This window comes from Dendrobates tinctorius, unplaced genomic scaffold (assembly GCF_039654945.1).
Source record: "Dendrobates tinctorius isolate UK_male_01 unplaced genomic scaffold, ASM3965494v1 ptg000032l, whole genome shotgun sequence".
Classification (NCBI taxonomy): Eukaryota; Metazoa; Chordata; class Amphibia; order Anura; family Dendrobatidae; genus Dendrobates; species Dendrobates tinctorius.
Window position 1 is genome coordinate 26,209,343 of NW_027361700.1, and position 72,089 is coordinate 26,281,431.

General features: G+C 45.0%; 1 protein-coding gene across 2 annotated transcripts; it reads right to left on the bottom strand.

Annotated features, from left to right (window-relative positions):
- Positions 1-10,830: 10,830 nt before the first annotated feature.
- On the bottom strand, positions 10,831-42,309 carry CCR7 (C-C motif chemokine receptor 7). Of its 2 annotated transcripts, XM_073572642.1 has the most exons (4): positions 42,214-42,309; positions 21,568-21,605; positions 17,338-17,406; positions 10,831-15,001 (listed from the first exon to the last, which is right to left on the bottom strand). In XM_073572642.1, the coding sequence occupies exons 1-4, from the start codon at positions 42,233-42,235 to the stop codon at positions 13,937-13,939; spliced, it is 1,194 nt and encodes a 397-aa protein (XP_073428743.1). In that variant the 5' UTR covers positions 42,236-42,309; the 3' UTR covers positions 10,831-13,936. The 2 variants fall into 2 exon arrangements, with proteins under 2 accessions (XP_073428743.1, XP_073428744.1); XM_073572643.1 differs by lacking the exon at positions 17,338-17,406.
- Between the last annotated feature and the right edge of the window lie 29,780 nt (positions 42,310-72,089).

Sequence of the window (72,089 nt, forward strand, 5' to 3'; positions counted from 1 at the left end):
ACAGTCATAACTCCTATGAGGAGGCAAAGACGCAGACTCATTCTCACTAAATACATCATAAAAGTCAGCCAAATAGTCAGGAACATCATGTGACTGGGGAGAGGTGGAGAAAACAGGAGCATCACTAAGGGCACACCGACAACCCCAACTCACCACAAAGATTTCCAATCCAAAACTGGATTATGGATTTGCAACCAGGGAAACCCCAGAACAATGGTATCATGCAAATTATGCAACACCAAAAATCTGCAATTTTCTTGATGGTCTGGGGCGACCCGCATTACCACCTGGGTCCAAAACTGAGGTTTATTCTTCGCCAAAGGTGTAGCATCAATACCCCTCAAAGGGATAGGCGTCCACAGAGGTGTCATAGGAAATCCACAACGTTTAGCAAAATCCAAGTCCATCAGGTTAAGAGCTGCTCCTGAATCCACAAAAGCCTTGGTGGAAAATGTGGACAGGGAGCAGATCAGAGTAATTGCCAGAAGAAACTTAGGTTGAACACCACCCACAGAAAACATGTGTGCAAAACGTTTCTCTCGTTTAGGGCAGACAGAAATAATATGCGAGGCATCTCCACAAAAAAACACAGCTTATTATGCCTTCTGAACTCCTGACGTTGCGCCCTAGACAAAACTATCACATTGCATAGGTTCAGACATTTGTTCAACAGGTGGCAACATCTCTCGTGTAGTTTTGCATTCACGTAAACGCCGATCCACCTGAATGGCTAATGACATAGAATCGTCAAGACCAGAGGGAACAGGAAATCCCACCATAGTATCTTTTACAGTTTCTGACAAACCCTTCCGAAAGAGGGCTGCCAAGGCACCATCATTCCAGGTAGTAAGGACCGCCCACTTTCGGAATTTTTGACAGTACAACTCTGCCGAATCCCGACCCTGGCTTAATGCCAACAGGGTCTTTTCAGCCTGATCAATAGCATTAGGTTCATCATACACCAACCCCAAGGCCTGAAAAAATGCGTTCACATTATTCAGAATAGGATCATCAGGTTTCAAAGAAAACGCCCAATCCTGGGGATCGCCGCGCAGCAAAGAGATGACAATTTTAACCTGCTGCGCGGAGTTCCCCGACGAGTTAGGCTTCAAGGCAAAAAATAATTTACAATTATTCTTGAAATTCAAGAATTTAGACCGATCCCCAAAAAACACATCCGGAGTGAGAATCTTTGGTTCAGCCGCATGTGAATGAGCAAGATAGTCGGAAATTCCCCGCACTTCAGCAGCGAGCTGCTCCACACAAACAGACAATTGCTTCATCTCCATTGAGAGAAAAATTCCCCCTACGGCCTCAGAGATATAGAGGAAAAAATATGCACACAAAAAAAAAATTCTGACACTTGGAAGTGCATTGAGCAGCAAGGTGGTGTGCTGGTGAAAGGGGAAAAAAAAAAAAAAAAAAAAAAAACTCTTTTAAATCTACCTGAGCGAGTGTGAACGAGCTGAGTGTGACCTGAGCGTAAGTGCGAACTGTGGTAAGTGTGTGACTTGAGATTCTGTGAAGAGGTGTTTGGAAAACCTATAACAAATACCTGTGTGAGTTGCTGAATTGTAGGTTGCTGAGTGCTTTCTACCTGTTCAATTTTTGGGGGGCTTGGGGGCTTGTTTAACCTATTTTTTCTCTCTACAGGGTTAATCTCTTATTTTACTATCTGTTTTAAGGGTTAACTATATTGCATTTAAATCTTGAGGTGTAACTATATTCACAAGGGGTTAATTAAGGGTGGGAGTTCATACAGTAATTAAGGGTTTATAAGGGGCAGCTGGTTGGGGCTCAACTCCTTTTGGAAGTGCATTGAGCAGCAAGGTGGTGTGCTGGTGAAAGGGGGGCAAAAAAAAACAAAAAAAAACAAAACTCTTTTAAATCTTCTACCTGAGCGAGTGTGAACGAGCTGAGTGTGACCTGAGCGTAAGTGCGAACTGTGGTAAGTGTGTGACTTGAGATTCTGTGAAGAGGTGTTTGGAAAACCTATAACAAATACCTGTGTGAGTTGCTGAATTGTAGGTTGCTGAGTGCTTTCTACCTGTTCAATTTTTGGGGGGCTTGGGGGCTTGTTTAACCTATTTTTTCTCTCTACAGGGTTAATCTCTTATTTTACTATCTGTTTTAAGGGTTAACTATATTGCATTTAAATCTTGAGGTGTAACTATATTCACAAGGGGTTAATTAAGGGTGGGAGTTCATACAGTAATTAAGGGTTTATAAGGGGCAGCTGGTTGGGGCTCAACTCCTTTTGGAAGTGCATTGAGCAGCAAGGTGGTGTGCTGGTGAAAGGGGAAAAAAAAACAAAAAAAACCTCTTTTAAATCTTCTACCTGAGCGAGTGTGAACGAGCTGAGTGTGACCTGAGTGTAAGTGCGAACTGTGGTAAGTGTGTGACTTGAGATTCTGTGACTTTGGATTCAGGGAGTTTCCAAGGGAGGTCTTACTGAATTGCTGTTATATTATATTAATACTTTTTTTTTTTTTTAAATTTATTTTTGCTTATCTTATTGTCTGGTGCAATCCCCATTAGGATGTGCTCCACTATTGCCAATGCCATCCAGTGCACGTCTTGCCGCATGTATGAAATCCTTGAACAGCCGGTTGAGGGTGCATACTGCTGTGCAAGATGTGAGCACGTTGTGCATTTGGAAGCCCAGATACTGGATCTAAATGTGCAGCTGGCAACACTGAGATCCATAGACAATATGGAAAGGAGTCTTCTGCTCACTGAGCAGACGCTCAATGGGATAGATGAGGGGGAGGATGGTAGTATGGAGCTGCAGGACAATGAAGCAGCTAGCTGGGTGACAGTTAGAAGGCGGGGTAGAGGGAAGAGCACCAGGGAGGCTAGTCCTGATCTGGCACACCCCAATAAGTTTGCTAAGTTGGCAGATGAGGGGAGTGTTAGTGCAGGAGTATCACTGCTGCAGCAAGGCATGTCCTCTGAAAGCCGGAGGAGTGTCTGCTCCAGTAAGGGGGGAAATAGGAGAGCAGGGCAGGCCAGACAGGTTCTGGTAGTGGGAGACTCAATTATTAGGGGAACAGATAGGGCAATCTGTCACAAAGACAGGGATCGTCGAACGGTGTGCTGCCTACCTGGCGCTCGAGTCCGACACATCGCTGATCGGGTTGACAGATTACTGGGTGGGGCTGGTGAGGATCCAGCGGTCATGGTGCACATTGGCACAAATGAGAAAGTTAGAGGTAGGTGGAAGGTCCTTAAAGATGATTTCAGGGAATTAGGCTGTAAGCTTAAAGCAAGGACCTCCAAGGTTGTATTTTCGGAAATACTTCCTGTACCACGTGCCACGCCAGAGAGGCAACGGGAGATTAGGGAGCTTAATAAGTGGCTCAGGAATTGGTGTAGGAAGGAGGGGTTTGGGTTCCTGCAGAACTGGGCCGACTTCTCAGTTGGCTACAGGTTCTACGCTAGGGACGGGCTGCACCTAAATGGGGAGGGTGCAGCTGTGCTGGGGGAGAAAATGGCTAGAAGGTTGGAGGAGTGTTTAAACTAGGGACGGGGGGGAGGGTATTCCTTTTATAGGAGGGGAAGACAGTGCAGCTAGAGACCTGGGCACAAATAATGACATTGGGGGTGGGGGTGGCATGTGGGGTGGGGTTAGAACAGTTAATAATTTAAGAAAGAATAGAGGTACAGAGAGATCCATAAAGTGCATGTATACTAATGCCAGAAGCCTCGCCAACAAAATGGAGGAATTGGAGTTAATGTTGTTGGAACATAATTATGACATGGTGGGGATATCTGAGACATGGCTGGACGAGAGCCACGACTGGGTGGTTAATTTACAGGGCTATAGTCTGTTCAGAAATGACCGAACAAATAAGCGAGGGGGAGGCGTGTGTTTATATGTAAAATCATCCTTAAAACCCATCCTTCGTGATAATATATATGAATCTAATGAAAATGTAGAGTCCCTGTGGGTAGAGATAAGGGGAGGGGGGAAAAATAATAAATTACTGATAGGGGTTTGTTATAAGTCTCCAAAAATAATGGAAGCAACAGAGAATATCCTCATAAAGCAAATCGATGAAGCTGCGACTCAAGGAGAAGTCATTATTATGGGGGACTTCAACTACCCTGAAATACATTGGGGAACAGAAACCTGCAGTTCCAGCAAAGGTAATAGGTTTTTGACTACTATGAGAGACAATTACCTTTCACAACTGGTTCAGGACCCAACAAGAGGGGGGGCACTGCTAGACCTAATATTAACCAACAGGCCAGACCGCATATCAAATGTAAGGGTTGGGGGTCACTTGGGTAACAGTGATCACAAATTAATAAGTTTTCATGTATCCTTTAATAAGAAGTGTAGTAGAGGGGTTACAAGGACACTAAACTTCAGGAAAGCAAATTTCCAACGGATGAGAGATGATCTTGGTGGAATTAACTGGGACGATATCCTGAGACATAAAAATACACAAAGAAAATGGGAGACGTTTATTAGCATCCTGAATAGGACCTGTGCACAATATATACCGTATGGGAATAAACATGCGAGAAATAGGAAGAAAGCACTATGGCTAAATAGAGCTGTAAGGGGCGCAATAAGGGACAAAAATAAAGCATTTAGCGAATTAAAGCAAATAGGTAGTGATGAGGCATTAACTAAATACAGAAGATTAAATAAATTCTGTAAAAAGCAAATCAAGACAGCAAAGATTGAGACAGAGAGACTCATTGCCAGAGAAAGTAAAAATAATCCCAAAATATTCTTTAACTACATAAATAGTAAGAAACTAAAAAATGATAGTGTTGGCCCCCTTAAAAATAGTCTGGGTGAAATGGTGGATGAGGATCAGGAAAAAGCCAATATGCTAAATGACTTTTTTCAACAGTGTTTACACAAGAAAATCCCATGACGGATAACATGATCAGGGATAAAATTCTCTGTTAAATGTCACCTGCTTAACCCAGCAGGAAGTACGGCGGCGTCTAAAAATCACTAAAATTGACAAATCCCCGGGCCCGGATAGGATACACCCCCGAGTACTGCAGGAATTAAGCACAGTCATAGATAGACCATTATTTTTAATCTTTAAAGATTCCATAATAACAGGGTCTGTACCACAGGACTGGCGTATAGCAAATGTGGTGCCAATATTCAAAAAGGGGACAAAAACTGAACTTGGAAATTATAGGCCAGTAAGTTTAACCTCAACTGTGGGTAAAATCCTGGAGGGTTTTCTAAAAGATACTATACCGGAGTATCTGGAGAAGAATAACCTCATGACCCAATATCAACATGGGTTTACAAGGGACCGTTCCTGTCAGACTAATCTGATAAGCTTTTATGAAGAGGTAAGTTCCGGACTGGACCAAGGGAATGCAGTGGATGTGGTGTACATGGACTTTTCAAAAGCTTTTGATACGGTGCCACACAAAAGGTTGATACATAAAATGAGAACAATGGGGATAGGGGAAAATATGTCTAGGTGGGTTAAGAGCTGGCTCAGGGATAGGAAACAAAGGGTGGTTATTAATGGAGCACACTCAGACTGGGTCACGGTTAGCAGTGGGGTACCATAGGGGTCAGTTTTGGGCCCGCTTCTTTTTAACATATTTATTAATGACCTTGTAGGGGGCATAGAGAGTAGAATTTCAATATTTGCAGATGACACTAAACTCTGCAGGGTAATCAATACAGAGGAGGACAATTTTATATTACAGGAGGATTTATGTAAACTAGAAGCTTGGGCTGATAAATGGCAAATGAGCTTTAATGGGGATAAATGTAAGGTCATGCACTTGGGTAGAACAAACAAGATGTATAATTATGTGCTTAATTGTAAAACACTGGGCAAAACAGTCACTGAAAAAGACCTGGGTGTATGGGTGGACGACAAACTCACATTTAGCGGCCAGTGTCAGGCAGCTGCTGCAAAGGCAAATAAAATAATGGGATGCATTAAAAGAGGCATAGATGCTCATGAGGAGAACATAATTTTACCTCTATATAAGTCACTAGTGCGACCACACTTAGAATACTGTGTACAGTTCTGGTCTCCGGTGTATAAGAAAGACATAGCTGAACTGGAGCGGGTGCAGAGAAGAGCGACCAAGGTTATTAGGGAACTAGGGGGTCTGCAATACCAAGACAGGTTATTACATTTGGGGTTATTTAGTTTGGAGAATCGAAGGCTTAGGGGTGATCTTATTACAATGTATAAATATATGCGGGGACAATACCAAGAGCTTTCTAATGATCTTTTTACTCTTAGACCTGTGACGGGGACAAGGGGGCATCCTCTACGTCTGGAGGAAAGAAGGTTTAAGCATACTCACAGACGCGGATTCTTTACTGTAAGAGCAGTGAGACTATGGAACTCTCTGCCATATGATGTTGTAATGAGTGATTCCCTACTAAAATTTAAGAATGGACTGGATGCCTTTCTTTAAAAGTATAATATTACAGGGTATATACACTAGTTTCCTAAATATTGCGTTGATCCAGGGAGCAAGTCTGATTGCCGTATGTGGAGTCAGGAAGGAATTTTTTTCCCCAATGTGAAGCTTACTTGTTGCCACATGGGGTTTTTTTTGCCTTCCTCTGGATCAACATGTTAGGGCAAGTTAGGATAGGATATGGGTTGAACTAGATGGACTTAAAGTCTCCCTTCAACCTTAATAACTATGTTACTATGTTACTTTTTTTTTTTTTTTTTACAATTCTCTCCTGCTATTGAGTACCCTAGGATCTGCGGTATGGCTGGTGATTCTGTTATGATGAGTCACCAAAGGAGGAAAAAACAAAATACCAGCTAAGTCCAGAAAAACCAGAGAGGTTGGCAGCTATCGGATTGCAGACCCCTGGACCTATCCACAACAGCTAGCAGTAGCCGTGGGGGGTTCCTACGGTGCCCTAGACCCCTCGATCACAGCCGGAGAACTAGATAGCCTAAAGACAGAAAGGGGAAAAACTAAACTGCCCCAGAGCAGACCCCAAAGCAATAGGCAGCCCCCAACATATAATGACGGTGAAGCAAGATGAAAACACTAACACAGATAGAAAGATAGGTTGAGCAAATGATGGGGCCCAAGCTAACTACATAGGACAGGATAGGAAAGCTGCTGTCTGCCATCCGCAAAAACCCTATCAAAATGAGCCAACCGACTGATAGGAAAAACAGGCCCTGAAGTCGCTAGGCTTCAAAAGACTATATTAGCACTCAGGTATATTCTGAAGACAGAGCAAAAGATCAACAGATCAGAGACAAAAATGGAATTCAGCTCACCCCCGGCCGGGGATGGCAGAAATCCCAAAAAACAAGGCAAAACAAAAAACAAAACAGAAGAGTAAAAAGCAGAGCAGAAAAACTTAGCTTTGAGATGCAGGAATCAGACTGGTCTCCAAGAATCCAGCAGGAAAATCACCAGCCAGGAAGAAGGGCGTCGGCAGCCTTATATCCAGTCCTCAATTCCAGCCACCCAGTCATCATCTAGCTGCCCAGGTGTCTGATAATCAGCCTCACTACCTTCCTTCACCAGAGGAGGGAGTTCATCAGACCTCAATAGTGAAGGGAAAAATGAACTCACAACACCAAACCATATCACCCACTTTCAACGGGGACCAAAGATCCTATGCCGGTTGGAAAACCGTTGGGCCTTTTCCTGAGAGTGGGACAACTTGGTCCCAAATCTACTGCACTCTGTCCACCACAGAATCCACCCTTGGGCAAGCAGAATTCTCCACCTGCCCCAAAGAAAATCGAGGATGAAAACCAAAATTACAGAAAAACGGAGACATCAAAGTGGCGGAACTAGCTCTATTGTTTAGAGCGAATTCGGCCAAGGGCAGAAATGAGACCCTGATCAGCAGATATGAAATATCTCAAATAGGATTCCAAAGTCTGTTTTGTTCTCTCAGTTTGTCCATTGGTCTGAGGATGAAATGCAGAGGAGAAAGATAACTGAATTCCCAGTATAGAACAAAAGGCCCTCCAAAATCTGGACACAAACTGGACTCCTCTGTCTGACACAATATTCTCAGGAATCTCGTGCAAACGCACCACCTGTTGTAAAAAACAGGGGCACCAACTCAGAAGAAGATGGCAACTTCGGGAGTGGCACAAGATGGACCATCTTGGAAAATCTATCACAAATCACCCAGATAACAATTATTCTCTGAGAGACAGGGAGATCAGAAATAAAATCCATTGAAATATAGGTCCATGGCTTGCTGGGCACCGGCAGGGGCATCAACAAAACACTAGAACGAGAACAGGACTTGGACCTGGAACAAGTCCCACAGGACTGCACAAAATTCCTGACATCACGAGATAAGGCAGGCCACCAAAAAGACCGACTCACCAAATCTCTGGTACCAAAAAATACCAGGATGACCAGCCAGCGCGGAGCAATGAATTTCAGCCATCACTCTTTTCCTCCACTGGTCAGGGACATATAATTTCCCCACAGGGCATCATTCAGGTTTGTCCTCCTGAAATTCCTCCAGGGCAAGTCTCAAATCGGGTGAAATGGCGGAAGGAACCACACCCTCACCTAGAATGGTAGTAGGTTCGGTCATATCAAGAGAATCCACAAAGAAACTGCTAGAAAGTGCGTCCACCTTAACATTCTTAGTGCCTTGTAGAAAGGTGACCACAAAATTAAAATGCGTGAAAAACAAGGCACACCTAGTTTGTCTAGGATTCAAGCGCTTGGCTGATTCAAGATAAGTCAAATACTTGTGGTCGGTAAGGACCACAACTTGATGTCTAGCTCCCTCCAAGCAATGTCTTCACTATTCAAATGCCCACTTCATGGCCAACAACTGCTGATTCCCCACATCACAGTTACATTCAGATGGGGAAAATTTTCGAGAAAAGAAGGCACACGGATTCATCATAGAGGTTCCCGGATCCCTTTGAGACAAAACGGCTCCTGCACCAATCTCAGAAGCATCTAGCTCCACCTGAAATGGGAGTGAAACATCAGGTTGCCGCAGAACCAGAGCAGAAGTGAATGTCCGTTTAAGCTCCTAAAACGCCGAGACTGCCTCTGGAGGCCAATTCACCACATCAGCGCCTTTTTTGGTCAAATCCGTCAGTGGTTTAACAATAGCATAAAAATTACTTACAAATTTACGATAGAAATTAGAAAAACCTAAAAACTTCTGATGGGCCTTCAGAGAAGTGGGCTGAACCCAATCATAGATGGCCTGTACCTTGGCCGGGTCCATTTCAATAGCAGACGGGGACAAAATGAATCCCAAAAACGAAATCCTCTGTACACCAAAGAGACATTTCGATCCCTGATGGGGCCCACACTGACTAGATAGGACAGAACAGAAAAGGCACTGTCTGCATTCACGCAAAAACCCTGAAAATTCCAACACGACTGATGTACAAAAATACTGAGGTTTGCATAACCTCGCCCCCACTATATCAGCACTTGGTGTGAATTAGCAGCTAGCAACAGGCTAATACAGCAGGGGAATGAACAAACAAACACAAGATACCAAAATACAGGGGAGGAGCCAGCAGCCTCAGGGGGAGCAAGCTGACCCCTGACAGCAAGGCAAAATCAGATGCAAAGGTTTAGCAAATGACACTTAGCTGGAAAATGCAGGATCAGGCAGGAGACAGATATCCTCAATAAGCAAAGATAGGATTATCACTGGCAGCCACTGAGAGAAACCTGCTCACTTATGTACTCCCAGTCACCACCCCCGCTCCTCCAATCCTCCTCTGCAGCTGTTGGATTAACACCATGTTGACCAGCTCCACTACCAGCAGTATCCACCAGAGGGAGACTTGCCTCAAAAGTCGGATTAAGAGAGTTCACAACACCTGGCATAGATATTTGATGACCTGTCTAGAGGAAAGGTCATGAATAGCAGATGGGGGTCTTACACCCGATACACCCCAGTGTCGGCTGGCTGTATACACTTTGAATAGAGCTGCCGAGCGTTGCTCTGGTCAAGTGTAGCTGACAGTGCCAGCCGCTAATGGATGCTGAAACACAGCTATTTTTGCATAGAAGCAGAGGCGTTGGTAATGGTTTCTTGAGGGATGGCAAAACATCTGTGTGGGCCACTAACATGGTAACCATGTTTACAACTATGGTGGCGCACTGTAATCATGGATATAGATGAACCTCAGCAGATTACCATGCTGTTACTGAAAATAAATGTCTACACAAAGACCGGGATCTAATTGTGGAGAGGGACATGCCTGGCATCCCAGTGTAAGGAGGCTTATAAGCCATGTAATGCCAAACTGCGTCTTCAGAGAGGAAGGGAACTTAAACTCTAGTGCCACACATTGGAAATGGCAATTCCAAAAGTCAATATTGACCCGAGCATGCTGATTTTGCCAATATAGTTAAAAGTGGCTGTTGCTCTGAGAGAGGCTGACCTCATATGTCCCTCCTGATAGAAGCTGTTATGCAGCAGCCAGCAACGACCAGCAGCAGCCACTACACATTGAACGGAGCCGCACTCAGCAGCTCTGTTCTAAGTGTTTGCCAGAGCCAAAAACAGCTGATCAGTGAGAGCGCTTGTTATCATGCAGATTGGTCATCAATTAACTATGTTCAGACTACCCCTTAAAATCATTAGATTCCTGTGTCATTATAATAATATGGGTATATGCCTTTTATGGGAATGATTTAAATGAGAAAATATAATTTTTACTTACAGCATGGGGTGCATTATACTATATGTAATATATACACTGGATTATAATGGATCAAAGAGGTTCAGAACTAAGAACACACATACAGTATATTAAAAGGAGATCACCTACGTCATATGTAGCACCTAGAAAGAGAAAGAAAAAGGACGTAACCAATGCAATGTGAAAGAAAAACCATTTATTACAAGAACCTCATTCCCCTCCAAAATACAAAAACACATATTTACAATACACATATATGACTGCTATATACTAATCTCTGTATGCACAACTCATGTCATACAGTTTAGGTTCTGTAGCTTTCCTAGAATTTGTCAGTGTATTTTTGGTGGGTTCTGTATATCTAAAAAGAATCCAGAAGATGTATGCGATGTAATCAGTCACCTGCACCAAGTTATATTGCAGGCGGCACCGTTGACTCTTAGTCTACGTAATATATATATTGTGATCTATCAGTTATTCCTAAAGCATCTTTTACCAAAGCACAAGGATATAGATTATTATTGCTAAATAATAGTACTGCAGATTGGAACAGGATTGCAACAATGTGGCAGTTTTACAAATATCACAATATATCAAAGCTGCACAGATATTCCGCATATACAAGTATCTGACACCCTCTTACGTGCCGGATTCACATATGTTTTATGTTAACACATTGTGAATAATGTCATGATACTGTTACAATGTTGTAAATTGTCTAAGGTTGGATTCACTCATGCATATTACTCAACCATGGATCTCTTGACCTGAACTCATCAGACATATATGAGGATGTTAAGAGAATTTGTCACTAGGTTTTTGCCACCTAATCTGAGAGCAGAGCAGCATGATATAGTGGCAGAGACCCTGATTTCAGCAATGTGTCACTTACTGAGCTGCTTGCTGTGGGTTTGATAAACACACAATTCACAATTTTAATTGAGCAGCAGAAGTTTATCACTAGAGAACTAGTAAACCTGCTGCAATGTAGTCTTCCATATTCATAAGCTCTGTATAACCCCTCCCCCACCACTGATTGGCTGTTTTCTGCCTATTCACAGTGTGCACAGAAAGAGGCCAATCAGAGTTGTGGGTGGGGTTGATGTGTGTACATATCAGGATCTCCTGGGTTTAGTATATCCCTCATATGTTCACCAACGTGATTTTTCAGTGTTGTTATTGTGCATCAAAAATACGGGATCTGACATTTGCCGCATTATACAACCTATACTATGGGTAGGACTACAATCGATGAATGATGTATAGTATAGTTTTAGTACAAAACAATGTAGCTGTTGTTGTCTCCTTGGTGTACTTGCATAAGCTACATCATTTAGAATTCATGCAGACGTCCATGCAAATCGATACGCAATGCACAGACTGGCAGCGGCTCTCACAACCCACGTGCCATAGCCTCATAGAAATTTATGAAGCTGTCACGCTCGGTTTGGGAGAGCCATGGCCAGTCAATGGTCTGCAGTCCGTGCTCGGGCCAATTTGCCCGGACGTGTAAATGAACCCTTAGTTTGTGACCAAGTATAATGCAATTTCCTGTACGATCTTGGTGATGCCATTATACCTACAGTCCTCACCTTCTAGTGGTCAATTGGCGCCCTGAGCATAGAAGAGTAGCTAGGTATATACAATAGGGAGGGATTATTTTGTAACATTCCTGACTATAGGTGGTGATAAATTTAACTCCATAATTATCATATCTCTCTCTGTTTAAATAAATACTACTCTCTAGATTTTTGGTTTGCCTTTCTTTTGTCATGTGTAAAGCCCGCATACACATTAGATAGCGCCTGGCTGAATGATCATTTGCCCAGTGGCTATCTTTCCTGACTACGAAAGAGGCTTGATTGAGCGTTTCTGTGTTCTGGAAGAGAAAGACACTGCCAGAACCATCTGGCAGAGGCACATCTCCTCTTCCAATAGAAAGATCAGACAGTTGAATACCAGCTGCCCGAACCTTATGTCAATCAGGATAATTTGTCAGAGGACAGCCGGCAGGTCCCCATATATATATATACAAAATAGTCGACTGATCCAGCCGAAATTGGCAGGTTCGACTGACTTTTATGTAATGTATATGGTTCCTTAAGAGTGGTCAACAAATCTTTGAGCTATGTTCCCACATTACATTAAAAATGGTTTGCGTTGCGTTTCATCAAGTCTCTTTTGAGAGTTCATCAGAGTTTGGTCAGTGTCTCAGTTTTTACCATTAGAGTTTCATCAGTTTTTCCAGATGAAATAAAAAACTAATGGAGGCTTCTCAAACTTCCCAAACAGTCCGTGAAAAATGGACAGCATCTGAGTACTGTTCAATTTTTCTTCAGACTCATAGATTTGCCTTGGGGAGTTTGAACCTACACTTGGACATGTGAACATCTCCACAGACTATCGTAGGTACGAGTGCTATTCATGAAAAACATGGCTACCAATCATTCAAGAAAAACTGATGTCTGAATCAGCCCTAAAGGGGGCCATACACATTAGATAGAAGTAGATTAAACCAAGCCTTAACGAACAATCACTACACCAAGGCAGTCATACACATTTAAGTCCATATTGGCCATTACAGTCTTTCAACATGGACATATATAGGCGATGACACTTGGCAAAAGATGACATTTTTGGGAAAGTCCTGGATGGTTGACTAGTGATTATCAGACAAAATTATTGAGTGTGTCTGACTTAATTCCAGATGATGATTTATAGCAGTCTTTACTATTCTGGAGGTGCATCCTACAGATGTGTCTCTTTAGTTAGAACTGAGTAATGTCAATACAATATTGGAGGTTACCGGGAAATTTATCTTGTGATAAACAGTTTTTTGTTGAGTTATAACCAGTCATTCGGGCACCGATGAGATGAAAATATGACAAATGTCAACTGTTCTATTTCTGAGTTTTATAGCGATGATTCATTTTGCTGAAGAAAAAAGTAAAAAAAAAAAGTTTAATGTCAGTTTGAAGAGCAAAATTCAAGGAAATATAGTACATCTATGGTTGTGTCGGTGTATATTTTTCTCCATTTATGAAAAACATCTAATGAAACCTCTCCGAAGACCAACTGTTTGAGATTACTGCCTACAACCTGGCTTGATTTTTTTTCTGAGACAGACTTGAGACTTCAGTTCCTTTTGTATAGTAGGACTCTTCCTTGAGCAAGCCATCACTCTAGAAGACCATTTTTTGGGGTTTACTCTTAAGTGGTCGTCCCAAAGAATTATCAATGTATATATATATATATATATATATATATATTTAAATTAAATAGGAATATCAAGGAGAATAGGTGGTGGTTGTCTCTGTCTCCATTGCAAAAGAGCTTCTCTTGCTAGGTTTGCTTGTAGACCATTTGGAAAACTTCTCTTGACTTAGGCAGCCCAAATCCTTGAAGAATTTACACATGTCATTCCTGAACTTGATTCCAATTATAGCATAGAGAAAAGGGTTAAGGCAACAACGCAAGCATGCCAGGCTATAGGTTACATCATCAGCTATGTCCAGTTTTTTGCTCACGGTGCAATCACTGCTGTTGTAAAAGTTCTTCACCAACAAGACACTGTTGTATGGCAACTGGAAGACCACAAATGCAATGACGATGGCAATGATGACCTTGATAGCTTTGTACTTCTCAAAATTACGTGCTCGCAGCAGTGTTCTGATAATCATACTATAACAAAAGGACATGATGAGAAAGGGTAGAAGAAATCCCAAGACCATCTGGATGATTGTCAGCATTGCATTGAAACTCTTTAAATCTGCTGGCAATATGGTGCAAGTTTCCTTGCCATACATGATCATGACGGTACTATTGATCAACTCAGGTATGGATAAGGTGAAGGCCATAACCCAGATGCAAACACTGGAGAGCTTGCTAATGAGTACCGTCTTGGATCTGTGACGGTGAGCAGAAGGTGCTTGGACTATTGCAAAGTATCTTTCAATACTTACACTCATGAGCAGGAACATCCCACTGATGAAGCTCATTTTGTACAGAGAGTAGATGACCTTACACATCCCGATACCAAAAACCCAACGATAACTAATGCTCACTGCCCAGAAAGGAAGGGTGAAGAGGAAAACTATATCTGCAATTGCTAAGTTCAGCATGTAGTAGTCTGTGCCTGTTTTGAGTCTCTTGAAGTACAAGTATCTTAGCAGGACCATGCCATTTCCAGATAATCCGACGATGCAGATAAGGAAGTACATTGACGGCAGGAAGATGGAACTGAAGTCTCGAACGTCACCCTTTCTACATTGCTCTTGATAATCATCCATAATCAGCGTCAAATAGTCTTCTTCAGTGGTCATGTCGGTGGAATTTTCAATCCCATCACTAACCTGAGAAATTGCAAACGTTAGATGTTATTTTCAAAGCTCTGGGCCCCAAAACAGCTGAATACAGGCTCAGACTGGTTCACAGGAAACATTCCCTTAAAGGCTTTTTCCCACGAATAAAAGTTAATTTTAATCAATAGATTTTGGGACAATTAGTTCCACAATTGGATGTGTTTAAAAAAATTGTTCCTGTGCTGAGATAATCTTATAAATGTGCCCCTGCTGTGTACTGTGTAATGGCTGTGTCTGACCGTACAGGGACATGGTCTGATCATACCACAGCTACTGGGGGGGGAGAATATATAGATAGTACAGCATGGGATCGAAGTTGATTTATTCTGTGAGATAAACCATTTCTCTGCTTGTTTTTAACCAATGTTTTATTTAAAAAAAAAAATCTTTTGCAATCCCATTCTGTAATGCCTGTGCAATCCCCCCCCCTCCTAAGAGCTGTGGTATGATCAGACCATGTTCCTGCACACATACACAGCCATTACACAGCACAGCAGGGGCACATTTATAAGATTATCTCAGCACAGGTCATTTTATTTAAACACATCCAATTGTGGAACTTATTGTGGAAATTATTATTATTCACATTTCTACTGATAAAAACAAACTTTTGTTTGTGGGAAAACCCCCTTTAAATTAGCAGTAGCTTAACTCTTACTCTTCCTTTTAGCCAACTGGGCATGGAGTTTGGGGCCACCCTCATTTGGAAAAATAGACTAAATTTATATAGAGGGAAGGAGAGGTGGGGAACAAAAGAAAAACAACTCCACATTCAGAAGGACAGTGGCGCATACATTTGGTAAAATGAATACATATTTATGGCAAATGACAGGTCCTGTTTTGTAAGAAGTAGCCTTATTTATGGCATTCACATAGAGCATCTGAAGCCTGGGCTGCGGAAATCTGTCCTGGCAGTCTATAAATCTGACATCTCCTGTCAGACACGCATGATTGCATGATGATGGTAATCTGCAGCACATAAATGAACATTTGCACATTTTCTATTCTCTGAGCTTCTCTAAGCCACATCCTGCCTCACCTGGAGTGGAAGCCGAGGAAGCCACAGATTCACAATTCAATTTGTAAAATTACCTGCTGCATCTCGGCTAGGTGCTATCATTGTACAAGCTCGGTAGTCTAAAAGAGGGGAGATTATAAAGGGACTTTTTCCCCAGGGCCTCCACCAACTTTTATCTGTCCCTGTTCTGAAATCAATAAAGTGAAATATTTTTATTTTAAGACATGGATGGCGTTCAAACAATAAATGGAGGCAAATTCGCCTGTCAATTGCAGATCCAGTGTAGACCAATCTGGAGACTGTCTGCCCTGTTCAAAAGTCAACAGATGTTTCTTTAATGGGGTTGTCTGGTCCAAATCAATAAGTCTGCAGTCACGCTGTGTGACTGAAAACCAGGGCTGGACTGACCATCTGGCAATTCTGGCAAATGCCAGACGGGCTGGTCCAGTTGTGGGCGGCATTGTCTGCTATGCTGTTAGTAGTATCAGCGTCCTCAAGGTGCAGTTGAAATGGAGCATCAGGGGGAGGAACAACATGGGTCTATCTGCTTTCAAATGCCAGAGCTGAATTTTACTCCCAGTCCATCGCTGCTGCAGACTGATGAATCCAGCCAGTGCGCACACTGTGTGCTGCAGAGAGTCACCAGCTTCTGAGTGGGGAACGGAGGAGGGTATGTATGAGTTATACATAGTACCGGAGAGTGGACGTGGTCTCGCTTCCATACATTTGTATGGAGTGAGGCTGCGCCCTCTGTTCGGCCACGCCCTCTGTTCGGCCACGCCCACCGGACGGCATTGTTACTAGACAGGGCTTGGCCTCTCTTAATACAAGTGTATAGATCATGGCCATGCCTAGTAGACAGGCCCTGGCCAGGAGTATGTATAACTCATACATGTCATCGGGTCCTGGGTCAGAAAACGGCGAATCCCCACAGCACACAGTGAGTGCGCTGGGGGGATTCATAAGTCTGCAGTTATACAGAGTGACTGAACACTTTTCTATTTGGACTGGACAACCCCTTTAATAACGCATTCTTGCAGTCACCTGACTGCTGCAGCCAATCACAGTTTGCAGCGGTCCTGTTGAATTTTAAATGGGTAGACCGCTTCCAGAGCGAGCACAGACCTCTAGTGTCACCTACGCTAGAACCACAGAGGTACTGGAAGGTGAGTAAGCCTTATAACACTGTCTAAGTAATTTTTAAATCCACCCCCTCATGCTTTACACTGCAACTCAGTTTGATCAGATTGGCTGCTGTGTATGAGCAGAAGCCCGACCCAAGCTCAGTAGAAAGTTAGTCCATACTCACAGGAGTGAAGGGGCTGATGCTGCTGTTTGGGGAGTTATTGGACTCAAGGTCTGCTTTGGCTGAGTCTACCTGTAACATTAATAAGTAATATTGTACAAGTTGAATTATATTACAAATGTATTATTTAAAGAGGATCTATCACTTTCCATAAATATGTATTTTTCTACTTAGGGTAAATGCCGCTGTTCTCTTGAATTTGGCATTTTTTGCTTTTTGTTCCTGCACTTCTCTATTCCTGAGATATGGGCCCCTCTTACCTGTGCATATGTGGGGTAGGTGACTTGAAGGACAGACTTGACTGGAAGTAGGAGGGAATGGTTGGTGCACTATGGACGGAGATTGACAAGTACAGCAGGGTGATAGCTGGGAAAGATAGACAAGAGAGTGCAGTACCTAGAAATGACCACAAGATGGCAGGGGGGAGTAGTTCAGGACTCAACAGCAGCTTAGGACTTGAGAAATGCTTAGTCATGGGGGCGGGGAGATAGGAACGCAGGAGGGGAATTCCCGGTGAGAGAGGGGATAAATAGGACTGGTTGGGGTTCCAGGGAGGTTAGTCCCGGGAGGAGCTCAGCAGAAGACGGAGAACAGCGAAGAGCTCGACTAGGGGACTGACAGGAAAGAGACAGTCAGGAGGGTGGCCCTGACCCGACGGACTGCAGGACAGACGAGGCCCCGGGGGTAACGATTGGACGACGACCTCGGGCAGGTGAAGCGCTGGTGGTAGATTGGTCGAGGACAGCCCCAGCGAAAGATCCACGAGGGACGTTACTTCGACTGGTGGAAAGGTGCAGGTACCCGGGCCTGGAGACGGAGAACTGTAAAGAGGCTGCGGTGCGTGGTTGTGGTCTTCAGGAGGACGACAAATAAAATCTGGAACTGTTACAACACTGCCTCTGTCTTGTCCTTGCTTCGCCTGGTGTCTGTGTCGTCCAGACGTGGTAAGCAGTGGACCAACCCCCAATCCCGGCCCACACCACACATAAATCTAGTCTTGTCAGCCAAATGAGAGTGGTCCTCAAGGAGACATCCACAGAGAAGATATGAGGACCAAGAAAGACTAGATAGAGGGATCTTATCTCAGGAGCGGAGAGGAGCAGGGACAAAAGAAAAACCACACCAGATTTAGGAGAAGAGCAGCATTTACACCAGGTAAAAAAAAAAATTGTATTCATGGCAAGTGACACGTCCTCTTTAATATGATATTAGAATGTGACATGCTGATGGCTCTGTTGTATTATTATTTTAAAATATCATATTAATTATCCTGAGTCATGGGCCTCAGCATATGAGAAAACAAAGCTCTGAAAATGACAATTTGTTCTAAAAAACATGCCCTCGTATGAAGAAAAAATAAGTAAGTTATGGAAAAGATGGAAAAATGGCCCAGAAGGAGAAGGGTTAATGACCTAATAAACAGTCAATGAACAGTCTAGTCTCTGTGTGTCTCTTAGTGTTTTGCATGGTGGTTGGGAATTTTTTTTTATTTTTTAATACTTTCCTTCATTTTAAAGCAGAACAATATATTTCAACATTTCGAGAGTGTAATTATTGTCTACCGTCGTATTACGGATTGCATAAGATCACAAGACTGCCGAGATCACAGGATTGTCACACATCCTAGTACAGAGAACTCCCTACCCCTATTATTCCTGGTGAGACAGTGATGCTAATGGTGGTCTTGCTAGTAAATGCTCTCTATTAACAGCTGTGTATGTGTTGGTGTTTCTGAGCAATTAACCACTTAGGGACCGGGCGATTTTTCAGTTTTGCGCTTTCGGTTTTTCCTTCTCTTATTCCAAGTGTCCTAATTTTTCATTTTTCCATCGATAAAGCCATGTGGAGGGCTTGTGTTTTGCAGGATGAATTGTACTTTTGAACAACACCATCCATTTTATCATATCATGTATTGGAAAGAAGGAAAAAATTAAAAGTGTGGCAAATTAGCAAAACCAATGTTTTTATTATTTATGAGGCATTGATTTTACGGTAAAACTGACCTGGCAATATGATTCTTCAGGTCAGTACAATTACATAGATACCATTTATTTATTTATTCCGAAATTTGCAAAAGAAATAAACATTTTAAAAAAATAATAATTTTGCTTGTCTCCTGTTTCCGAGATCCATAGCATTTAATTTATGGGCTATGTGGCTGTGTGAGTTCTTGTTTTTTTACATACCGGGTCAATGTTTTTATCAATATCATTTTTGGATATATACAATGTTTTGATCGCATGTTATTACATTTTTTTCAGCTGTTGCAGCTGCCAAAAAATGCATTTCTGGCATTCTGTTTTGGATTGGATTAATTTATTTTATATTATGATAGATTGAACTTTTACGAACTCAACAATGCCAAATATATGCTTGTTTTTTTTTAATGGGTGGAGGAAAAGGGGTTCAAAGCAATGACTGAACTCGTTTCGGCACCGCCCCCATGACTGAAAACCAGAATGCTGCTGGGGGGAATTACGGTAAGTTAATTTCTTCCTGGGAGTGGGCTACGAGCAGGATCACAACGCTACTAACTTACAGATTAACCCCTTAGCTGCAAGTTAATAGCATGTTTTCAGGTGACAGTGTTAGGCTGGGGTCACACTTGCGAAAAACTTGCACGAGTCTTGCGTCTCAATACCCGGCACTGCCGCCGGCACTCGGACAGGAGCGCTCAGCTGCATAGAAATACATTCAGCCGCACACTCCGGTCCCGAGTGCTGGCAGAAGTGCCGGGTATTGAGACGCGAGACTCGTGCGAGTTTCTCGCAAGTGTGACCCTGGCCTTACAGAAACTCTTTAAGGAATAGTTTCTTTAAACTTGAACTTAAAGTTAAAGGGAATCTGTCACCCATATTTAGTGGTATCATGTAAAGATATCACCCAATTTCGCGTCCCATAAGGATTCTATTAGGGCTTTTGACTCCCCCGACCCCGCACCTTTGAGGCATAAATACCTTTTTTATCTTGTTGGGGATGTATACAAATCGCCGCGTTCCGGTCCGATGAGCGTGGCTTCTCTCCCCCCCCTCCTTGGCTTGTTGCACGTAATCTTCATCTGTGAATATCACAGATAACGTTGGTTTCCGCGCTTGTGCATTGTAAAGCCTCCGGCGCCTACGCAGTATGCTTTGCCCAACTGTGGGCGAAGCATATAATCGCTACTGCGCAAGCGCCGGTATTTTCCAGCGCAGTCTATGCCCTGGAAGTCTTTACATGCAGGACACACTTCCGGGGCATAGACCACGCTGGAAAATACCGGCGCATGTGCAGTAGCGATTATATGCTTCGCCCACAGTTGGGCAAGCTGAGGAGGGGGGGAAGGCGACTAAGCCACGCCCAATCAGACCGGACCGCGGCAATTTGTATACATCCCCATCAAGATAAAAAAGGTATTTATGCCTCAAAGGTGCGGGGTTGGGGGAGTCAAAAGCCCTAATAGAATCCCTATGGGACGCGCAATTGGGTGATATCTTTACATGATATCACTAAATATGGGTGACAGATTCCCTTTACGTTACCCTTTATAATGTCTACGAGGCCTTCAACTTGAGAATCATACAAGTCTGCATTGTTGAGTATGCTCCCACTGTTCTGTGTGTCAGTCTACACTGTAGTTGTGACATCTTAGCTATGAAACAAGATAATCGGGATGAACAATGGTACAGGTCATCAGTGCACGGAGTTGAGTGAGGATGGAGGGAAATCTGGTCACTTTCAGGGGGGGCTTCTTGTCACAGATGATAAGAGTATTAACAAAATAAAGCAAATTTTTGACTTGACTTTCAAAGAATTTCTCAGTGGAATTGTTGTGTTAGATTAGAGTGAGGGGGTTAAGTGGTTCAGAAGATAATGCTAGTTTTAGGCAAGGGAATACATAGCCCCTGTGTGGTTAGAAGGGTATATATCTCATGGGCGTAGTCCCAGGTACTGCTAGACTCATACAGAAAATGTCAGCACATGAGCGCTGTGTGGGTGAAGCTTTATTCTGGATTCTGCCTTTGATGTTGAGCTCTTTTGACAGAAGGAGCTAAGATAGCAAGTCAAGAAAAAAAAACGCTATGAAGAAGTTGTGGTTAAAAGGAATAGGTAGAAAGTAAAAAGCAGTTGTCGGTAAGGAGGGGTTCGTGAAGACAGTGCCGCAGTAACTAATCAATGTGGTGAGGCGCCTCCATACAAGAGACTGTGGTCACACATAACCTGCTTCCCATGACTAGTCTACAGTACTCTTACCTGCAGGGCGGCCAGGACGAGAACCACAAGTAGAAAGTCTGAAAATGAGAACACAAATATTTTTATAAAACCTTTCCATTCTTGTAGATATTATCTTATGTTATTTGGGTGGGTTGGCCGAGCACCTGATGGATATGGCCAGATTAATACTATAAGGAATGGTCTGGGGGGCACTAATTTGTACCATTTTGGCAAAATCTCTCTAGACAGATAATGGACTTAAAGGCAAACAGCAGCACCACCATGGTAAATCATATTTAAAGGGAATCTGTCAGTAAGATCTACCCCCAAACTACATACATGACCTTGCATGTCTTTGACATACAAATCCATCAACATCATTATATTTTCTGTTTGTTTCTGCTTTACCAAGTAATTTTGCATATTCATTTATATCCAAATAAGGTATTAACCCCTTCACCCCCAAGGGTGGTTTGCACGTTCATGACCGGGCCAATTTTTACAATTCTGACCACTGTACCTTTATGAGGTCATAACTCTCGAACGCTTCCATGGATCCCGGTGATTCTGACATTGTTTTCTCGTGACATATTGTACTTCATGTTAGTGGTAAAATTTCATTCAAATAACTTGCGTTTATTTGTGAGAAAAACGGAAATTTGGCGAAAATTTTGAAAATTTCGCAATTTTCCAACTTTGAATTTTTATGCCCTTAAATCACAGAGATAAGGCACACAAAAAACTTGATAACTAACATTTCCCACATGTTTACTTTACATCAGCACAATTTTGGAACCAAAATTTTTTTTTGTTAGGAAGTTATAAGGGTTAAAAGTTGACCAGCGATTTCTCATTTTTACAACACCATTTTATTTTTAGGACCACATCACATCTGAAGCCACTTTGAGGGGTCTATATGATAGAAAATACACAAAAGTGACACCATTCTAAAAACTGCACCCCTTAAGGTGCTCAAAACCACATTCAAGAAGTTTATTAACCCTTTAGGTGCGTCACAGGAATTTTTTTGAATATTTAAAAAAAAATGAACATCTAACTTTTTTTCATAAAAAAAATACTTCAGGTTCAATTTTTTTTATTTTACCAAGGGTAACAGGAGAAATTGAACTGCAAAAGTTATTGTGCAATTTGTCCTGAGTACGCAGATACCTGATATGTGGGGGGGAACGACTGTTTCGGCGCATGGCAGAGCTCAGAATGGAAGGAGCGCCGTTTGACTTTTTCAATGCAAAATTGGCTGGAATTCAGATTGGACGCCATGTCACGTTTGGAGAGTCCCTGATGTACCTAAACAGTGGAAACCCCCTACGAGTGACCCCATTTTGGAAACTAGACCCCCCAAGGAACTTATCTAGATATGTGGTGAGAACTTTGAACCCACAAGGGCTTTACAGAAGTTTATAACGTACAGCGGTACAATTAAAAAATCATATTTTTTCCACAAAAATGATCTTTTCACCCCAATTTTTATTTTCCCAAGGGTAACAGGACCCTAAAAGTTATTGTGCAATTTGTCCTGAGTACGCTGATACCCCACATGTGGGGGTAAACCACTATTTGGGCGCATGGCAGAGCTCGGAAGGGAAGCAGCGCCATTTGACGTTTTTGGCTGGAATTGAGATCGGACACCATGTCGCGTTTGGAAAACCCCTGATGTACCAAAACAGTGGAAACCCCCCACAAATGACACCATTTTGGAAACTAGACCCCCTAAGGAACTTATCTAGATGTGTGGTGAGAACTTTGAACCCCCATGGGCTTCACAGAAGTTTATAACATAAAGCCATACAATTAAAAAATCATATTTTTTAAACAAAAATGATCTTTTCACCCTCAATTCTTATTTTTCCAAGGGTAACAGGACCCTAAAAGTTATTGTGCAATTTGTCCTGAGTACGCTGATACCCCACATGTGGGGGTAAACCACTATTTGGGGGCATGGCAGAGCTCGGAAGGGAAGCAGCGCCATTTGACGTTTTTGGCTGGAATTGAGATCGGACACCATGTCGCGTTTGGAAAACCCCTGATGTACCAAAACAGTGGAAACCCCCCACAAATGACACCATTTTGGAAACTAGACACCCTAAGGAACTTATCTAGATGTGTGGTGAGAACTTTGAACCCCCATGGGCTTCACAGAAGTTTATAACATAAAGCCATACAATTAAAAAATCATATTTTTTCCACAAAAATGATCTTTTCACCCTCAATTCTTATTTTTCCAAGGGTAACAGGACCCTAAAAGTTATTGTGCAATTTGTCCTGAGTACGCTGATACCCCACATGTGGGGGTAAACCACTATTTGGGGGCATGGCAGAGCTCGGAAGGGAAGCAGCGCCATTTGACGTTTTTGGCTGGAATTGAGATCGGACACCATGTCGCGTTTGGAAAACTCCTGATGTACCAAAACAGTGGAACCCCCCACAAATGACACCATTTTGGAAACTAGACCCCCCATGGAACTTATCTAGATGTGTGATGAGCACTTTGACCCCCCCAGTGCTTCACAGAAGTTTACAACGCCCGGGCGTGAAAATAAAAAATTCGTATTTTTTCCACAAACATGATCTTTTAGTCACCATTTTTTTATTTTCCCAAGGGTACCAGGAGAAATTGGACCCCAAAAGTTGTTTTCCAATTTGTCCTGAGTACGCTGCTACCCCATATGTGGGAGAAAACTACTGTATGGGCACACGTCGGGGCTCGGAAGGGAAGTAGTGACGTTTTGGAATGCAGACTTTGATGGAATGGTCTGCGGGTGTGATATTGCCTTTGGAGAGCCCCTAATGTACCTAAACAGTGGAAACCCCCCACAAATGACACCATTTTGTAAACTAGACCCCCCAAGGAACTTATCTAGATGTGTGGTGAGCACTTTGACCCCCCCAGTGCTTCACAGAAGTTTACAACGCCCGGGCGTGAAAATAAAAAATTCGTATTTTTTCCACAAACATGATCTTTTAGTCACCATTTTTTTATTTTCCCAAGGGTACCAGGAGAAATTGGACCCCAAAAGTTGTTTTCCAATTTGTCCTGAGTACGCTGCTACCCCATATGTGGGAGAAAACTACTGTATGGGCACACGTCAGGGCTCGGAAGGGAAGTAGTGACGTTTTGGAATGCAGACTTTGATGGAATGGTCTGCGGGTGTCATGTTGCCTTTGGAGAGCCCCTAATGTACCTAAACAGTGGAAACCCCCCACAAATGACACCATTTTGTAAACTAGACCCCCCAAGGAACTTATCTAGATGTGTGGTGAGCACTTTGACCCCCCCAGTGCTTCACAGAAGTTTACAACGCCCGGGCGTGAAAATAAAAAATTCGTATTTTTTCCACAAACATGATCTTTTAGTCACCATTTTTTTTATTTTCCCAAGGGTACCAGGAGAAATTGGACCCCAAAAGTTGTTTTCCAATTTGTCCTGAGTACGCTGCTACCCCATATGTGGGAGAAAACTACTGTATGGGCACACGTCAGGGCTCGGAAGGGAAGTAGTGACGTTTTGGAATGCAGACTTTGATGGAATGGTCTGCGGGTGTCATGTTGCCTTTGGAGAGCCCCTAATGTACCTAAACAGTGGAAACCCCCCACAAATGACACCATTTTGTAAACTAGACCCCCCAAGGAACTTATCTAGATGTGTGGTGAGCACTTTGACCCCCCCAGTGCTTCACAGAAGTTTACAACGCCCGGGCGTGAAAATAAAAAATTCGTATTTTTTCCACAAACATGATCTTTTAGTCACCATTTTTTTTATTTTCCCAAGGGTACCAGGAGAAATTGGACCCCAAAAGTTGTTGTCCAATTTGTCCTGAGTACGCTGACACCCCATATGTGGGAGAAAACTACTGTATGGACACACGTCGGGGCTCGGAAGGGAAGCAGTGACGTTTTGGAACGCAGACTTTGATGGAATGGTCTGCGGTTGTCATGTGCGTTTGGAGAGCCCCTGATGTACCTAAACTATTGAAACTCCCCACAAGTGACCCCATTTTGGACACTAGACCCCCCACGGAACTTATCTAGATGTGTGGTGAGCACTTTGAACCCCCAAGTGCTTCACAGAAGTTTATAACACTCGGACGTGAAAATAAAAAAATCATTTTTTTTCCACAAAAATGATATTTTTGCCCCCAATTTTTTATTTTCCTAAGGGTAACAGGAGAAATTGGACCCCAAAAATTGTTTTGCAATTTGTCCTGAGTAGGCTGATACCCTACATGAGGGGGTAAAACACTGTTTGGGCGCATAGCAGAGCTTGGAAGGGAAGGAGCACCATTTGACTTTTTCAACTCAGAATTGGCTGGAATTGAGATCAGACGCCATGTTGCATTTGGAGAGCCCCTGATGTGCCCAAACAGTGGAAACCCCCAATTCTAACTCCAACCCGAACCCCAACACGCCCCTAACCCTAGCCCTAACCCTAGCCCTAACCCTAGCCCTAGCCCTAACCCTAGCCCTAGCCCTAGCCCTAACCCTAACCCTAGCCCTAACCCTACCCCAACACACCCCTAGCCCTAACCCTAGCCCTAACCCTAATGGAAAAATGGAAATAAATACATTTTTTTTATTTTATTATTTTTCCCTAACTAAAGGGGTGATAACGGGGGGTTTGATTTACTATTTATGGCGGTTTTTATGTTTGGCGGCTGTCGCACGCTAAAAGACGCTTTTTATTGTAAAAATAGTTTTTGCATCACCACATATTGAGAGCTATAATTTTTCCGTATTTTGACCCACCGAGTCATGTGAGGTCTTATTTTTTGCGGGACGAGTTGACGTTTTTATTGGTACCATTTTCGGGCACGTGAAATTTTTTGATCGCTTTTTATTCCGATTTTTGGGACGCAGAATGAACAAAAACCAGCGTTTCATGAATTTCTTTTGGGGGGGGTGCGTTTACACCGTTCCGCGTGCGGTAAAATTGATAAAGCGCTTTTATTCTTCGGGTCAGTACGGTTACAGCGATACCTCATTTAGGTCATTTTTTTATGTTTTTGTCGGTTTTATGCAATGAAAACTATTTTATATAAAAAATAATTATTTTTGCATCGCTTTATTCTGCGAGTTATAACTTTTTTATTTTTTTGCTGATGATGCTGTGTGGCAGCTTGTTTTTTGCGGGACAAGATGACGTTTTCAGCGGTACCATGGATATTTATATGCGTCTTTTTGATCTCGCGTTATTGCACTTTTTGTTTGGCGGTATGATAATAAATCATTATTTTTTGCTTCGTTTTTTATTTTTATTTTTTAAGGGGTTCGCTAAAGGGGTTAACTAATGGGACAGTTTTATAGGGCAGGTCGTTACGGACGCGGCGATACCTAATATGTGTACATTTATTGTTTTTTTTTTTTATTATTTTAAAAAAATGAATTTATTGGGGAATATTTTTTTTTTTTTTTACTAATTTATTTGGCGATTTTTTTTAATTTATTTTTACACTTTTTTTTAAATTTTTTTTTACTTTATTACATAGTCCCAGGTGGGACATCAGTGTCCTGTGACAGATCGCTGATCTGTCACATCACAGATCACTGTGACAGATCAGCAATCTGTCACAGGCAGTGCACAAGGCTTCCTCATGCCTGCGCTTTGCAGGCACTGAGGAAGCCAGCTTCCCCAGGCCCCCGAAGGCCCCCGTCGCCATCTTGGATTCGGGGGCCTGGAGGATAGGAGTCCCCCGCAGCAGCGCTGCACATTGCGCTGCCGTGGGGGGCTCAGGGAAGCACGGAGGGAGCCCCCTCCCTGCCGATGCTTCCCTTTAACTCCCGGTACACCGCGATCGCGTTTGATCGCGGTGTGCAAGGGGTTAATGTGTCGGGGGCGGTCCGTGACCGCCCCTGACACATAGTGCCGGGTGTCAGCTGTGATAATCAGCTGACACCCGGCCGCGATCAGCGGCGCTCACCACGTGGGCGCCGCTGATCGCGGTAGACGTACTATCCCGTCCCCGGTCATACGGGCCCGGGTACCGTGGACGGGATAGTACGTCTCATGTCAGGAAGGGGTTAAGTGCTCTGGTCCTGACACATCACTTAAAGGGAATCTACCACCAGGTTTTTGTCACTTAACATGAGAACAGCATAAAGTAGAGGCAGAGACACTGATTCCAGCGATGTGACGCTTACAGGGCTGCTTAGTGTAGTTTTTATAAAATCTATGTTTTTTTAGCAGGAGATTATCACTAGAGGACTAGCAAACCTGCTAATCATCCATATTCATGTGCTCTGTGTAACCCCACCCCCAACTCTGATTGACAGCTTTCTGCGTACACTGTACATAGGTAGAAAGCTGCCAATCAGTGGTGTGGGCGGAATTATACAGAGCTCAGCTTTCACAGAACTGGCAGATTTACAGCAGAGAAAACAGTGATAGTATCAAAATGACAGCAAGCAGCCCAGTAAGTGACATATTGCTGGAATCAGGGTCTCTACCCCAAAATTATGCTGCTTTCAAATGGGATAGCAAATTCCTGGTGAAAGATTCCCTTTAACAAGCCTCTGCTTCCTGAGGATGTTTTCCCGCCTAACACTAGCCTCTTTAGCTCAACTTTGCACATAGGAAAAAAAGAACAATTCTGTGCTAAGGTGGTGGCCATATTACTCTTATATAGGTATAATAAACATGTGATAGCATAATTTAATGATCCATGTGTCTTTTATAGGGTGGCAAAGTATATTGGTAGAGACTTAGGCATTGCTTAGCATCTATTAGTTCAGGATAACACATATAGAATGCTACTTGTTGGTTGCCATCTCTTACTATGATTCGTATATCATGAGTCTCGTCAAGTCATGTAGACCTAATTTATCAGCGTCGTCATCAGTACAGTCATTTCTGATTGGCAGAGCTTGTTTTTGTAAGTTAGTGCATTCATATCATGTGTGTGCTAAACCAGACAGCTCATGGGGATTCTTGTAAGTTACAGTGAAAATAGAGTCAGAGTGCTAAGGGATCAATAATTGTTACTCAGCTAAAGAATCGGGCATAGCCTGCCATGTAGATGACCCTGTGCCTGAGTAAAATGTTAACCAGTAACCATTATTTTATTCTAGTACACATGAAAATGAGAAAATTTGTGATATATCTTATTAGAGAAATCAGCTTCTCTTCCCTCCTGGATTATTCATTCTCAAAATTCTCAATTCACAGTTAAAATCTGTCTTCAGTGAGGACAGACTTTCCGATTACTAAGATCGGAGATGGCAGTTGGTGCTCATAGAGTTCTATGGAACCAGCTTCAGAATGTCTGTGCCGCCCTCTAGCTCCTCCCTCCTGCATAGAAATTTAAAAGCACAAACTGTTATCTCAGAAATGGGAAAATCTGTCTTTACTGAATACAGATTGTACAGATTTTAACCCTGAATTTAGAGTGAAAGATCAATCCAGGAGGAGAAAGAAGCGGAGTTCTCTGATAATATATATTAGAAAGTTTCTTATTTTCATATGTACTACAGATTCATGAGACAAAAATTACAACGACGATTACTCTTCAAGGGAATGTGATAATCCATTCATTTTTTTAGTTTCACTAGCTGTCATGGAACCAGAAATGGTCCCCGGCTAAAGTTGCCTCTTTCCTTTCTCCCCAGGGTTGCTTGACCCTTTACTACAAATCTCAGTGCAATGTCAGCAAATGAGAGAGAGTGTGGGAAATCTGGAGAAGAAACATATGTATGGTATGTTTAGTATTTTTAGTTTTAGTATGTTTGATATATTTAATATAATTTTACAGACCAGGAATACCCTTTTAACCCTTAGTTCTATGAATGTTCTGTCCAGTTTCAGGGAAAAACACTGCATGTTCTCTGCAAACAAAGCAGTGGGTGGAAGGATTCTACAGCAGCAAGTTGTCTCCCAGCAGGAGACTAAGCGACATGAAGCTTCACCAGATCACAAAGTAACGAGAAGTAACTTGTGTTACTACCGGATCAGAACATCGATGTGAATAGTTCCTGTATCCCACAATGCTGATGTGAAAAGTGAATAAAATCAGGCTATGTATACGCCGCAGAAATAAACCCACAAAGCACTAATCACATCTACTTCTGATATAGCTCAGATCCTTCAGTCATCTTTTTCTGGCAAATTGTTAAAAAGCCTGTTCATCATCCTTAGTTATATATGATGTGTCGGAAATCTGGGTGACTGATGTGCAGGGCTGCCAATAGGAATTTCGGGGCCTCATACTGGCAAAATTTTCAGGGCCCCCTTGACTCGGCCCAGGCTCCACCCCAGCGCCTCCTCCACCCCTCGAACTGTCCACAGGCCCACCTTTCTCTCTTGGAAAAACTCCACTTCTCACTAATCACACATTAACAGTTCCCATCACCAGATCACACATATAACCAGTAGCCTTTGTTTTGGCCAAAAGATTTTTTAAGCCACCACAGCGACACTGTAAACTCTTTTGGCTGGGCCATACTCTAACCTATAAAACATTTGTTAAAATATGCAATACAATTTAGGTATATTTTAAAATTTTTAAAATGACCAATAATATCACACACAAGGGACAAATACCACCATACCATGACCAGACACCATATTACCACCACATAGTGACCTATAATACCACATACAAAGAACAAATACCACCACACCATGACCAGACCACATATTAAAACTATGGTGACCAAATAATATCACATACAAGGGACAAATACCGCCACACCATGACCAGACCACATATTACCACCACATGGTGACCAATAATACCACATACCAGGAACAAATGCCACCACTTTGTGACTGAATACTACAATACTGCTCAGTAATAAAAAAAACACAATACTAATATCACCATATGTTCCATTATACACAGGAGAGCTGTACTTAGTATGCAGTGTCAGTGTAAAGGTAATACAGTGATCACTGGTGACATTGTACACAGGAGCTCTGTATATAGTGTATAATGTAAAGCTAATAAAGTGATCACTGGTGAAATTATACCCAGGACTGCTGTATATAGTATACAGTGTATAATATCAGTGTATAGGTAACACACTGACTCAACAGTGATGCCTCTAGGTGAAGTCTTTCATCTTCATCTAGCACAGATCAACATCACTTCTTCCAGCCAGGGCTCGTCTCTGCAGTAAATAACACAGTTATCTAGAGCACAGCTTGCAAGAACACATTACTTACTTTTTTCCCAACTTCTACACTACACCAAATGAAGAAAAAAAGGCAACATAGTATCACTCTGCACAGAACAGGACTGCTCCCATTTAAAACAGTGTACTCAAAAAATTAAATAAATACATCACTGCAGTAATAAAATCCCTTTATTAGCCCCTATGGTAATAATATCCCCCATCCTGCCCCCCCCGTGTATCTCAGTCCTGGCTCCAGCCATATGTTCTCCCATCCTGCCCTCATGAGTATCCATTCTGCCCCATATGATCTCCCCATTCTGCCCCATCTGTCCCATGATCCTGCCATAACTGTCCCATTATCCTGCCCCATCTGTCCCATGATCCTGCCCCATCTGTCCCATGATCCTGTCCCGTGTACCTGCCCTATCTGTCTCCATCCTGCCCCATGATCCTTCCCCATCTGTCTCCATGCTGCCCCATCTGTCTCCATTCTGTCCCTTATTCCTGCCCCATTTGTCTCCATTCCACACCATGTCTCCAATCCTGCCCCCTGTGTCTCCAATCCTGCCCCCTGTGTCTCCAATACTGCCCCATGTCTCCTCCTGCCCCATGTCTCCAATACTGCCCCATGTCTCCTCCTGCCCCATGTCTCCTCCTGCCCCATATCTTTCATACTGCCACCATGTCTCCAATCCTGCCCCCATATCTTTCATCCTGTCCCGTGTCTCCAATCCTGCCCCCAAATTTTTCATCCTGCCACCATGTCTCCCATCCTGCCCCCTGTGTCTCCAATCCTGCCCTCATGTCTCTAATCCTGCCTCCATATCTCCAATCCTGCCCCCATATCTTTCATCCTGCCACCATGTCTCCAATCCTGCCCCCATAGCTATCATCCTTCCACCATGCCTCCAGTCCTGCCCCATGTCTCCAATCCTGCCCCCTTTGTCTCCAATTCTGCCCCCTGTGTCTCCAATCATGCCCTCTATGTCTCCAGTCTTCCCCGTGTGTCTCCAATCCTGCCCCCTGTGTCTCCAATCCTGTCCCCTGTGTCTCCAATCATGCCCCCTGTGTCTCTATTCTGCCTCCTGTGTCTCCAATCATGTCCCCTGTGTCTCCAAATCTGCCCCCTGTGTCTCCAATCCTGCCCCGTGTCTCCAAACCTGCTACCGTGTCGCCAATCCTGCCCCCATATCTTTCATCCTGCCACCATGTCTCCAATCCTGCCCCCATATCTTTCATCCTGGCCTGTATCTCCAATCCTGCCCCCTGTGTCTCTAATCCTGCCCCTCATATCTTTCATCCTGCCACCATTTCTCTAATCCTGCCCCCGTGTCTCCAATCCTTCCCCGATATCTCCAATCCTGCCCCCATATCTTTCATCATACCACCATGTCTCTAATCCTGCCCCCTGTGTCTCCAATCATGCCCCCTGTGTCTCCATTCTTCCCCCTGTGTCTCCAATCATACCACCTGTGTCTCCAATCATGCCCCCTGTGTCTCCATTCTGGCCCCTGTATTTCCAATCATGCCCCCATATCTTTAATTCTTCCCCCTGTGCATCCAATCCTGCCCCGTGTCTCCATTCTTCCCACTGTGCCTCCAGTCATGCCCCCTGTGTCTCCATTCTGCCCCTTGTGTCTCCATTCCTGTCCCCTGTGTCTCCAATTCTGCCCCCTGTGTCTCCAATCATGCCCCCTGTGTCTCCATTCTGCCCCCTGTGTCTCCAATCCTGCCCCCTGTGTCTCTAACCATCCCACTGTCTCCATTCTGCCCCCGGCAGGATGGACACTTGTCTCCATCCTGTCGGATTGCTGCTTTCGATAAAAATAAAAAAAATTAAAAAAAACCCTTTCCTCTTACCTTGCTGTGCTCCTGTGGCGAGCGATGTTTCCCTCCAGGCTGAAAGTCCGCACTCGCCGGCGAATGACAATGACGTCAGATGCTGGCGACGTGCGTGCTGATGTCAGCTGCCAGCCTCCGATTGGCTGGCAGCTTTAACTATTGCCATGCGGGCTTGGGCCCGCCCGGCAATAGAGTAACTGAACCCTGTGTCTCGGATGCAGAGTTCAGTTACTGTATCGGCAGAATCCTGCCACTGGAGCCCAATGTGGGCCCCTTCTGCTGACCGGGCCCCATACGCCAGTCAGGGCACTAATGCCGATGTGATATTACAGCTCCCAATGTGATTGGTAAGCTCTCCAAGGGTCCGAAATAGCAAAGCTGCCTTGCTGCAGTGGATACGGAAAGTATTCAGAGCCCTTTAAATTTTTCACTCTTGTTTCATTGCAGCCATTTGGTAAATTCAAAAAAGTTCATTTTTTTTCTCATTAATGTACAGTCTGCACCCCATCTTGACTGAAAAAAAGCAGAAATGTAGAATTTTTTGCAAATTTATTAAAAAAGAAAAACTGAAATATCACATGGTCATAAGTATTCAGATCCTTTGTTCACACACTCATATTTAAGTCACATGCTGTCCATTTCCTTGTGATCCTTCTTGAGATGGTTCTACTCCTTCATTGGAGTCCAACTGTGTTTAATTAAAATGATAGAGGACTTGATTTGGAAAGGCACACACCTGTCTATACAGCTCTGGCAAAAATTAAGAGATCACCACATCAAAACCCTGTCATGGGCAGCCCATTCTCCAGACCTGAACCCTATTGAAAACCTCTGAAATGTAATCAAGAGGATGATGGATAGCCACAAGTCATCAAACAAAGAAGAACTGCTTAAATTTTTGCGCCAGAAGCAGTGTGAAAGATAGGTGGAAAACATGCCAAGATGCATGAAAGCTGGTTATTCATGGTTATTCCACAAAATATTGATTTCTGAACTCTTCCTGAGGTAAAACATTAGTATTGTTGTTTCTAAATGATTATGAACTTGTTTTCTTTGCATTATTTGAGGTCTGAAAGCACTGTTTTTTTTTACTTGTGACCCATTCTCCTTTTCAGAAAAAAAAACAAAATTTATTGCTTGGAAATTTGGAGACATTTTGTCAGAAGTTTGTAGACAAAAAAACAATTTACATATTACTCAAAAATATACCTATAAAGAGAAAAATCAGACAAACTGAATATTTGGAAGTGATCTCTTAATTTTTGCCAGAGGTGTATAAGACCTCACAACTCACAGTGCATGTCACACCAAATGAGAGAGACAGAAATGTGGCAAGGCACAGATCTGGCCAAAGATACAAAAGAATTTCTACAGTACTCAAGGCTCCTAAGAGCACAGTGGCCTCCATAATCCTTACATGGAAGAAGTTTGGGACCAACAGAAGTCTTCCTAGAAATGGCTGTCCAGCCAATCTGAACAATCGTGGGAGAAGTGCCTTGGTGAGAGAGGTAAGGAAGAACCCCAAAATCACTGTGGCTGAGCTCCATGGATGCAGTAGGGAGATGGGAGAAAGTTCCACAAAGTCAACTATCACTGCAGCCCTCCACCAGACAGGCCTTTATGGCAGAGTGGCCTGACGTAAGCCTCTCCTCAGTGCAAGACATATGAAAACCTGCATAGAATTAGCTAAAAAACACATAAAGGACTCTCAGACTATGAGAAATAAGATTTTCTGGTCTGATGAGACAAAGATAGAACTTTTTGATGATAATTCTAAGCAGTATGTGTGGTGAAAACCAGGCACTGCTCATCACCTGCCCAATACAATCCCAACAGTGAAACATGATGATGGCAGCATCATGATATGGGGGTGTTTTTCAGCTGCAGGGACAGGACAACTGGTTGCAATTGAAGGAAACATGAATGCGGCCAAGTACAGAGATATCCTGGATGAAAACCTCTTCCAGAGTGCTCTGGACCTCAGACTTGGCTGAAGGTTCACCTTCCAACAAGATAATGACCCTAAGCGCACAGCTAAAATAACAAAGGAGTGGCTTCAGAACAACTCTGTGACCATTCTTGACTGGCCCAGCCAGAGCCCTGACCTAAACCCAATTGAGCATCTCTGGAGAGACCTGAAAATGGCTGTCCACCAACGTTCACCATCCAACCTGATGGAACTGGAGAGGATCTGCAAGGAAGAATGTCAGCGGATCCCCAATCCAGGTGTGAAAAACTTGTTGCATTATTCCCAAGAAGACTCATTGCTGTACTAGCTCAAAAGAGTGCTTCTGCTCAATACTGAGCAAAGGGTCTGACTACTTATGGTCATGTGATATTTCAGTTTTTCTTTTTTAACAAACTTGCAAAAATGTCTACATTTCTGTTTTTTTCAGTCAAGATGGGGTGCAGAGTGTACATTAATGAGAAAAAAAATTATCTTTTTTGACAGTTACAAAAAGTTCTGGTTCGGGTACCAGAACATAACCCGGACCTGAACCCAAACCCGGACCACATTCACTTGAATGGGGGGCCCAAACATCCATTGTTTGCCATGCTGTTATGTGCAGGGCAGCGCAGCAAACACCACTTCTGATTGGCGGTGAAATCATCCCCGCTGGTCAGAGAGCTGAGGTTCCCACGCTGTCAAAAGACAGCGTGAGTGCTCAGCTGTGATCGGAGGTATAAAGTTTACCTCCGGTCACTGGTGTCAGTGGATGGGACTACTGATCCCGTCATCTGACACCTGCTGCCACTAATAACAGTGAGAGCAGGAGCTGTGGATGGGAGCATTCGTCAGCTCGGTGTAAATAAATATTTTTTTTTTTAAAACGGCGTGCCTTCCCCTGTATACTTGCTAACCAGCCAAGCAAAACTCATAGCTGGAACCGCGGCTCTCTGACTGGCAGGGATGATTTCACCGCCGATCAGAAGCCGTGTTTGCCATGCTGTCATACACATGACCGTGACAAACACTCGGTGTTTGGGCAGCCGAACCCAAACAGTAATAGGAACACTTCTTTCTACAGCTGATTTTCTGCTTTTTACGCCACCCCCAACTGGAATCAATCACTGAGTTTACCAGTTGTGCATACATAAGCAGTACGAGACCGCTGCGCTCAGTGATTGGCTGAAGTGGTTAGACATGTCAAGCAGCATGGAAAACTCTGTATATGCTGGGATCCAGAATTTTATCACCTAAAGAAACACTATACACAGAAAATGTGCAAAAATTAAAAAAAAACATCCAGGCAATTCTTCCTTTCATCGTTACCTAGGCTGTCTCATAATTAAGAAATCTTTTCTTTCTGTCTAGAGAAATCAGCCATGATCCTCTCCTTCATCTCTTAACTTTCTTGTGTCTGGCTGTAAGACAACCAGCTGCAGTGAAACAAAGAAATAGCCATTACTTATTCATTTTAAGCCCATCCAGTGTAACTACTCATGTGCCAGACATCATCCATGTAAGGGTGGTTTCACATTTGCGTTTAAGGCCGCAGCGTCGGCCTGCGCACGGCCGCCGCTAAGCCCCGCCCCTGCCTCCGCCAGTAGCTCCGCCTACGGGCGCATGACGCTGCATGTGTCCTGCGTCCCCTATCTTTAGCACTGGGGACGCAGGCCGTGCACAGGTATGCGTTTGGCGGCGCATGCATCCTTTTGGCGCTGCGCCGAGCGCACCAAATTGCAACCTGTTGCGTTTGGTGCTGGTCGGCGCAGCGTCAAAAGGACGCATGCGCCGCCAAACGCATGCCTGCGCACGGCCTGCGTCCCCAGTGGTAAAGATAGGGGACACAGGACGCATGCAGAGACATGCGCCCGTAGGCGGAGCTACTGGCGGAGGCAAGACAGGGGCGGGGCTTAGCGGCAGCCGTGCGCAGGCCAACGCTGCGGCCTTAAACGCAAACGTGAAACCACCCTTACTGTGGCAGCCGTTTACTGGCATGGGTGTACTGCTCGTAGATACTGAAGGCAGTGATTGCCTGCAGTGAATGATGGCCAGCACATGATTACTGCTATTGAGGTTGCGGCGCTGGCTAAGTGGGGAGATTCACGGAGTCAATAACAGTTATGTAAAACTTTTGGGATTTTCTGCAGATTTCATCCCTCTCCATTGAAATCTGCAGCTAGAGAGTAAAGGACATGTAGACGAGATTTGGTAAAATGCTATTAATGTGATACTCCGTGCAGCATTTACACTGCGTGTGCGTTTATCCTGAAGGGTGATAGAGGGTCTTACCTATAAAGGTCAGAAATATTAAAGGGATAGTAAATAATCCAGAAAAACATACCACTCACATAATGACCACAATATATACCACTGTCACCTTGACGTGACATGGCATGTACCACAATCCTATGTATAATTATCGGTGAAGAAGGTAAGATGAAAGGTGACTCATTCTTCTCATAAGACGGAGAACGCAGGATCCAGCGGTGACACTCACCGAGACACATTAAAAACATCTGACCATAAACCAACTTTCTCACTTTCATTTTTCAAAGTCACTTTTTCCATTTACCGAATACTCTCAGGCAGGATTTTATGACGAAGAGAATGAGAGTTTTGTTTTAACTCATTTCACAAGAACTCTAAAAGTCCCTTTTTGGCTATTATAAAGCACTTGTTATATTTTGGAATCATATATTTGCGAAACAAGTAAAAAAAAACAATAATTATCTGTTTTTTTGTTATTTTTTTCAATTATATGTTTGTGGGGAAAAAACTATTTTGGAAGCCTTGACAGTCATTTTATTATTATTATTATTATTATTTATTGTTATAGCGCCATTTATTCCATGGCGCTTTACATGTGAGGAGGGGTATACATAAAAACAAGTACAATAATCTTAAACAATACAAGTCATAACTGGTACAGGAGGAGAGAGGACCCTGCCCGCGAGGGCTCACAATCTTCAAGGGATGGGTGATAATACAGTAGGCGAGGGTAGAGCTGGTCGTGCAGCGGTTTGGTCGATCGGTGGTTACTGCAGGTTATAGGCTTGTCGGAAGAGGTGGGTCTTCAGGCTCTTTTTGAAGGTTTCGATGGTAGGTGAGAGTCTGATATGTTGTGGTAGAGAGTTCCAGAGTAGGGGTGATGCGCGAGAGAAATCTTGTATGCGATTGTGGGAAGAGGAGATAAGAGGGGAGTAAAGAAGGAGATCTTGTGAGGATTGGAGGTTGCGTGCAGGAAAGTACCGGGAGACGAGGTCACAGATGTATGGAGGAGACAGGTTGTGGATTGCTTTGTATGTCATGGTTAGGGTTTTGTAATGGAGTCTCTGGGCAATTGGGAGCCAGTGAAGGGATTGACAGAGGGGAGAAGCTGGGGAATAGCGGGGGGACAGGTGGATTAGTCGGGCAGCAGAGTTTAGAATAGATTGGAGGGGTGCGAGAGTGTTTGAGGGGAGGCCACAGAGCATGAGGTTGCAGTAGTCAAGGCGAGAGATGATGAGGGCATGGACTAGGGTTTTTGCAGATTCTTGGGTGAGGAATGAACGGATGCGTGAAATATTTTTGAGTTGAAGTCGGCAGGAAGTGGAAAGGGTTTGGATATGTGGTTTGAAGGAGAGATCAGCGTCAAGGATTACTCCGAGGCAGCGAGCTTGTGGGACTGGGGAGAGTGGGCAGTCATTTACTGTAATTGATAGGTTCGTAGGGGGGGTCACGTGAGATGGGGGAAAGATGATGAATTCTGTTTTGTCCATGTTGAGTTTCAGATATCTAGTGGAGAAGAAGGATGAAATAGTGGACAGACATTGAGGGATTCTGGTTAGTAGGGAGGTGATATCTGGTCCAGAGATGTAGATCTGTGTGTCATCAGCATAAAGATGATACTGAAAGCCATGAGATTCTATGAGCTGTCCCAGGCCAAAGGTGTAAATAGAGAACAGCAGGGGCCCAAGGACTGAACCTTGTGGGACTCCGACAGATAGGGGGCGAGGTGAGGAGGTGGTGTGTGAGTGGGAGACGCTGAATGTCCGGTCTGTTAGGTATGATGAGATCCAGGAGAGGGCCAAGTCTGTGATGCCGAGGGATGAGAGGGTCTGTAATAATAGGGAATGGTCCACTGTGTCAAAGGCAGCCGACAGGTCCAGGAGGAGGAGGACAGAGTAGTGTCGCTTGCTCTTGGCAGTTAAGAGGTCATTGGTGACCTTAGTAAGGGCAGTTTCAGTGGAGTGGTGTGACCGGAAGCCAGATTGTAAGCGGTCGAAGAGGGAGCAAGAAGAGAGATGGGAGGACAGTTCAAGGTAGACGTGTTGTTCCAGTAGCTTGGAGGCGTATGGGAGAAGTGATATAGGGCGATAGCTAGATACAGAGGATGGGTCAAGAGAGGGCTTTTTGAGGATAGGTGTGATGGAGGCATGTTTAAAGCTTGAGGGGAAAACACCAGTTGTTAGTGACAGGTTGAAGAGATGGGTTAGGGTTGGGATGAAGACTGTGGTGAGGTTTGGGATGAAGTGGGATGGGGTCGGGTCGAGTGCACAGGTGGTGAGATGTGATCTTGAGAGTAGAGTGGAGAGTCGATCTTCTGTAATGGTGGAGAAGTTGGTTTTGAAGGTGGAGGGCTGGGAAGTCGGGAGGAAGGGCTCTGGGGGTTGTTGACCAAAACTGTCCCTGATGTTATCAATTTTCTGCTTGAAAAATGAGGCAAAGTCTTCAGCTGAGATGAGTGGGGAGGGAGGAGGTGCTGGGGGGCGGAGGAGAGAATTGAAGGTGTTGAATAACTGTTTAGGGTTGTGAGACAGGGAGGATATGAGAGATGAGAAGTAGGTTTGTTTAGCTGTGGCGAGTGTGGTCTTGAAAGTAGTGACGGACTGTTTGAATGCGATGAAGTGCTCGTTGGAGTGGGATCTTTTCCATCTGCGCTCAGCAGCCCTGGAAGCTCGCCTCAGCTCTTTGGTCAGGCTGGTGTGCCAGGGCTGTCTGTTGATTTTGCGAGTTTTGGTATGTGTAAGTGGGGCAGCGGATTCCAAAGCTACAGCTATTGTGGTGTTATATAGAGCGGCAGCGTCATCCGCATTGTGTAAGGAACTTATATCTGTAAGAGGGAGGAGGGATTCAGAGAATGAGTGTAGGTCAAGGTGTTTAAGATTCCTGCGAGGGTGTGAAAGTTTGTGGGGTGGGGATTGTAGACATGGAGTGAAGAGGGAAGAGAATGTGAGCAGGTTGTGGTCAGAGAGAGGAAGAGGTGAGTTAGAGAGGTTAGATAGGGAGCAGAGGCGGGTGAAGATGAGGTCCAGTGTGTGGCCATCTTTGTGGGTGGCTGTAGAAGACCATTGAGTGAGGCCGAAGGAGGAAGTGAGAGATAGAAGTTTAGTGGCAGCTGAGAGGGAAGTGTCGATGGGGATGTTGAAGTCGCCCATGATGATAGTAGGGATGTCCGCAGAAAGGAAATGAAGTAACCAGGTGGTGAAGTGGTCAAAGAAGGTGGTGGCTGGCCCTGGGGGGCGGTAGATGACAGCCAGTTGGAGGTTGGAGGGGGAGTAGATGCGCACAGAGTGCACCTCAAAGGAAGGGAGGGTAACAGAGGGTGGCAGTGGGATTGGGGTGAAGGAGCAGGTATCTGACAGGAGAAAACCAACTCCTCCACCATGTTTGCTGCTGGGGCGGGGGGTGTGAGAAAGGTGGAAGCCGCCATACGAAAGTGCAGCAGGAGAGGCTGTGTCAGAAGGGGTGAGCCAGGTTTCGGTGATGGCGAGGAAGGAGAGTTTGGTAGTAACAAAAAGGTCATTTGTGGTATTGTCAAGGTAATCCATGTGCTGACATTTAGTGGCCATACATCCTAGATTGCAAATTGGCAAAAAACAGCATCTTGCTTTACAGCCTACTGCAAAATATTATTATTTTATTATCACAAGTTGGCAGAAAATTAACAATAGAATGATGGGCTTTTTCCATTATCTTAGATAACATACCAAAGAGAGTAGACAACCAGAGAGTGCAGAGTTATGCTGGGTTTTCCTGTGTCGACTGAAGTGATTAAAAGACTGCCAATGAGCTAGTTTAAGGGGGTAATACCATAACCTAGATCCTATCCCAATATGTAGTAAGTGTAATAACAACAACAATAATAATAATAGCAAATACCTCAAGTTAGAAATATAGTATAGTTCTTCTGATTAGCTATGTCGCTTACCCCATGGGCAGTGGCTTAGATATCCATGATTACAACCATTAACTGTCACTATTTGAATGGTTGTAACCATGGATACCTAAGCTACTGCAATGCCCTGCACATGAAGTAGGTAACATAGGGAATCAGAAGAACTATAATACATTTCTAATTGGAGGTATCTGCTGCTAATATTATTAATATTGCAACTACATATTGGGATAGGATCTTGGAGATGGGACTAACCCTTTCATGGTCTGTTTAGAGCAACCCCAATACCCTGTGCACATAATGATAGTAAAAACGATTGGTCTGTGCTCATAGAGTATCATGTTATTAGCAGCACACGATCTGTATACATGTGGCAATTTATGCCTCCAGAATGATGATTTATAAGCTGTCTTAAAAATGATCACCGGCCTGATAGTCAGGAATTACCAATCACCGTACGTGAATGATTGTTCCCCAATTATGGGCCTCTTTAATAGCACCACTGAGCTATATAATAGCTAACTAATAGCACCATAGTAATATTTAATAGCACCACATGAGATAGCTGTCTGCCCTCATAAATATCAGATGGTCAAAGGGGAATCTGACACCAGCTTTTCACAGTCCTAATTACCTACGTTATTAAATGTAGTCCTGATGATATGGGTATACTTACTGTGAAAATCTATGTAAAAACAGATGTATGCATCACTTTGAAAGTTTTCTTGCCTGCTAACTCTAGCTGTCATCTTAATATCCAAGTTATTCCTAAATGAATTTTCATAGTAATTATACCAGTCTCACCAGGTCTAAGAAAGCTATTTGGTAATGAATGCAGTTTGCATTGCAAAATTTGATGTCAAGTTGGACACAATGAATGTGAAGTGAGGATGTAAGGCAGAACACCAAGGTCCAAATTATGCGAAAAAAAAAAAAAAAAAAATTATAAATTTATTAAATAAAGGAAAAAATATTGAAAAGTAGATGTGTGAGTGACAGTGGCATTTTAAGGTGAGCCACTGGTGAAATCCAATACAAGCACTCCCCTATCTGTCTGTTCATTGCTAGTTTTTAACAGAGAGCTCAAAGATTTCGTCACTTAGGGTCTATCCAATTAGCAGGGAAGCCCTCGCTTGTGGTCACACCACGGTCCCCACGGTTTATATTGGGCAGATGCAATTTCCGTAACGGAGCCCTACCTAGTTTACTGCCACAGGGGCCATTGTCCTAAATGAAAGGCTCCAATATTAATTAGCTGACCTCCCAAGATGATTCATTTGTATCAATGGGTAACATGGGTGACCCCATCTTCTGACCCCCAAATATTGTGGTTTAACATTTCTAAATAACGTATCTGTGAATTCTTAACTGACCCCCCGTTATATTACGGTGGACCCAAAATAATTATTCTGCACATTCTACAGTAATATAATATTATTTTACGCTGACATAATGTCGATTTACCCGTGGGGTTACAAAAGACAAAGAAAATATAGAATTAAAATACCAAACACAAGTGAGATATCTGGGCATCCTATTATTCTGCCATGCTGTCAATCACTGCCTGCAGCTTGTGGCATCGCATTGTCTCCCCCATCGGCCGGCTACTCACCACTTCCGCGCAGCTGCAGCATGGTGGAAGGCGACCGGGATCCTTAGTTTGTACGAGACGAGATCCTGTCTAAGCTGTGAAGTCAATGAATGTTTCTCCTCCTTGTACCTACAGTAATAGCAAAAGTTAGAGACCCTCCCCTTCTTCCTGAATACCAACTCATGATCATACAATGTGGTGCTCTGCATTGCCACGGTGTGAGTGCCACCTATAGATATGACATATAAAGGGCTTCCGAGTGTGCTGGTGCTGTATAAAGATCAGTATTCTTATTAACAGCCTCTCTGCTAATTAGAAACCATGATTAATAATTCTGCTAACTAAAAATCTATCCATTGATTTGACTAATCACTTAGGAGAGGTGCAGACGAAAGTATTTTTGCCATCAGAGAAAATCGGATAAATTAAGCAAATAACCCTTTGATCAGAGAATGATCATAGTGCGATCCGATACTCTCAAATGAGGAGAGGATGGAGAAGAAAAAAAATCCCCATTTTCTCCATTGTGTCAGGGAGTGGAAATCAGAGTACACTCAGATGTCATCCGAGTGCAGTCCAACGAATTTCCACGGACTCATTGACTTGCATGGCCAACTGAAGTTCAAATATCAGATCAAACTTGGGCATGCTATGAAATTTTCCTTGTGCGGAAAAATATTGGACATATGCACTGCCCCACAGCCCAATATCGATCTGAGTGCGATCTGATGTTTTGTCGGATCGCACTCGGACCGATAATACAGCCACCTGCCCCAGCCCTTATATAGCACCATCATATTTCACAGTGCTTTATTATTATCATTGTCCCCATTGGGGCTCACAACATCAGTTCCCTATCAGTATGTCTTTGGAATGTGGGAGGAAACTGGAGAACCCAGAGGAAACCCACATAAACACGGGGAGCACATACACACTCCTTTCAGACGTTGTCCTTGGTGGGATTTAATCCCTACTATGTATCTATTATATTGGATCATGGTATAGCATGATGGAAATCTGCCATTTGTCTGCTCATCTTGTCAAATACCTTGTGCCATGAGGCCCTTGGTAATCGTAAGGTCTATCAGTTTGCCTGGGAAATATTTACCTTGGCTCCTCAATATTGAAGGGAAGATTTACCTTTAAAGGGAATCTGCCACCAGGTTTTTGCCAACTAATCTCAGAACAGCATAATACAGAGACTGAGACTCTGATTCCACGATGAGTCACTTTTGATAAAATGACTGTTTTATCAGCAGGAGATTATCACTAGATGAGTAGTAAACCTGCTACCAGGTAGTTTTCCATATTCATCATCTCTTTATAACCCTGCCCCCAGCTCTAATTGTCAACTTTCTGCCTATGCACAGTGTAAATAGAAAACTGCCAATCAGTGGAGCGGACGGGCTCATACGGTGCTCGGAATTTAGAAAATTAGTAGATCTGCAGCAGGGAAAACAGAGATTTTATAAAAATGTTGGCAAGTGTAGGGAGGAGGACCCCCACAGAGTGTCCGGGCCGGAACCAAGGGGACCGACATCTGAGTTCCTAAGGAAACAGTATCTGGGGAACAGAGGAGGAGAGTGGACTGTGGAGAGTGAAAGGACAGCAAGGGGAGGGGAGAGTATAAAAGGGACAGGGAGCGCGCAGAGGAGTCAGTTGGTGATACGTCAGACACGGAGTAGGAGACGGAGGGGGCGTGAGAGAACGGGAAGGACACTGACTGTCGAGAGAAGAGACCAGCAGCAGAGGGTAGATACGCAGTGGCCCTCAGGAAAGAGGCGCCGAGCTTATCGACAGGGGACTGCCTCTTCACCCCAATCCCGGGTTATGATCTGCCCCCGGTCATCCTCGGCTGTTACCGCTGAGCTCGAACCCTCCGCGGCCTGTCCGCTCCCTCTCCCGGCTGCTGCCATCCCCCTTCAGCCCGCGGTTGCGGCCTGCCCGCTGCCACCCGCGGACGCTGCCGTTTCACTTCAGCCCGTGGTTGTGGCTTGTCTATCACCGCTCACAGCCACCTTCACCCCGCTGCAGTCGGCAGTTGGGGCCTGTTCCTCGTCAGCAGAGACACTCTGCACACAGCCCCAAGCTGTGCATGTGACCAGTAAACCGCCACTCTTGAGGACTGTGACACAACCCTGCTTGGGGACAGGAGTCCCATTGAACTTGCTAACAAGCGCAACCCCTCTATTACAACAGGGGTTACTTCATCTCAGGACTCCATCAGGGCCTGCTGTGCCCCAACTCATCCTGGGCGCTGGCACGCCCGAAGACTACTCCAAATCTTCAGCAGCTGGGCCCAGCGGCTGCGACGCCAAGGCAGCCTCATCAAAGATGCCACAGCAGCCTTATCAAAGACACCAGAGCAGGGGTGGGATTCAGCGGGTTCTCCCCGGTTCGGTGGAACCGGTTGTTAAAAAAGCAGCCGGTTCCCCGAACCGGGGAGTTCCAGAGCCGCGATCCGGTCCTCTGATGTTGCTGGCCGTGCTGCCTGCAGGCAAGGCGCAGAGGAGGACTCTTGCTCTGCTTCCTGCCGGATACCGCGCGCGCATTGATACTTAACGTGCTGCTCTCTGTCTGCTGACTACTGGACAGAGCAGCACAGCACACCCCGGCGGCCCCCGCTGCCTGTGCACTGATTCCTGCGGCACAGTGCAGCTATAATTGGCGGGTAACTAGACTCTGGAGCTCGCTGGACTGGACTTAGGAGTTACCCGCCGCCGCGGCTGCCCAGTGAGCTGAGCGCCTGAGCCTGGACAGAAGGACACTAGTCTGTGTGTGGTGACCGTGGCCCGCCGCCCGCCTGCCTCACCGCGGGATTATTTACTTCAGTCTTCAGTTCAACTTCAGCCTGTGGTACACACAGGCCAACACCAGGTCAGTTGTATATGTGCAGTGCTGCTGCTTATTGGGGACCTGTGCTGGGCAGTGCTGCCTATTAGGGACCTGTGTGCCTGCCTATTGGGGGGGGGGGATCTGTGCCTGCCTATTGGGGACCTGTACTGCCTATTAGGGACCTGTGCAGCACTGTGCTGCCTATTGGGGACCTGTGCCTGCCTTTTGGGGACCTGTGCTGCCTATTGGGGATGTGTGCTGCCTATAGGGAACAATGCTGCCTATTGGGGACCTGTGCTGCCTATTGGGGACGTGTTCTGCCTATAGGGAACAATGCTGCCTATTGGGGACCAGTGCTGCCTATTAGGGACCTGTGTGCCTGCCTATTGGGGGGGGGATCTGTGCCTGCCTATTGGGGACCTGTACTGCCTATTAGGGACCTGTGCAGCACTGTGCTGCCTATTGGGGACCTGTGCCTGCCTTTTGGGGACCTGTGCTGCCTATTGGGGATGTGTGCTGCCTATAGGGAACAATGCTGCCTATTGGGGACCTGTGCTGCCTATTGGGGATGTGTGCTGCCTATAGGGAACAATGCTGCCTATTGGGGACGTGTTCTGCCTATAGGGAACAATACTGCCTATTGGGGACCTGTGCCTGCCTATTAGGGAACAATGCTGCCTATTGGGGACCTGTGCTGCCTATTGGGGACCAGTGCTGCCTATTAGGGAACAATGCTGCCTATTGGGGACCAGTGCTGCCTATTAGGGAACAATGCTGCCTACTGGGGACCTGTGCCTGCCTATTGGGGATTTGGCACTTGGTAGTTCTGATGTGATTTTATAAGTACTATACATTAATAAATTATTATTACTCTGTCGATTATACTTGTGGTTGTGATATTTTCATGAACCATTCTTTTTGTGGTGTTCTAGTTGTGGAAATATGCCAATTTAACCCTGCAATTAAAATCATCATTGTTTGACATAGATGGGACTTGAGTAACACCAGTTTGCAGGAAGGGTATGGTGATTTTTACTTTTAATTTCCATTAGGACGCAGACATGTAGTGCACAGCCTGGCCAGCCGGACAGTCAAGTCCAGACAGCTGCATAAAAATATATGCAGCTGTCACACTCGGGTCAGGAGAGCCGCTGGCCAGAATCTGCACTGTTCTGATCTCATTCCAATTTATTTTTTTTTCAACTGTTTGACTGCGCCCCTACTTGTATATGTTTGAGGAAAAGGTGTGTGTAAATGGGTGTGGCTTAATAATGGTCTCGTCACTGCATCCGGCGAACCTGCTGTTACCTACACAACCAGTAAAGTAAGTGATACATTGAAGGAATTAGCAGGAACTTTCCCCCAAATCATGTTGTCTTCAAAGAGGATAGCAAAAAACTGCAGTAAGCTGCACGGAAAGTGATACTTCACTGGAATCAGTGTCTCTGTCACTGCAGCATGCTGCTCCCAGATGGGATACATTATGACAAATGTATCAGTGTTCATCTTTAGATGTAACACCTGAAGCTGTTTTACTTCTTTTTATGCCACGCTCCTAGTGAAATGACAATTGTGTCTTTTTATATCATGGCAATACATAAATATGGCTCTGACCTATTTGCACATCAATAACTGCACACATTATTGAGCAAAAGTAACAATGCAACAAAACAAGCACCATTTTGAAACCAGAAAACTATTGTTTTAAGGCGAAAAAGGAGGATTGGTTTGGGGGGGGTGTAAAAAGGTAACGGTAGTTGTCAATAGGAGAAAATATTCACATTCACTTAACAAGTAACCAAACTTTTTTCTTTTATTTAGCCTCCAAGCATTGCAAAATTATTAATTTGTGTCGTATATGTCATTATGTTGTGTGGATTATAGTGTAGGGCTCTTGCTGAGAAGCAGTTCAAAGCAGCTTTTAAAGGAGTATAAACAGGGGGTTAAAGCATCAATTCAGCAAAAGTGTTTGGAAGAGAAAGAAGCATAATTTACTGCATATTCCAAAAATTATTAACTGTGCAATGACCAGAGAGTAATTAAATAAAAATAAATAGAAAAGTTTAGTTACCCCTTAAATGCTATTCAAATCCCTAACGTCTGTGATACATATTATACTGGAGTAATCTCAAAAATTAGGAATAGGTCACTTTTTTTTAATAAATTCTTGTATGAGGGTAGAAGAAAAGCTTCAGCAATTTAGCACGTGTTGACTTATCTGGTATAAAGTGTGAATTTAGTTTGTGGTTCAAAAAAGGATGCGGTAAAGGGTGTTCGATCTACCCCCACAATATGAACTAAAGTGCTCCGCCAGTGAATAACCTTTATCACGTGTGATCAGCCACGATAACAATGATGTAGAGCAGCCCATGGTTTTCCTTGTATAGCTGCTATTTATATTAGTCTGTGGTGCAACTATAGGGCACAAGTTGGCGCAAAACAGATTTCCTATGTATAATTTTTAAGCCAATAAGTAGCTCCAAATATCAATTTAAAGCTCTACCTTAGAGGTTGTGTCTGGAAAAGTTGCACAACAAATATGCCAGCCATTTCAGCTTTATGATGGGTTGACATTCAGCTTTTCCAGACACCCGAGCAGCAAGTCTGCATAGTTATATAATGATATATGTGCAGTTGTGGCCATAAGTCTTGATGCTGACACCAATTTTTGAGTTCATACATTTTGCTTCTTCATTTTTTTACAGTGACAATTTGCATTAACGCTAGATTGTTATGAAAAGCGATCAGATGAATTGCAAAAAATTGCAGTTATTCCTTGCCATGAAAGTTAATCACAATAAAACTAATTTCCACTGAAATTTAAGGATGTTCTGATTAGCTCAGGAGAAAATATTAAAGGGTTGTCCACTACTCGGTGGATTCCCTAAGTTTCCCCCAGTAAAATAACACTTATATTGTTCACCTACGGGGTCAACGCTTTTTCAGTGGTGTCGACACTGGCTCTCCCAGGGATTGTGGTACATTGTTATGTTACTGGATCCCTGCAGCCAATCAACGCTGGCTTCACTCTTCCCTCCTTCGAACAAATCAAGACATTCAAAGCAAGTGAGAGAGCAGAAGCAGTTACCACTTCCTCCGGATGTCAATTACATCCTTAGGGTAAGGCTGGAGTCACACTTAAGGTATAAAAAATCTGTCCGATTTTGACGGCCGAGACTCGCACAAATGTTCCCTGAATAGTGATCCGTATGTCTTCTGTGTGCAATGCGAGGATGCGATTTCCTCGCATTTAAGCATCCGTGTGACATCCGTATGACATCTGTAGCTTTGATGAGCTCGATGATCCTGTTCGGGGCCGCCCGTTGGAGCGCCCTGCAGGGCCGGGGGTTACTTGGTACTTGGCCGGTCAGGCTCTTTTAAAGGGGAGGTGTGTCACGGTGTTGATAGTGACCCGGTCCGTGGCCCTGGGCGTCTAGTGTAGATGGAAGTTCAATGAGGGGGAAGATGGTAGGATAATCATAGGGAAAGGGGAATCGTGACACCACCTGTGGTATTCGGCAAGGGTAGCCGATGCTGCAATGCAGATCCACTGGGACGGTGTTAGGGCAGCAGAGATGGTGAAGCTCTCCACAGGCAGAGCTGTGTCCCAGGGCCAGTGATGGTAATGGTGAATGCGGTGTAAAGCTGGCGAGATGTTTTTACTCTTGTGTACACGATGACCCGCTTGGCACTAAGTCCTCCGGGGGAGGGGTCCAGTAAACTCTCAGGTGGATTGGTGACACCTTTTTAGGACTCCTCTTTATGTTCCCCTTTCTTGGCCGCCTCTCTGCGCTAATCTCTACCTTCTTTCCTGCCCTGCGCCTTTATAAGCAGTGTCCCCAAGCCAGCAGCCAAAAATCTCACCAGGCAATGTGGGTAAGGCCCCGGGATCCTCTATAGCTACCTTTGCCAGGAATGAATGCAGCTGCGACTGAGGCACTTAAAGTTACTTCAGTCTCCGGCTTACTAGCTGAGCCTCGTTCGTTGTTCTACACTAGGCTTAGGGGCTGGCTCCCTTACTATGGCCTGGTCCTTCCTTTTCTGATACGGGCCCCACGGGTGGCTTATCGCACTACCCATGCCCCTAGGACCCCTTCTATTCTCCTGAGAGTTTCTTTTCTTCTAGATGTTTCTCCCTCTGACTCTTACTCTCCCCACGTCCGTCCTGCTCATCCGCTGTCCTGCCACCGACAGACTCTTTTTAGACCAAACAATTTACCTCAGGACTAGCTCCTCCCACTAACTGTTACCTCTATTTCACTGATTTGATCACATACCTCACACCACCTCCTAAGCTCCTCCCCCTCTACCTACCTTTTCCACTCGCCTTCCAACACCCTTTCCTGGCCAGCCTGGTGTGTGTTGGATGCAAATGTTAGGAGTCCTGGGTGGTGCTCCCTTCTTACCTGAGGGTGGGATACCACACCTCTGGATGAGATGCAGTACCTCTGTGGCGACTGGACCCTCAGGGGCGCCACACATCCGTATAGTGAGATTTTATCACAGCCTTGCAAAATGGACATATAATGGTTTCTTGGCCTAAAATGAATTAAAATCATAATCAACAACCCTATTTATTGCCTCAACAACAAGTGGCAGCCTCCAATCTTTTCATTAGAGTCCGTGCTTGTGTTGTGGTATTGCTACTTTGTGTCAAGCATGTCAGACAGGCTTATTTTCAACACTACAGAGCGGGTGCTTTACAACTGGATTTTGTCCCGACGTTTTGGGGAGCCATACCCAGTGATTGTGAATCCGAGGAGGCGGAGACGAATGTGGGTGTATCCACTTTTGAGGCGACGGCTCACTAAAGGCCATTTCCACCATCAGTATGCATCTCTGCGTAGCCATCCGGACAAGTTCTTCCAATCTTGTCGCATGAGCCTTGCCACCTTTCCCTGATGGAGATAGTGCTCCCTGGGATCATCTTTAAGGACACCAGGATGCACAAGTGTATTTCCGCAGAGGAGTGCCTTATACTTACGTTACGGTATGTATTCATCCTCTATGTTGATGATGTTTAAAACAGCCTTGTTTATTTACTGCCCTCATCCCTTTCTTTTTGTGGTCCTTGTTTTGTATTTTGAAAAGACAACATTTGTACATTCACAATATATTCTGTTCTAATTAATAGCAAAGCCATTGCATGTAGTTTAATGTTGTAAAGGTATGGCTTATTAGCTATTGACTTTAACTTTTAAGAATGAGTAAACTGGTTTTTGGTGGCATGGATTCTCATTTTTTTTCTGCTTCTGTTTACTTTTAGCTTCCTGTCCACAGGGCTTTCCTTTGCGGCACTACATCTAAAATTTTTAGTTGGAAATTCCACAATCTCAGGCATTTGTGGATGGCATACAAAGCCATCCACAACCTGTCTCCTCCATACATCTGTGACATGGTTTCTAGGTACCTACCCGCACGCAACCTTCGATCATCTCAAGATTTCCTTCTCTACTCCCCCCTTATCTCTTCATTCCACAACCGCATACAAGACTTCTCCCGTGCTTCCCCCATACTCTGGAACTCTCTGCCGCAACACATCAGACTCTCACCATCAACGGAAACCTTCAAGAAGAACCTGAAGACTCACCTGTTCCGACAAGCCTACAGCCTGCAATGATCCTCGGTCTACTCAACCACCACACGACCTGCTCTACCCTCTCCTACTGTATCCTCACCCATCCCTGTAGACTGTGAGCCCTCACGGGCAGGGTCCCCTCTCCTTATGTACTTGTGTGTCCCTTGTCTTACACATGTTTATTGTACCTGTCTATATTTCCCCTTTTCAGATGTAAAGCGCCATGGAATAAATGGCGCTATATAAATGCATAATAATAATAAATTGTCCGGTCTACGTGTTCAGAAATATGGTCCTGACTACATCAAGTGGTCATGCCTGAGCCCAAAATGGAAGACTGGTTGCGGATAGCCCGTGGCTTTGAGAAAATGTGCCAGTTTCCAAACTGTATTGGAGCCCTGGATGGGAAGCACATTCGTGTGCGTAAGCCGTCAAACACAGGGTCCCAATATTATAATTATAAACAGTATTTTTCTGTAGTGCTGTTGGCTCTGGTTGACAATGCCTACAGGTTTATCATTGTAGATATTGGGGCCTATGGAAGAACTGGAGACTTCAGAGTCTTCAATTCTTCCATTGTGGGTCAGCGACTGCGCAATAATGAGTTGGACCTACCACCCCCACGTCACCTACCAGGGTCCACTATGGAAGAGGTGCCTTATGTGATGGTTTCAGATGGGGCCTTTCAATTAAAACATCACGTCATGAGGCCCTATCCCTGTAGAACCCTGGACCAACGGCGCAGAATATTTAACTTACGCCTATCCCGTGCACGACGACTGGTGGAGTGTGCCTTTGAAATTCTTTGTGCCAAATGGCGTGTCCTGCAGTCAGCCATTCAACTTAGTGAGTCAAATGTGAATGATGTGATTAAAGCCTGTGTGATCCTTCACAACTTCACCAGAATACATGACTGCTCCTCATATGATGGTGATGAAGTTGTGTTGGCAAATGTTGTGAGTCCTATTACCCATGTTCTACCTACCCGTCATCAGCCCTCTGGACTAAAAGGGCGGGATGTGTTTACAAATTATTTTGTTTCACCAGAGGGATCTACTCCATGGCAAGACAATGCTGTTTCTATGTTGCGAATTTGATTTTTGGGGTGAAATTAAAGTCATATTTATGATTGAAGTGTGCATTGTGTTTCTCTAATAATGGTAAACTGTGTAAATCAGAAGATGAACAAAATCATCAGAAAATCATACATCAGTCCTATAGTTTGAACTGATTTTAATCCAAACATCTTGTTTTTGAAAACAATACACCATATTGTAATCATATGGCTTTTTATGCCAATCCAACTGGGCCAACAAAGAATTAAAAAAATAGCAAAAGGACAAAACAAAAAGTACTAAAAAATAATAATAATAAAAAAAATAGACCATTACAAGTTCTGGTAGGTTGGGGGTGGTGATGGTGGGAGGGCAGCTTGTGAGTTTTGTTGCATTTGATGCGGAACTTGTAGTTCACCCTGTGGGTTTCCATATGCTGACCCAGGATGATGGATCTGGCCAGGATCCTGTGATGGAGGATAGTAATGGGGTGAGGGATTCTGAAGTAGATACTCCTGGGTAATTGGGTACCCAAGTGGTTCATACCCCCCAATATGGCCATGTCGACCATACCCATGTTGGACCAGCCTCCAATAGTGGGTCTGATCAAGTGGCCATATTGGGCAGGTCGATTATAGCCTCAAATTTGTGTAGGCCAATTTAGGGTTGGGGGACTGTGGCTGTGGTGTAGGCACCCAGTGAGGTGGTGGCTCAGATACTGATTGAGCCTGCACTTCTGGAATTTCCGGCATTTGCAGCTGATTATTGGTGGACAACTGCCACCGTTCCAAAAATTCAAATACCGGGTTGGGGTTATTGGGGGGTGTTCAGGCATCAATCAGTTTCTGAATAGCTCCTCTGGCATGCAGCCTCACCTCCCAGGGTACTGGACGGAGGTACTGTGCCAGGCTGTGGGCATATGCTTCCTCCCCATCATCATGGGCAGCCCTGGCCAAATAGTTCAACACCCCACTGTCAATGTGGCTCCTGGTGCTTGAGGTTGTTACGTCACTCCTGCGTTGGCCACAGTGTGGGATGATGGCAGCCTGGGGTGAGGTCTCCAGAGGCACGGTAGGGCTGCTGCTGTTCCCCTGATCGTCCTTTGGATGTTCCTCCTGTGATGCTGATGCCGATGCTGGGGGTGGGTGGATGCAGCTGGAAGGTGCAGTAGATGGGCCAGCCACCTCTTCACCTTCCCCGACTGGATCTATTAGGGCCTCTCTGTTAGGTTGGACTATGTTCTGTTTTTTTTATTTAAAAAAAAATTAGATTTGACCCTAACAGCATGTGTAAAATGTGGTGTGATGCATGTGTGGCGCCCTGCTTCTTTATCGCCACAAAAGGGTTAAATATGTACAGTTCTGTATGTGTTTTGTGAGCAATGGGAGTTATGTTTTCTCTGCTAGACACACACACACAATTTGCCTCCCTCCCTCATTTGACTGAAGCTAAGGGCTTTGCAGACATGCCCTAATTGGGAGGGGCTGAGTTGTTGTCAGTGTGAAGAAGGAAGAAGAACGTCTTGGAGGCCATGATGACATGTGGCTGATCCAGGAGTGAGAGCTAAAAGGCAGGGAACCAGCCCCTAGATCATCCATGCTTTCTGAGCTGTGTGGTAAGCTGAGAGACTGCGTGGGATTACACAACCAGCAGAAAAGTGTTTTCCCTCAGAAAAACTACAATAACCTGGAATCAGTGAAGGACAGTGCAAGTGGGAACTTGAGCTGCGTCACAAAGGATTCAGACTGTAAGTTGCTGAAGGTGAAATACACAGTGAATAGAGGCAAAACTGGGAAGTTCTAGACTCCAGAAAGCCTTGGTCCCAGAAGGGATTAGAATAGCAGGAGGTTACACTGAGTCACAGCAAGGAAAGATAACTCCCATTCTCCAGAGCAGACTATAACCTGGTGAGAGTTGTAATATCTCCTCTGAACTGCACCTGAACTACAGTAAATGATAAAGTGACTTTCCTTGTCTCCTGTCTAATTACTCCGTGCCTTCTACTTGCATCACAATCTCTGGGGGTCTGCCCTGGTTGGAGAGGGTTTTAACATCTGCACTGCCATCACCATCTACTCCCCCAGGGATCATCTGCAGTGCCAGCTACACTACAGTCGAACACTCCAACTGGTGTCATGAATCACTACATAAACTTTATCCCCATTCAATTCTACCCCTTTTACATGACCTCCTGAGGCCACGGACCGGGTCACCGCCACTGTGACATCTCCCACTGAAGTTAACGGGCTCGGTACCGAGTACCTCACAGCCCCTCGGGCGCATCATTTTTTTGCGTCTACGAACAGGATTCGGACAGGATACCGTGTGTGCCTAAAGTCCTACAGGAGCAACGACCTGCAACAACTGAAACGGTGAGTTGCACCCCTGCAAAGGTTAACAAGGGGGAAGATGTTTAATCCCAGCGACGCTCAGGGTGCAGCAGCTGCAGCTCCCATATTGCCTCTCAACATGCCTTATTTACCGGGTGCAACATGGCTGCCACAGTACAATGGCAAATCACACACCTTAAGTGACTTACGGTCTCAGATCCAGAATGGGAGACAGAAAACTAAGCCGAAAGAAGTAGATGTACTTTCTTTTTGTTGGTGCTGCATACCTACTCCTGGCCCTCATCTGTCATTCCCGCCGGTACTGGTCCCTGACGCTGTGCCAGCGTCTCATGACATCATTCACTGCAACGTAACAGAACAAAAAGTTGATACATTGAAACTATGTGTATATATTGCAAAATGGTGTTTACAGTGTCATGTGGCCTGATACGTGGCTAGTATAAACTATGAAATACACCACATATTCAAACAAAAACATCACATATTAGGATTCTGGGTTCTGATGGTAACACGTGTTACTTTGATCAATAATATTTTTAAAGGAGTGCTTACTAATTTGCTGCTGGGCCTCATGACGTTTGTCCTCATAGTCGGGTAACATCTGCAGGCATATCCTCCATGCTGCCTCCTTCCGTGCCCGGTCTGCATAATGTTCGTCTCTTTGATCCCATAGTTCTGGCCTCTCTTGCACCAGAACTATGAGCATCTCAACATTAATGTAAGTTGCCATGATGGTAGACTCCATGGAAGCGTGCTTCCTGGATTTTTCTAGAGATTCCCAAGCTAATTAGCATGCCAAAGCTTCCTGAAAATGGATGATTCAATTTCCTGTCACCTGGAGAAGTCTTGCGTATTTCTCGCAAGTCACACGCATGGTCTGTGTGTAATCCGATTTTTTCTCGCACCCATAGACTTGCATTGACGAGTCTCGGCTGAGATACTGTGCAATTCGCAGCATGCTGCGATTTCTCTCGCACGTATAATACGGCCGAGAAAGTAATGGATAATGAAAGCTGCTCCATAGATTAACATTGGTCCGAGTGTTATGCGATTTTTTTATAGCATAGTACTCGTCCGTATTCCTCTCTAGTGTAACTCCGGCCTAAGAGAGTGGCTGCAGGGATTGCATGTCATAACAATGTCACGTCATCACCGGGAGAGCCAGTGCAGACACTGCTGCATCAGCGCCTGCATCGGAGGTGGACAATCCTTTTAGGCCGGGGTCACACTGGCGATTAAATCGGACGAATGCAATGCGATAAAACATCGCATTGCATTCGTCCCAATGTTATTCTTTGGGGAAGCTCCCATCATGCGATTTTTGATCGGATTCGACAATACAAGTCTATGGGGGCGAGAAAAAATGGGACTAAAAACGGACTAGATGTGTGACTTGCGATAAAATCGCACCCGGTGTCCTTTAGCAAAAGCCGGCAATTCTTCCAATACAGTAAAATCACAGAGACCGGTTAAATAAAGAATGAATAGATCTAGACACATATATACACTCACTGGCCACTTTATTAGGTACACCTGTCCAACTGTGTGTTAAGACTTAATTTCTAATCTGCCAATCACATGGCGGCAACTCAGTGCATTTAGGCATGTAGACATGGTCAAGATAATCTCCTGCAGTTCAAACCGAGCATCAGTATGGGGAAGAAAGGTGATTTGAGTGCCTTTGAACGTGGCATGATTGTTGGTGCCAGAAGGGCTGGTCTGAGTATTTCAGAAACTGCTGATCTACTGGGATTTTCACGCACAACCATCTCTAGGGTTTACAGAGAATGGTCCGAAAAAGAAAAAAAATCCAGTGAGCGGCAGTTCTGTGGCCGGAAATGCCTTGTTGATGCCAGAGGTCAGAGGAGAATGGGCAGACTGGTTCGAGCTGATAGAAAGGCAACAGTGACTCAAATTGCCACCCGTTACAACCAAGGTAGGCAGAAGAGCATCTCTGAATGCACAGTGCGTCGAACTTTGAGGCAGATGGGCTACAGCAGCAGAAGACCACACCGGGTACCACTCCTCTCAGCTAAGAACAGGAAACTGAGGCTACAATTTGCACAAGCTCATCGAAATTGGACAGTAGAAGATTGGAAAAACGTTGCCTGGTCTGATGAGTCTCGATTTCTGCTGCGACATTCGGATGGTAGGGTCAGAATTTGGCGTAAACAACATGAAAGCATGGATCCATCCTGCCTTGTATCAACGGTTCAGGCTGGTGGTGGTGGTGTCATGGTGTGGGGAATTTTTTCTTGGCACTCTTTGGGCCCCTTGGTACCAATTGAGCATCGTTGCAACGCCACAGCCTACCTGAGTATTGTTGCTGACCATGTCCATCCCTTTATGACCACAATGTACCCAACATCTGATGGCTACTTTCAGCAGGATAATGCGCCATGTCATAAAGCTCGAATCATCTCAGATTGGTTTCTTGAACATGACAATGAGTTCACTGTACTCAAATGGCCTCCTCAGTCACCAGATCTCAATCCAATAGAGCATCTTTGGGATGTGGTGGAACGGGAGATTCGCATCAGGGATGTGCAGCCGACAAATCTGCGCCAACTGTGTGATGCCATCATGTCAATATGGTCCAAAATCTCTGAGGAATGCTTCCAGCACCTTGTTGAATCTCTGCCACGAAGAATTGAGGCAGTTCTGAAGGCAAAAGGGGGTCCAACCCGTTACTAGCATGGTGTACCTAATAAAGTGGCCAGTATGTGTATATATATATATATATTATACATGTCATAGAGACACATTTATATATATATTTCTAATTCATACAGTTCTTAATTGCAGAATAGCCGCTGAAACATTTGCCGGCTTTTGTATAATCATTCTTCTGCCCGACATGAAATGACACATGGTTTACATATAGTTAACCATTTCATTTAATGTTTTTTTTGCTATGTCTATCACAAATTTAAGGGGATAATTCTTTATATGAAATTACGGGGACTCCCTGCAGCCTCAGTGACGTCAGCAGGAGTCCCTGCAATTTCATACAACGAATTAACCCCTTAAATTAACCCCTACAAGTCCAAAATTTTACCCACAAACCCTCATCTAATTAATAGTGATAGACATAACAAAAAAAACATGAAATGAAATGGTTAACTATATGTAAACCATGTGTCATTTCATGTCGGGCAGGAGAATAATTATACAAAAGCCGGCAAATGTTTCTGGGGCTATTCTGCTATGAAGAACTGTATGAATTAGAAATATATATATAAATGTGTCTCTATGACATGTATAAAATATATATATATGTATTTAATGTGTCTAGATCTATTCATTCTTTATTTAACTGGTCTCTGTGATTTTACTGTATTGGAAGAATTGCCGGCTTTTGCTAAAGGACACCGGGTGCGATTTTATCGCAAGTCACACATCTAGTCCGTTTTTAGTCCCATTTTTTCTCACCCCCATAGACTTGTATTGTCGAATCCGATCAAAAATCGCATGATGGGAGCTTCCCCAAAGAATAACATTGGGACGAATGCAATGCGATTTTTTATCGCATTGCATTCGTCCGATTTAATCGCCAGTGTGACCCCGGCCTAAAAGGATTGTCCACCTCCGATGCAGGCGCTGATGCAGCAGTGTCTGCACTGGCTCTCCCGGTGATGACGTGACATTGTTATGACATGCAATCCCTGCAGCCACTCTCTTAGGCCGGAGTTACACTAGAGAGGAATACGGACGAGTACTATGCTATAAAAAAATCGGGCTCCATTATATGTCCATTTAGGCACCCTGTGAGAAAATCTCGCCAGACGGATGTCAAACAGATCCTTACATGCGATTAAAATCGCATCAATTAAGAAAAATCGCATCAAAAACGGATCAATGGTTAAGATACCTTTGTGCAATTTCGGACCGTTAAAATGGGACCTTTTTTTAATGGTTGTGTGTGACTCCAGCCTTAAGGAAGAAAAGGCAGCTGATATAAATCAATCAATATGACAGACAACTAGCAGACTAGTTGCTTTAAATGTGGCAGACTTCGAAAGGCCATACTTTTCGTGGCACCCATTCCTTTGATTGGGTGCTATATAATTCTACGTGGGAAGTGTGATCAGCCAAAATTTTCCCAACGTTATATTCCCAACGTTGCTACTACAGTAGTTACCATTCGAATAGTGGTTGTTGTCTGGAGGCAGCATACTAAGGGCATATGCCTTGATGTTGGATGGAGGCGGCCCACCACTAGCTACATTGGACATAGTATTTCGAGAGTTAGAGGAATTAAATTAAACTTAAGTTTTTGTTGTTGCCCACCTTGCCGAGACCACTGAACGGCAAGTCCGCCTCAATATGCAGAAATGTCCATTATATGTTCATTGCTCTGTATTGCAGCTTATCTAGGTAGACTTCTCATTCCGACGCTTTAGAAAGCTGGGTAGCACCCAGATCTAAATTGTATTCTGATTCATTTCATAACAGGCCAGGGGTGGACGTATCATTGCTGCACCCTTTGCACCCGCACAGGGGCCAAAAAGGTGAGGGGGCCTCCTCCTACCTCCAAAACAGCAAGTAGCTGCTGTCACAGACATGTTGTTGGACTGAAAAGGGCCCACATCCTGTTCTTGCACAGGAGCCCTTTTCTGCCTATGTCCTTCACAATATTAGGACTTTGCAGGAATTGGGGCTCCACTTTTTTGGCAGAGGACCCAAAAACCACCCTGTGCATTGCTCAGCTTCTGTGCAACAATCCCCACCAGATACACCCTGAGCCTCCATGTATAACGGTGCAGCGGTAGCAAGAATTTATCTTGCATTTTTAGAAACAACTCTCAGTCATTTCTACTATGGGGGCAAGTACTTTTCAAGGGAAAATCATGTGTTAAATGAGCAGTGCGGAATTTCCAATATAACTGGAATAGGAGTTAAGGGGCCATCTGACTGTGATAAAAACTGCCAGATCTAACCCAAAGTAAAAGAAGACGTGCAGAACAAAGTGTTGGAAATTTGTATGGTGCATAAGGTTTTTTTTTTAAAAAAAGAAGGACATAAAGAACAAATTTCTTCTTTGTGAGCAAAAGAGGGGGAAGAGGTGCTGAATGCCATTATTTTCACTGCAGTAGTTCCATTGGTAAATGTTTCACTTGACAGCAGCTGTCCCCCAAAATGTCAGGATGGAGGAAACAATCACTTTAGTGTCAGTGGTCCCTTATGATGTCGGATTCTCAGATAGTCAAGATTTGGTGATAAGAGATAAGCTACAGCCAGTGGCTATATACTCTCCGGGAACAATATATATTGTAGTTTCGGCTCGGGTCATGGCTGTGTCCCCTATGCCACCAGGAACCGATGATACATACAACTGTGGTGCAGGGTACAGGACAGTGACATCTGGATAACAGGTCAATATTAATGACTTAGGAAGTTGGTGGACAGGTTGGAGGTGAGGTGACAGCTGCGTGACACTAAAACAGGAAGAGCATAAAACTTCCAGGACATAATGGAGGTGTAGATGACATGTGTCTGCTGGGGGTCACTACAGATGTAGGCACAGGACGTATGGAGGGGGGTGCAAAACTAATTACATTGGGATAGTGACAGCAAAGGTCAGGATGCTTTGAGCTAAGGTACCCTCGGCACTAAGAATATGGAATTTATTACTTTAATCCAAGATTAAAGGGGTTTTCCATGACTTTTAAACATGATATCAATGGGTCCAGAGTGGTGCAAAAGTAAAAATTAATAACCAAACACTTCTATCAGGCAAGTGCTGCTCCTCCATTCTGCTTTCGGTGGTCCCTACAAGCTCCTGTTTTCCTCTTAAAGGGGTAATCCCATCCCCAAAGATTGTATCCCAATATGTAGTAGGTGTAATAATAATATTAGCAAATACCTCCAATTAGAAATGTAGTAAAGTTCTTCTGATAAGCATTTAACCCATGTGCATTGAAGTAGCTTAGTTATCCATGGTTATGCCCATTAGCAATTAACAAATTCACTAACTGTCACTATATGAGTCGTTGTAACCATGGATACCTAAGCTACTGCCATGCCCTGCACATGGGGTAAATGACATAGCGAATCAGAAGAACTATACTACATTTATAATTGTAGGTATTTGCTAATATTATTATTATTATTACATCTACTACATATTGAGATAGGATCTTGCAGATGGGAATTATGTATTGTGCGAATTGTCAAGGCTGCTGTGAAGTCGGCAGCAGGTCCAAGAATCAGTGCCATTCGAAGAATGTTTTCTTCTGTTTGTTTATTTTTTCCTTTCGCACATACCATTAAGCCATGTTATCATGTACTGTAAGTACTGCGTTTCTTTGTGCAGAAAATCTGCTGCATTTAGTTGTCCAAACAAAGTGGGTCAGATTTCATGAAAATGTATGCCCAATGCCAATGGAGCTGGTAAACTGTTCAGAGTTTGGTGCATTTTTTCTCTAAAACGTGGGCAAGTAGAAAAAAAATGTAAGACAAAAAGCTTTTTCCAAAATTTTCTGTTTTAAAAAAGCATTAAAAATGCTGCCTCAAATCTGCACTAAAAATACATCAAATAAAGAGGAAAACGGAGCTAATAACACAGGAACCAGAGAAAATTGTTACTGTGCATAATGGTACAGAGACATGCAGAAAATATGCAAAAAAGCAGCAGAAAATATGCAATAGTTACCCTACTTGTCACTATGGCCTAATAAACTGCATGTCAAAAAAACTAGAAATTGAATCATCTTTAAGCAGCTCAAGACCGTGTGAAGGTTCATCGGATTCAGCACACAGCAGGAGGCAGAGAAGGGGTTAAAAAAAGTTTACTTAAGCAATCACTGAATATGCATTCAAGGAAACCAGGGAGGTGTTAAGGCAAATGGTGAACTGCTGCTCCTATCCTCTGGAATGCTCTACCCCAAGAAATCAGGACTATCCACAATTTGCATAGTTTCATTCCCTCCCTCAAAACATATTTGTTCTGAGCGGCCTATCACGTTCACTAATCAAAGTCATTCTATGTGTAAAGGGCCTGTCACACTAAGCGATATCGCTAGCAATATCGCTATAACGCCACTGGTTTTTGTGACGTAGCAGCGATATTGCTAGCGATATTGCTATGTCTGATACCTCCGACCGGCTCCCCCTCTGATTATCGCTGATCGCGCGAGAACGTCCTGGACTGTTTCTCATCGTCAGCTTCCTGCTGGGCTTCCTGTGGTGCCGACGAGCGACGCATGGACGCGGACAGGAGGACGTCAGGATCGCCTCGTCTGACAGGTAAGTAAGGACCCCCGACCGCTGCTATGTCGCTGGTGAGATCTGCCTGTGTGGCAGCTCACTAGCGACCACTTAGCGATGCACCAGCAATCCTGACTGCGTCATATCGCTGGTCGGGATCGCTGGTGCATCGCTAAGTGTGACAGTACCTTTACTGTGCATGTGTAGCCCATTCACTATCTCCATCCATTCCTCACTCCCTCAAGATGGCTGGACCATCATTGTAAATGCACCATTGTAAATACACACCTGTATTTCGTGGCGCCCCTGAGGCTCAGTCACCACAGAGGTACTGCACCTTCTCCTAAGGTGTAGTGCCCCACCATCCAGGTAAGGTGGGAACTCCTTTCCACGCTCCAACACTCGCACCCCACACAACAGGGTAGTTCTGCACAACCACATTGCGGCTCAGTGCTTAGAGAGTAGCAGAGTACCTCTGGTGGTTCTAAGGAGAACAGAGAGGACATGGGTTGGAAGAGGAACCCTGCCTATAGGTTCTCAGCACAAGGCCGGGGCCCGGTCCCCTAGGTTGTATGGACACTTATGGTTCTGCAGCAGACACCGGAGGAGTAGTTGGCTGTAAATGCACTACTCCCATCTAAGACTTGGGGCACAACAGCAACTGATTAGAGAGCCGGGGCTCAGGAGAAGGGAGTCCCCGAAGCAGGCTACAGCTGTCTGCCATACGAGTAGAGTTCTTGGGAACATCTGACAGGAGGAACTCCAGGGTACCACGGTACTGGAGATCTTCACACTTTAAGGCGCAATAGAGGAGTCATTCAGGAAAGGTACATGTTGGCGGAGTGTTGGAGAGGAGCTCTCCATCTGGCCTGGAGGTTGGCTGAGTCTCTGACCCGGAGGACACGGCCCGGAGGCAGGCACCCTTGTGTACCGCAGACTGTGAGTAAAGCTTTGGAACTGCAAGCCTCTGTGTCCTCCATTCATTCTTGCACCAACCCGCTCAGCACCGCTACATCTGGGTACCATCCTTTACACTGCCTGCGCCTTTCCACAACCATTACAACTACACTGCCCTGGGACATCAGCCCTGCCTGTGGAGGGCTATACCATCACTGCTGCATCATACCATCTGTCCCAGAGGATCTATCTGCAGCATCGGCTTAACACCTCCCTTGCCGAGCACCACAGGTGGCGTCACAAACTATTCCATTCCCTTATCTACATTCCCCCATTACTTGGGCGCCCAGGGCCACGGACCGGGTCACCGCTGCTGTGACACATTCCCCTGACACTGGCCCGGTACCGAATACCCCACAGCCCTGGTGTCATGATCCAGTGTTGGATCTGGTGGTATTAAATGCATTAAGTGAACTTTTTTTCCTTTGGTTCCAAAGTGTGTCGTGATTGCCCCCGGTGGCCATTAGAATTATCACGTGGTGTCGTTCATTCTAAGTTGCCCGGTGGTGGGGAATGGTATCGCACCTTAGGTTTAGGTTAATGTTCACTTAATTATGGATCAGGTGTGACACCCTATAAAGGTGTGCTCAGGGTGTTCAATCACTGCCTGTGATATTGCTTTCACTTTGAGTTGGAGAGCCTGGAGGAAGGATGGAGCTGGTAAGGAGTCCTGCGCAGCTTAGCCAGGGGGGATGTGTTTCAGCTATGGTGTCTGGACGAAGGGCTGGCATGGCGTGGTGGAGTCGCAGTGATGGTGTCAGCGGGAAGTGTCTGCATGGGCTGGTGGAGTGGCGACTATGGAGAGTGGCACTCACCATGTGGGACTTGGCCGCTGAGCTGGACTCAAGCATGCTCAACTTCGTGTCAGCAGCTGAACTCATCCTTGGGACTCTGGTTCTAAGCAGCTGCAACTGGTGTTGGACTCTGCTCCAAGGCTGCACTAAGGTGAAGGATCCTGTTATGGTGATGGATCCGGGTGGAGGAGAAGATGCACTCAGGTGGAGGGCTCTGTTGCTAGGAGCGCACGCAACAGAGCAAAGCTAAGTGGTGTTTCCCCTGTATTGTCTCTTTCCTCATGTGTGTTATTAGTGCAGTGGTGGGATTAGTCTCCGCACCGACCCATTCCCTAGTGAGGGTTTAGGGTCATGGTGAGCAAGGGCGTTAAGGTACGCGTGCGGCAACAGGTGCGGAGCCTGTTTAGGGAATGTAAGGAGTGCAGGGACACTGGCTCAGGGGAGCTTAGGAGGTCTCCATTTCCCCATTCCCTATCGCAGGGCCCACCATTGTTATAGTTTCCCAGGTTCCCCCTTTATTATTTGATTATTGTATGTATAACGTGTAATACCCAAATTCGCCAGGTGGAGGCGGTGTATCCACCTGCACGTTTTATTATTTAAATTCGCCCCACTGGAGGCGGTGTATCCAGGGTCACGTGTGTCACATGGGTTCGCCTTGCGGAAACATCTGCGTCCTGACACACGTGACCATGACATTATCACAGGCCCTACAGTTTTTTTTTTTCTGGTGAGCTTTGGCCATGTGGAGACCGCTGAGTAATTGCTGCCGGGCCTCACTGATATGAGTGGGGAGCGGCAAGGTGTTTAGAGCCGCTGCAGCAGCAGTTATCACGGTCTGGGGCCTCTGCTCAGATAACCAGAGAAAAAAAAAATGGCGGCTGCGGTCTGGCAAAAGCCCCTAGAGTCGCTGCTGGGGAGCGGGACTTGCTCTCGCATGGGGAGGTACCCAGGCAGGTGGGAGGAATGGTGCCCCACGGAGCTGCCTGGTGTTCCCCGAGGTGAAGGGGTACATCCCTGTGGTGAGCAGACTAGGTGTGTAGTCGCTGCTGGGGAGCGGGACTTGCTCTTACAGGGGACGCACCCAGGCAGGTGGGAGGAATGGTGCCCCACAGAGCTGCCTGGTATTCCCCGAGGTGAAGGGGTACGTCCCTGTAGTGAGCAGATTGGTGAATAGTCCGCGGGGCTCATGCCAAATCTTCGATGCCGCCCCTCCTGGTCGTGTGGAGGCGACCAGCAAGTATATATATATTTTCCCCCATATTCCTGCGGCTATGGTACTAAAACCCCCTAGAGTCGCTGCTGGGGAGCAGGACTGGTTCATGCAGGCGGGCGCACCCAGGCAGGTGGGAGGAATGGTGCCCCACGGAGCTGCCTGGTATTCCCTGAGGTGAAGGGGTACGCCCCTGTGGTGAGCTGACTGGTGTGATAGTCCGCGGGGTTTTACGCCAAATCTTCATACCATCGAAGAAGCCGCCCTCCTGGTCGTGTGGAGGTGACCAGCGAGAGTATATTTCCTCCATTTCCCGTTCCCCTTCTCCTCCTGGTGTGTGCAGCAGGTGTGCTGCGGGGGAGTAGGGACAAATCTCTACCCTCGCCATTAACCAACCCTAGGAGGCGCAGTCCTCATGGTGAAAGGGTTGGAGGGTGGTGTCCCTTGGTGAATAGTGGGGGTGTGAGTGTGGTGACACAGGGGGACGCCTCTGTTGTCAAGTCCAGAGTGAGTTCACCAAGTTATGACAAATGTATATGTGCAATAAACGTTCAGGTCCGGACCTGTGTGTGAACGAGCATGTATGGGTGCCACCAAAAAACATCTTGGAAATGTGTTGTGGAGTCTGATCAGCTCTTAGCATACATACACATACATAATCTCGTTCCCCAGGTCGGCGCTGTGGAGATGAGTGGTACCTCCAAAATGAACTTTATTGCCATTACCAGCGGTGCGTTTGTCATAAACCTGAAGTGTCAGGTAATGGTGGGGTGAACTCAGGGTCTGGGTGTCCCCGCTGTAGGTGTTTCCCTAATGAGGGGTGGTCTTGAGGGTCCAGAGGCCCCTCATTAAGGAGGGGGTACTGTCATGATCCAGTGTTGGATCTGGCGGTATTAAATGCATTAAGTGAACTTTTTTTCCTTTGGTTCCAAAGTGTGTCGATTGCCCCCGGTGGCCATTAGAATTATCACGTGGTGTCGTTCATTCTAAGTTGCCCGGTGGTGGGGAATGGTATCGCACCTTAGGTTTAGGTTAATGTTCACTTAATTATGGATCAGGTGTGACACCCTATAAAGGTGTGCTCAGGGTGTTCAATCACTGCCTGTGATATTGTGAGATTGCTTTCACTTTGAGTTGGAGAGCCTGGAGGAAGGATGGAGCTGGTGAGGAGTCCTGTGCAGCTTAGCCAGGGGGGACGTGTTGCAGCTATGGTGTCTGGACGAAGGGCTCGCATGGCGTGGTGGGGTCGCAGTGATGGAGTCAGCGGGAAGTGTCTGCATGGTCTGGTGGAGTGGCTACTATGGAGAGTGGCACTCACCATGTGGGACTTGGCCGCTGAGCTGGACTCAAGCATGCTTGACTTCGTGGCAGGAGCTGAACACTTCCTTGGGACTTTGGTACTAAGCAGCTGCAACTGGTGTTGGACTCTGCTCCAAGGCTGCACTAAGGTGAAGGATCCTGTTATGGTGATGGATCCGGGTGGAGGAGAAGATGCACTCAGGTGGAGGGCTCTGTTGCTAGGAGCGCACGCAACAGAGCAAAGCTTAGTGGTGTTTCCCCTGTATTGTCTCTTTCCTCATGTGTGTTATTAGTGCAGTGGTGGGATTAGTCTCCGCACCGACCCATTCCCTAGTGAGGGTTTAGGGTCAGGGTGAGCAAGGGCGTTAAGGTACGCGTGCGGCAACAGGTGCGGAGCCTGTTTAGGGAATGTAAGGAGTGCAGGGACACTGGCTCAGGGGAGCTTAGGAGGTCTCCATGTCCCCATTCCCTATCGCAGGGCCCACCATTGTTAAAGTTTCCCAGGTTCCCCCGTTATTATTTGATTATTGTATGTATAACGTGTAATACCTAAATTCGCCAGATGGAGGCGGCGTATCCACCTGCACGTTTTATTATTTAAATGCACCCCACTGGAGGCGATGTATCCAGGGTCACGTGTGTCACATGGGTTCGCCTTGCGGAAACATCTGCGTCCTGACACACGTGACCATGACATTATCACAGGCCCTACAGACACCTGGGAGGGCGACCCAACTTTGTATCTCCCCCACCTCATTGTAGATTGTAAGTTCTCACAAGCAGGGTCGTTTTATTCTGATTTAATTATTGTATTGTTAACATTGTTACTTATGACTTGTGTTTTGAAACTGTTAAACTGTAAAGCGCTGCGGTATATGTTGACGCTATATAAATAAAGATTATTATTATCTATACAACTATACGATAAACACAACAAGAAAGGAAAAAGTGAAGGTAATGACTTATCGTTTGGAGTTCTTGTTGGGGAGTGGTTGGAACAGTTATTGACAGCATCGCAGTCCGCAAACAAAGTCTCTGGCCCTGCTGTGTAGAAATGAGATGCACTGTCTCCTGACTGTGCCGAAATATCCAGATCCGTTGGTTTTGAGTCGATTGAACTTGGGTCCGTTGAACTTGGGTCCATTGGAGAGGGAATACAATTCCTTCTGTGGGTTCCCCAAGTGTGACGCGGTACACCGGGAGCACGCTGCCATACTGGCCGCAGAGGTGACAAGGCCTCGTACAGAATCACAGCGCTCAGGAACGGTCGGTAAGTCTGCTGCACTACCCGTCACGGGTCTCGTAAGTCGAGGGGCACTGGGTAAAGGGTATGAGAGTAGGACAGTCTGTAAATGGCTGGCATCAGTGGCAGTAGTTGATGAGAGGGAGTCAACCTTCGTCCCGCTCTGTAGTTGCCTTCCCGCCAAGTCCCCTTCCTTCCCACGCTCCGCTTCTTTTAAGTCTCTCACGCCCCTTTCGGTCAGGTGTTCGAGCTCTCCCCGCCCAGGCAAGTCAGCCCCCTGCAACAGTGATGACAGCCCCGATAGTTCCGGCTTCCGAGCGTAGTTTGGACCGATGACACTGTTCCTGTTCACCCCCTTACAACCGGGCCATTTACTCCCATTTAGTGACCAGGCCCACTTTTTTTGTACATGCAGTTTAAAGTGCTGTAATAATTTTTTTTGTTTGAATGTTCAAATCATTTTTGCATCTTTTTTGATATGTGGGGCCTAATTTTTTTCCTTTATTTTTTTTCATTTCTTTCACGTATGGTGCCTCCCATAAGGTGCCCTTTTGGGGGCATTTGAACATTTAAATACTTTTTTTTAATCGAATTTTCCCCTGTTACTTCAGCTAGTATATTATCCACAGTTATTGTGGAAATTCAGCCTCATGATTTCATAGCACAGTTAATTTCCTAGGACCCAGTATCTCCTGTTCCCTCCCTATTTCCCAGTGATCACATAATCATTCGGTCTGGAGGAGGAATATGTGCTTCCTATTACTGTATTCATAGTTCTTGTTGTATATACAGTGATCAGGAATGCAGAGATGGTAAGAAACCATCCCTCATTTCTCTATAAGGAGTCTGGCTGTGTCTGACAGCCAGCTCCCCACTCCCTCATCTGCACGATTGCGTACAGCTACTCTAATATACAGTGACATTTTACTATGTACCTAAAGAGTGAAATGCCGACTACCCCAACATTTATTGTCTATTAAATATACAGTACTTGCTTCCTATACTTGGAGATGCTGGATGTATTAGATCTATAAGCCTTCCAGTGCAAGCAAGAATGTTCCTTTTCACAGAGAATGCAGTAATCTTGTGGCTCTCAGGGTGATAAGAGGTGTAGTTACAGCTATGAAGATACATTTTAAAACACTACTTGTCTACGATCAGCTTGGGATATAATTTTAAACTTTAGGTCCTCCTGATGATTTGAGGACATGATATTGAAGACCTATAAGTAGCATAAATCATCAGTATTAGACCAGCGCGTCTCTGACACCCGTCTATATTCCACCATCTACAGATAAGAGTAGATAGCAGCTGACCTGTGGGGGAGCTGGTTGTTGACCCCCCCGTATTTAATATTGATGACTAGAGTCGAGCGACTTTTGGTTTTTTATTGTCGAGTTTCGTTTCATGAAACCCGACTTTTCCAAAAGTCGGGTCGAGCAAAATCGGCCGACTATAGGGAAAAGTCGGGGGTCCGACCGAAACACGAAACCCAATGTAAGTCAATGGGGAATTAAAGTCGGCAGTGAGAGGAGGACAGGAAACACACCTACAGTGCCCATTTGAATGCCAAAAGCATCAATTCTTATTACTTAAGCTTGTCAACCTTAATTTACTTCATAATACTAGTTACGCACTGAAAAATGGGGGTTATTTGGCTACAGTTGTGGGGGGGTAGGGCTGGCTCCAGGTTTTCGTGGGCCGAGGGCCAAAGAGCGCCCCTTTAACACATACCACAACTCATGATGCTCCGATACGGCAGAGAAATAGCAGTATAGTACAATGAAAAATACTTCACTTCTTACATCTCATGACTGATATCGATTTTAAATTCTCCAATACCTCCAAAAACGGGCAGTATATAACTCCATACAGTATTATGGCCAGCGCTTAGTGCGCTATACAGAGCAATGAGGCCCATATATTTCTCCATATGGAATCATTGATCCCATATAATGTTTCAAACCGTATATGATGAGCTCCACATAATGCTATAGTATATGTTGGGCCCAATGGATGAAGCTCCACTGTCTTATGGGCCCAAATAATGCTCCATATATAATGGGCCCCATTTCTACTGCTCTAGTGTATAATGGGCCCTGTAAATGCTGCTCCAGTGTCTGATGTCTACCTTTGGAATGCTCCAGTGTATGGTGGGCCCCATATATCATTCACCAGAGTATAGTGCTCCCCAAAAATTGCTGTCCCAACATTGAAAACAATTACATAAGTCTCCTTGCTAGGGAATCCCTGCACTACTCTGAACTCCTTGTCGTCCCCATCTTCCATCTCACTGCACTTGTCTGTTTAGGCCCTCCCACCGGCAGAGACACTTTTGCGTACTATGCGGTGCCCTGTGCCAGTGCCATCGCCCATGAGTATGCCCCCCCACCTGCTCAAGGAACCTGCACTTTCATCTGCACCTTCCTCTTTGTCACCGTGTAAGGTGGTATAGTATGTGGGAAGGGGAACCTGAGTTTCCTCTGGGTCAGATTCTGGCAGTGTAGAGTGCGAGGGGAATGTAGTGGTCTGGGTCAATGTACCAGCAGCATCATCCAGCAGTGGCTGGGCCTCAGTGCACTTGTGGCGTCCCCAAGAGTGTGGTCGCCACTGTGGCATTACCTTCCTCCTAGGGAGTGTGTTGTCAAGCTTGGGAGCAACGAAGGATCTCTCTAGCAGTGAAACCAACACACAACACATTTCCCACTCCAGGCTAGCAGGGAGACCTCTGAACATGACTGCTGAGGAGCTGCTCTTTGTGGTCGGGAGGAGGTAAGTTAGGGCACTCTGTGCAGGGAAGGGGAAGTGTGTGGACGTGAGAAGGGGAGCTGGAGGATGAGCAGAGTTAAGGCTCACTCCTAGCTGGAGCGCATGGTCCCGATTTCGGTCTCCGAGTTTGTAGGGACACTGACGTTCCTGCAGCAGAAACCGGGGGAAGTAGCAGCTATAAATGCTCTGTACCCAACGTGTGCGAGGCAGAAGGAAAAGGCTACAGCTGTCTGCCATACAAGTAAAGTCTGAGGAACATCTGTTAGACAGGAGGCGCTTCAGTGAACCACGGTCCTGTGAGTGCTTCCCCCACAAGCGCTAGAAAAGAGACGTTCAGGAAGGTACATGTTGGCGGAGTGTTGGAAGGGAGCTTTCCATTTTGGTCCCGGAGGATGGCTGAGGTCCTGATCCGGAGGACACAGCACGGAGGCAGGCATCTGTGTAACCTGCAGACTGTGAGTAAAGCTTTGGAACTGCACGCTCTGGTGTCCTACAGTTATTCCAGCACCGCTACATCTGGGTACCAGCACCTACACTGCCTGTGCCTTTCCCCATCACTACATCTACACTTCCCTGGGACTCCAGCTCCAACTGTGGGGAGCTTCACCATCTTTGCAGCACAACACCATTAGTCCCAGAGGATCTGCATGCAGCGTCGGCCTAACATCTATGTTGCCGAACACAACAGGTGGCGTCAAACTATCTATATAAACTCTTTACCATTATACCATGCCATTTACATGGGCACCTAGGACCACCGTCCGGGTCACCGCTGCTGTGACACATCCCACTGACACCGGCCCGGTACCGAGTACCCCACAGCCCTGGGAGGGCGACCCATATGCCAACTGCTGATCGGGCGGCGTTATTCCCACGAACCTCCAAACAGCGTCCATGAAGGCAAAGTTTTTGGTTTCCGGGGGCAATATGATTGCAAAGCTGAACCTTAAAGGAATCCAAAAGGGCACCACCAGGAGTGGAGCCTGTGGCTTAATTGGACTCCACCCGGGAAACCACAACCATGCCACCTAAAGAAAAGATGCACACTTTGAAAGCTTTGTCGATTCTGTGTGTGGTGTGGTATGTGTGTTTGTAGTTGTGCTAGCGATTTCTCAGCTTTATTCCGTTAACAACCGAGACTCCGGCATGCCCCCGCAGTACGCGTCAAGCTTACTAGAGGGATAAGCGAGGCTCTGACACGTGAGATCGAGCAATAACAGGTCTAGCATTCCCGTTCATGTCCAGAGCTGCATGCACGCTACACTGAAAGGACCAGCTTTTGTCGCTTACAGGTGCAGATAACCTGCTGAACTCCGTTAGTCATGGGGATCTGGGATTCAGATTATTCCCCGCGAACAATGATTTCCCAGTAAGTTCAGGTCAACCGCAATTCCGGAGTTAGGCCTAACCGTCATTCCTGAAAAAATTACGTGTCCAAACCACAGGTGCTGTAGCTTGCTTAACAGCTCGGCAGCCGTTCTCAGGCCCAGTATGGATTCAACAACATTGTAGAAAGTTGATAAAGGGTACAGTTTCACCGGATAACACGTATATATGTAGCCTAGTTTACACATTAAAAATATATGTCTATAGATCAGGAGGCAGACTCAGATGTTCTCAGGCCCAGTATGGATTTGACCAGATTGTACAAAGTTGAGAAAGGGTACTTTATCACTGGATAGCAGGTATATATAGCATAGTTTAAACATGTAAAATCTCCGTGTTCTCAGTATGGATTACACAGCAATCTAAAAAGTGGAAAAAAGGAAATGCATTTGAGCCGTACACAACTATATACTTTTGGTGTTATTTTTAAATCTTCATATATATTTCTGTCTCAGTAATACAGTCCAGCCTCTCCGCAATAGGAAATGAGATGCATACAATTACTGACATAAAGGCTAGTGATTTCAGAAATCTAGGAATTACTATTCACGGGAAAAACTTCCGTCACAATTCTCATAGGCGATGCTGACCCTCAATTAATTTGTGTGTTGAGACAGTGAAAACATTTTTTTGTGAATAAAGTCTTGCTGTATCGCACTTCCGTTGATTCCATCACTGTTACTCATCTCAATCAAATTTTTATCACAGGGAGCGATGTAAACATGGTGCTCACTGGCTATCATGATCTGTCACGTAAATTTGGAGTGCAAAAGACAGAAGCCACAGGCCGTAGGCGATTCTATTTGATTGGCATGAGAGGGCACATTTTAAAATGTGTGCCATAATGTCACACGTTTGTGAGTAGGAAAACTGTGAAAGCTGATGATAAACCACCACTGCATGTCATTGTGAGTCGACGTCCATAAGAAATGGAAGCCATTGATCATCTGGAGCTAGAGCCCGGCCAGCAGGACAGGGCGTAGCTACATCTTAACCATCATCTTTCAAATCAATCAATTTGTAGTGGCACTCCCAGTGAAGGATTTGACAGCCCAGACTACACAGCGGAGGAGCAGGGAGAGGTAAACATTGCAAAATGCTGGGGCCCTGCCCAAGCAAGGGGGGCACACTCGTGGGTGTCGGTACTGGCACTGGGCCCCTCATAGTACGGTGGTGTGTCTGACGGCGGGTGTGCACCACCACCGTCA

Bases quoted from the DNA above. Each gene is read 5' to 3' on its own strand.
- CCR7 (XM_073572642.1), bottom strand. From the start codon at position 42,235: ATGCTGCAGCTGCGCGGAAGTG. The intron at 21,606-42,213 runs GTGAGTAGCCGG...TCTCATTTTCAG, and splicing joins GCTGCAGCTGCGCGGAAGTG to ACTTTCTACTTGTGGTTCTC. The intron at 15,002-17,337 runs GTGAGTATGGAC...GCAATTTCTCAG, and splicing joins GCATCAGCCCCTTCACTCCT to GTTAGTGATGGGATTGAAAA.